This window comes from Salmo salar, chromosome 05, assembly GCF_965601325.2.
Source record: "Salmo salar chromosome 05, fSalSal1, whole genome shotgun sequence".
Lineage (NCBI taxonomy): Eukaryota > Metazoa > Chordata > Actinopteri > Salmoniformes > Salmonidae > Salmo > Salmo salar.
Genome location: NC_138295.1, coordinates 17,089,111 through 17,161,199, shown reverse-complemented (window position 1 = coordinate 17,161,199; position 72,089 = coordinate 17,089,111). Strand labels below are relative to the sequence as shown.

Below are 72,089 nucleotides of genomic sequence, written 5' to 3'. Positions count from 1 at the left end.
GGACCTAAACAACTGAACATTCCTGTCTGTGTGTACCTAAACAACTGAACATTCCTGTCTGTGTGTACCTAAACAACTGAACATTCCTGTCTGTGTGGACCTAAACAACTGAACATTCCTGTCTGTGTGTACCTAAACAACTGAACATTCCTGTCTGTGTGGACCTAAACAACTGAACATTCCTGTCTGTGTGTACCTAAACAACTGAACATTCCTGTCTGTGTGGACCTAAACATTCCTGTCTGTGTGGACCTAAACAACTGAACATTCCTGTCTGTGTCGACCTAAACAACTGAACATTCCTGTCTGTGTGTACCTAAACAACTGAACATTCCTGTTTGTGTGGACCTAAACATTCCTGTCTGTGTGTAACTAAACAACTGAACATTCCTGTCTGTGTGGACCTAAACATTCCTGTCTGTGTGGACCTAAACAACTGAACATTCCTGTCTGTGTGGACCTAAACAACTGAACATTCCTGTCTCTGTGTACCTAAACATTCCTGTCTGTGTGGACCTAAACAACTGAACATTCCTGTCTGTGTGGACCTAAACATCTGAACATTCCTGTCTGTGTGGACATAAACAACTGAACATTCCTGTCTGTGTGGACCTAAACAACTGAACATTCCTGTCTGTGTGGACCTAAACAACTGAACATTCCTGTCTCTGTGTACCTAAACAACTGAACATTCCTGTCTCTGTGTACCTAAACAACTGAACATTCCTGTCTGTGTGGACCTAAACAACTGAACATTCCTGTCTGTGTGGACCTAAACAACTGAACATTCCTGTCTGTGTGTACCTAAACAACTGAACATTCCTGTCTGTGTGTACCTAAACAACTGAACATTCCTGTCTGTGTGGACCTAAACATTCCTGTCTGTGTGGACCTAAACAACTGAACATTCCTGTCTGTGTGGACCTAAACAACTGAACATTCCTGTCTGTGTGTACCTAAACAACTGAACATTCCTGTCTGTGTGGACCTAAACATTCCTGTCTGTGTGTACCTAAACAACTGAACATTCCTGTCTGTGTGGACCTAAACATTCCTGTCTGTGTGGACCTAAACATCTGAACATTCCTGTCTGTGTGGACATAAACAACTGAACATTCCTGTCTGTGTGGACCTAAACAACTGAACATTCCTGTCTCTGTGTACCTAAACAACTGAACATTCCTATCTGTGTGGACCTAAACAACTGAACATTCCTGTCTGTGTGTACCTAAACAACTGAACATTCCTGTCTGTGTGTACCTAAACAACTGAACATTCCTGTCTGTGTGGACCTAAACAACTGAACATTCCTGTCTCTGTGTACCTAAACAACTGAACATTCCTGTCTCTGTGTACCTAAACAACTGAACATTCCTGTCTGTGTGGACCTAAACAACTGAACATTCCTGTCTCTGTGTACCTAAACAACTGAACATTCCTGTCTGTGTGTACCTAAACAACTGAACATTCCTGTCTGTGTGTACCTAAACAACTGAACATTCCTGTCTGTGTGTACCTAAACAACTGAACATTCCTGTCTGTGTGGACCTAAACAACTGAACATTCCTGTCTGTGTGTACCTAAACAACTGAACATTCCTCTCTGTGTGGACCTAAACATTCCTGTCTGTGTGTACCTAAACAACTGAACATTCCTGTCTGTGTGTACCTAAACAACTGAACATTCCTGTCTCTGTGTACCTAAACAACTAAACATTCCTGTCTATGTGGACCTAAACAACTGAACATTCCTGTCTGTGTGTACCTAAACAACTGAACATTCCTGTCTGTGTGTACCTAAACAACTGAACATTCCTGTCTGTGTGGACCTAAACAACTGAACATTCCTGTCTGTGTGTACCTAAACAACTGAACATTCCTGTCTGTGTGGACCTAAACAACTGAACATTCCTGTCTGTGTGTACCTAAACAACTGAACATTCCTGTCTGTGTGGACCTAAACGACTTCCTGTCTGTGTGGACCTAAACAACTGAACATTCCTGTCTGTGTCGACCTAAACAACTGAACATTCCTGTCTGTGTGTACCTAAACAACTGAACATTCCTGTTTGTGTGGACCTAAACATTCCTGTCTGTGTGTAACTAAACAACTGAACATTCCTGTCTGTGTGGACCTAAACATTCCTGTCTGTGTGGACCTAAACAACTGAACATTCCTGTCTGTGTGGACCTAAACAACTGAACATTCCTGTCTCTGTGTACCTAAACATTCCTGTCTGTGTGGACCTAAACAACTGAACATTCCTGTCTGTGGGGACCTAAACATTCCTGTCTGTGTGTACCTAAACAACTGAACATTCCTGTCTGTGTGTACCTAAACAACTGAACATTCCTGTCTCTGTGTACCTAAACAACTGAACATTCCTGTCTCTGTGTACCTAAACAACTGAACATTCCTGTCTGTGTGGACCTAAACAACTGAACATTCCTGTCTGTGTGTACCTAAACAACTGAACATTCCTGTCTCTGTGTACCTAAACAACTGAACATTCCTGTCTGTGTGGACCTAAACATTCCTGTCTGTGTGGACCTAAACAACTGAACATTCCTGTCTGTGTGGACCTAAACAACTGAACATTCCTGTCTGTGTGTACCTAAACAACTGAACATTCCTGTCTGTGTGGACCTAAACATTCCTGTCTGTGTGGACCTAAACAACTGAACATTCCTGTCTGTGTCGACCTAAACAACTGAACATTCCTGTCTGTGTGTACCTAAACAACTGAACATTCCTGTTTGTGTGGACCTAAACATTCCTGTCTGTGTGTAACTAAACAACTGAACATTCCTGTCTGTGTGGACCTAAACATTCCTGTCTGTGTGGACCTAAACAACTGAACATTCCTGTCTGTGTGGACCTAAACAACTGAACATTCCTGTCTCTGTGTACCTAAACACTGAACATTCCTGTCTGTGTGGACCTAAACAACTGAACATTCCTGTCTGTGGGGACCTAAACATTCCTGTCTGTGTGTACCTAAACAACTGAACATTCCTGTCTGTGTGTACCTAAACAACTGAACATTCCTGTCTCTGTGTACCTAAACAACTGAACATTCCTGTCTCTGTGTACCTAAACAACTGAACATTCCTGTCTGTGTGGACCTAAACAACTGAACATTCCTGTCTGTGTGTACCTAAACAACTGAACATTCCTGTCTCTGTGTACCTAAACAACTGAACATTCCTGTCTGTGTGTACCTAAACAACTGAACATACCTGTCTGTGTGTACCTAAACAACTGAACATTCCTGTCTGTGTGGACCTAAACAACTGAACATTCCTGTCTGTGTGTACCTAAACAACTGAACATTCCTGTCTGTGTGGACCTAAACAACTGAACATTCCTGTCTGTGTGTACCTAAAAAACTGAACATTCCTGTCTCTGTGTACCTAAACAACTGAACATTCCTGTCTGTGTGTACCTAAACAACTGAACATTCCTGTCTGTGTGTACCTAAACAACTGAACATTCCTGTCTGTGTGTACCTAAACAACTGAACATTCCTCTCTGTGTGGACCTAAACATTCCTGTCTGTGTGTACCTAAACAACTGAACATTCCTGTCTGTGTGTACCTAAACAACTGAACATTCCTGTCTCTGTGTACCTAAACAACTAAACATTCCTGTCTATGTGGACCTAAACAACTGAACATTCCTGTCTGTGTGTACCTAAACAACTGAACATTCCTGTCTGTGTGTACCTAAACAACTGAACATTCCTGTCTGTGTGGACCTAAACAACTGAACATTCCTGTCTGTGTGTACCTAAACAACTGAACATTCCTGTCTGTGTGGACCTGAACAACTGAACATTCCTGTCTGTGTGTACCTAAACAACTGAACATTCCTGTCTGTGTGTACCTAAACAACTGAACATTCCTGTCTGTGTGTACCTAAACAACTGAACATTCCTGTCTGTGTGTACCTAAACAACTGAACGTTCCTGTCTGTGTGGACCTAAACATTCCTGTCTGTGTGTACCTAAACAACTGAACATTCCTGTCTGTGTGGACCTAAACAACTGAACATTCCTGTCTGTGTGGACCTAAACAACTCAACATTCCTGTCTGTGTGTACCTAAACAACTGAACATTCCTGTCTGTGTGTACCTAAACAACTGAACATTCCTGTCTGTGTGGACCTAATCATTCCTGTCTGTGTGGACCTAAACAACTGAACATTCCTGTCTGTGTGGACCTAAACAACTGAACATTCCTGTCTGTGTGTACCTAAACAACTGAACATTCCTGTCTGTGTGGACCTAAACAACTGAACATTCCTGTCTCTGTGTACCTAAACAACTGAACATTCCTGTCTCTGTGTACCTAAACAACTGAACATTCCTGTCTGTGTGTACCTAAACAACTGAACATTCCTGTCTCTGTGTACCTAAACAACTGAACATTCCTGTCTGTGTGGACCTAACAACTGAACATTCCTGTCTGTGTGGACCTAAACAACTGAACATTCCTGTCTGTGTGGACCTAAACAACTGAACATTCCTGTCTGTGTGTACCTAAACAACTGAACATTCCTGTCTGTGTGGACCTAAACATTCCTGTCTGTGTGGACCTAAACAACTGAACATTCCTGTCTGTGTGGACCTAAACAACTGAACATTCCTGTCTGTGTGTACCTAAACAACTGAACATTCCTGTTTGTGTGGACCTAAACATTCCTGTCTGTGTGTACCTAAACAACTGAACATTCCTGTCTGTGTGGACCTAAACATCTGAACATTCCTGTCTGTGTGGACCTAAACAACTGAACATTCCTGTCTGTGTGGACCTAAACAACTGAACATTCCTGTCTGTGTGGACCTAAACAACTGAACATTCCTGTCTGTGTGTACCTAAACAACTGAACATTCCTGTCTGTGTGTACCTAAACAACTGAACATTCCTGTCTGTGTGGACCTAAACAACTGAACATTCCTGTCTGTGTGGACCTAAACAACTGAACATTCCTGTCTGTGTGTACCTAAACAACTGAACATTCCTGTCTGTGTGTACCTAAACAACTGAACATTCCTGTCTGTGTGGACCTAAACAACTGAACATTCCTGTCTGTGTGGACCTAAACAACTGAACATTCCTGTCTGTGTGGACCTAAACAACTGAACATTCCTGTCTGTGTGTACCTAAACAACTGAACATTCCTGTCTGTGTGGACCTAAACAACTGAACATTCCTGTCTGTGTGTACCTAAACAACTGAACATTCCTGTCTGTGTGGACCTAAACAACTGAACATTCCTGTCTGTGTGGACCTAAACAACTGAACATTCCTGTCTGTGTGGACCTAAACAACTGAACATTCCTGTCTGTGTGGACCTAAACAACTGAACATTCCTGTCTGTGTGTACCTAAACAACTGAACATTCCTGTCTGTGTGGACCTAAACAACTGAACATTCCTGTCTGTGTGTACCTAAACAACTGAACATTCCTGTCTGTGTGTACCTAAACAACTGAACATTCCTGTCTGTGTGGACCTAAACAACTGAACATTCCTGTCTGTGTGTACCTAAACAACTGAACATTCCTGTCTGTGTGTACCTAAACAACTGAACATTCCTGTCTGTGTGGACCTAAACAACTGAACATTCCTGTCTGTGTGGACCTAAACAACTGAACATTCCTGTCTGTGTGGACCTAAACAACTGAACATTCCTGTCTGTGTGTACCTAAACAACTGAACATTCCTGTCTGTGTGTACCTAAACAACTGAACATTCCTGTCTGTGTGGACCTAAACATTCCTGTCTGTGTGGACCTAAACAACTGAACATTCCTGTCTGTGTGGACCTAAACAACTGAACATTCCTGTCTGTGTGTACCTAAACAACTGAACATTCCTGTCTGTGTGGACCTAAACATTCCTGTCTGTGTGGACCTAAACAACTGAACATTCCTGTCTGTGTGGACCTAAACAACTGAACATTCCTGTCTGTGTGTACCTAAACAACTGAACATTCCTGTTTGTGTGGACCTAAACATTCCTGTCTGTGTGTACCTAAACAACTGAACATTCCTGTCTGTGTGGACCTAAACATTCCTGTCTGTGTGGACCTAAACAACTGAACATTCCTGTCTGTGTGGACCTAAACAACTGAACATTCCTGTCTCTGTGTACCTAAACATTCCTGTCTGTGTGGACCTAAACAACTGAACATTCCTGTCTGTGTGGACCTAAACATTCCTGTCTGTGTGTACCTAAACAACTGAACATTCCTGTCTGTGTGTACCTAAACAACTGAACATTCCTGTCTCTGTGTACCTAAACAACTGAACATTCCTGTCTGTGTGGACCTAAACAACTGAACATTCCTGTCTGTGTGGACCTAAACAACTGAACATTCCTGTCTGTGTGTACCTAAACAACTGAACATTCCTGTCTGTGTGTACCTAAACAACTGAACATTCCTGTCTGTGTGTACCTAAACAACTGAACATTCCTGTCTGTGTGTACCTAAACAACTGAACATTCCTGTCTGTGTGGACCTAAACAACTGAACATTCCTGTCTGTGTGTACCTAAACAACTGAACATTCCTGTCTGTGTGGACCTAAACAACTGAACATTCCTGTCTGTGTGTACCTAAACAACTGAACATTCCTGTCTGTGTGGACCTAAACAACTGAACATTCCTGTCTGTGTGTACCTAAACAACTGAACATTCCTGTCTGTGTGTACCTAAACAACTGAACATTCCTGTCTGTGTGTACCTAAACAACTGAACATTCCTGTCTGTGTGGACCTAAACAACTGAACATTCCTGTCTGTGTGTACCTAAACAACTGAACATTCCTGTCTGTGTGTACCTAAACAACTGAACATTCCTGTCTGTGTGTACCTAAACAACTGAACATTCCTGTCTGTGTGTACCTAAACAACTGAACATTCCTGTCTGTGTGTACCTAAACAACTGAACATTCCTGTCTGTGTGTACCTAAACAACTGAACATTCCTGTCTGTGTGGACCTAAACAACTGAACATTCCTGTCTGTGTGTACCTAAACAACTGAACATTCCTGTCTGTGTGGACCTAAACAACTGAACATTCCTGTCTGTGTGTACCTAAACAACTGAACATTCCTGTCTGTGTGGACCTAAACAACTGAACATTCCTGTCTGTGTGTACCTAAACAACTGAACATTCCTGTCTGTGTGTACCTAAACAACTGAACATTCCTGTCTGTGTGGACCTAAACATTCCTGTCTGTGTGTACCTAAACAACTGAACATTCCTGTCTGTGTGGACCTAAACAACTGAACATTCCTGTCTGTGTGGACCTAAACAACTGAACATTCCTGTCTGTGTGTACCTAAACAACTGAACATTCCTGTCTGTGTGTACCTAAACAACTGAACATTCCTGTCTGTGTGGACCTAAACATTCCTGTCTGTGTGGACCTAAACAACTGAACATTCCTGTCTGTGTGGACCTAAACAACTGAACATTCCTGTCTGTGTGTACCTAAACAACTGAACATTCCTGTCTGTGTGGACCTAAACAACTGAACATTCCTGTCTGTGTGTACCTAAACAACTGAACATTCCTGTCTCTGTGTACCTAAACAACTGAACATTCCTGTCTGTGTGGACCTAAACAACTGAACATTCCTGTCTGTGTGTACCTAAACAACTGAACATTCCTGTCTGTGTGGACCTAAACAACTGAACATTCCTGTCTGTGTGGACCTAAACAACTGAACATTCCTGTCTGTGTGTACCTAAACAACTGAACATTCCTGTCTGTGTGGACCTAAACATTCCTGTCTGTGTGGACCTAAACAACTGAACATTCCTGTCTGTGTGGACCTAAACAACTGAACATTCCTGTCTGTGTGTACCTAAACAACTGAACATTCCTGTCTGTGTGGACCTAAACATTCCTGTCTGTGTGTACCTAAACAACTGAACATTCCTGTCTGTGTGGACCTAAACAACTGAACATTCCTGTCTGTGTGGACCTAAACAACTGAACATTCCTGTCTGTGTGGACCTAAACAACTGAACATTCCTGTCTGTGTGGACCTAAACAACTGAACATTCCTGTCTGTGTGTACCTAAACAACTGAACATTCCTGTCTGTGTGGACCTAAACAACTGAACATTCCTGTCTGTGTGGACCTAAACAACTGAACATTCCTGTCTGTGTGTACCTAAACAACTGAACATTCCTGTCTGTGTGTACCTAAACAACTGAACATTCCTGTCTGTGTGGACCTAAACATTCCTGTCTGTGTGGACCTAAACAACTGAACATTCCTGTCTGTGTGGACCTAAACAACTGAACATTCCTGTCTGTGTGGACCTAAACAACTGAACATTCCTGTCTGTGTGTACCTAAACAACTGAACATTCCTGTCTGTGTGGACCTAAACATTCCTGTCTGTGTGTACCTAAACAACTGAACATTCCTGTCTGTGTGGACCTACCGAACATTCCTGTCTGTGTGGACCTAAACAACTGAACATTCCTGTCTGTGTGGACCTAAACAACTGAACATTCCTGTCTGTGTGGACCTAAACATTCCTGTCTGTGTGGACCTAAACAACTGAACATTCCTGTCTGTGTGGACCTAAACATTCCTGTCTGTGTGTACCTAAACAACTGAACATTCCTGTCTGTGTGGACCTAAACAACTGAACATTCCTGTCTGTGTGTACCTAAACAACTGAACATTCCTGTCTGTGTGTACCTAAACAACTGAACATTCCTGTCTGTGTGGACCTAAACAACTGAACATTCCTGTCTGTGTGTACCTAAACAACTGAACATTCCTGTCTGTGTGTACCTAAACAACTGAACATTCCTGTCTGTGTGTACCTAAACAACTGAACATTCCTGTCTGTGTGTACCTAAACAACTGAACATTCCTGTCTGTGTGGACCTAAACAACTGAACATTCCTGTCTGTGTGTACCTAAACAACTGAACATTCCTGTCTGTGTGGACCTAAACAACTGAACATTCCTGTCTGTGTGTACCTAAACAACTGAACATTCCTGTCTGTGTGTACCTAAACAACTGAACATTCCTGTCTGTGTGTACCTAAACAACTGAACATTCCTGTCTGTGTGTACCTAAACAACTGAACATTCCTGTCTGTGTGTACCTAAACAACTGAACATTCCTGTCTGTGTGGACCTAAACAACTGAACATTCCTGTCTGTGTGTACCTAAACAACTGAACATTCCTGTCTGTGTGTACCTAAACAACTGAACATTCCTGTCTGTGTGTACCTAAACAACTGAACATTCCTGTCTGTGTGGACCTAAACAACTGAACATTCCTGTCTGTGTGGACCTAAACAACTGAACATTCCTGTCTGTGTGTACCTAAACAACTGAACATTCCTGTCTGTGTGGACCTAAACAACTGAACATTCCTGTCTGTGTGTACCTAAACAACTGAACATTCCTGTCTGTGTGGACCTAAACAACTGAACATTCCTGTCTGTGTGTACCTAAACAACTGAACATTCCTGTCTGTGTGTACCTAAACAACTGAACATTCCTGTCTGTGTGGACCTAAACAACTGAACATTCCTGTCTGTGTGGACCTAAACAACTGAACATTCCTGTCTGTGTGGACCTAAACATTCCTGTCTGTGTGACCTAAACAACTGAACATTCCTGTCTGTGTGGACCTAAACAACTGAACATTCCTGTCTGTGTGGACCTAAACAACTGAACATTCCTGTCTGTGTGTACCTAAACAACTGAACATTCCTGTCTGTGTGTACCTAAACAACTGAACATTCCTGTCTGTGTGGACCTAAACATTCCTGTCTGTGTGGACCTAAACAACTGAACATTCCTGTCTGTGTGGACCTAAACAACTGAACATTCCTGTCTGTGTGTACCTAAACAACTGAACATTCCTGTCTGTGTGGACCTAAACAACTGAACATTCCTGTCTGTGTGTACCTAAACAACTGAACATTCCTGTCTGTGTGTACCTAAACAACTGAACATTCCTGTCTGTGTGTACCTAAACAACTGAACATTCCTGTCTGTGTGTACCTAAACAACTGAACATTCCTGTCTGTGTGGACCTAAACATTCCTGTCTGTGTGGACCTAAACAACTGAACATTCCTGTCTGTGTGGACCTAAACAACTGAACATTCCTGTCTGTGTGTACCTAAACCGCATTCCTGTCTGTGTGGACCTAAACAACTGAACATTCCTGTCTGTGTGGACCTAAACAACTGAACATTCCTGTCTGTGTGTACCTAAACAACTGAACATTCCTGTCTGTGTGGACCTAAACATTCCTGTCTGTGTGTACCTAAACAACTGAACATTCCTGTCTGTGTGGACCTAAACACTGCTCCTGTCTGTGTGGACCTAAACAACTGAACATTCCTGTCTGTGTGGACCTAAACAACTGAACATTCCTGTCTGTGTGGACCTAAACATTCCTGTCTGTGTGTACCTAAACAACTGAACATTCCTGTCTGTGTGGACCTAAACAACTGAACATTCCTGTCTGTGTGGACCTAAACAACTGAACATTCCTGTCTGTGTGTACCTAAACAACTGAACATTCCTGTCTGTGTGTACCTAAACAACTGAACATTCCTGTCTGTGTGGACCTAAACATTCCTGTCTGTGTGGACCTAAACAACTGAACATTCCTGTCTGTGTGGACCTAAACAACTGAACATTCCTGTCTGTGTGGACCTAAACAACTGAACATTCCTGTCTGTGTGGACCTAAACAACTGAACATTCCTGTCTGTGTGTACCTAAACAACTGAACATTCCTGTCTGTGTGTACCTAAACAACTGAACATTCCTGTCTGTGTGGACCTAAACAACTGAACATTCCTGTCTGTGTGGACCTAAACAACTGAACATTCCTGTCTGTGTGGACCTAAACAACTGAACATTCCTGTCTGTGTGTACCTAAACAACTGAACATTCCTGTCTGTGTGTACCTAAACAACTGAACATTCCTGTCTGTGTGGACCTAAACAACTGAACATTCCTGTCTGTGTGGACCTAAACAACTGAACATTCCTGTCTGTGTGGACCTAAACAACTGAACATTCCTGTCTGTGTGTACCTAAACAACTGAACATTCCTGTCTGTGTGTACCTAAACAACTGAACATTCCTGTCTGTGTGGACCTAAACAACTGAACATTCCTGTCTGTGTGGACCTAAACAACTGAACATTCCTGTCTGTGTGGACCTAAACAACTGAACATTCCTGTCTGTGTGTACCTAAACAACTGAACATTCCTGTCTGTGTGGACCTAAACATTCCTGTCTGTGTGGACCTAAACAACTGAACATTCCTGTCTGTGTGGACCTAAACAACTGAACATTCCTGTCTGTGTGTACCTAAACAACTGAACATTCCTGTCTGTGTGGACCTAAACATTCCTGTCTGTGTGTACCTAAACAACTGAACATTCCTGTCTGTGTGGACCTAAACATTCCTGTCTGTGTGGACCTAAACAACTGAACATTCCTGTCTGTGTGGACCTAAACAACTGAACATTCCTGTCTGTGTGGACCTAAACAACTGAACATTCCTGTCTGTGTGGACCTAAACATTCCTGTCTGTGTGTACCTAAACAACTGAACATTCCTGTCTGTGTGGACCTAAACAACTGAACATTCCTGTCTGTGTGTACCTAAACATTCCTGTCTGTGTGGACCTAAACAACTGAACATTCCTGTCTGTGTGGACCTAAACATTCCTGTCTGTGTGTACCTAAACAACTGAACATTCCTGTCTGTGTGTACCTAAACAACTGAACATTCCTGTCTGTGTGTACCTAAACAACTGAACATTCCTGTCTGTGTGTACCTAAACAACTGAACATTCCTGTCTGTGTGTACCTAAACAACTGAACATTCCTGTCTGTGTGGACCTAAACAACTGAACATTCCTGTCTGTGTGGACCTAAACAACTGAACATTCCTGTCTGTGTGGACCTAAACAACTGAACATTCCTGTCTGTGTGTACCTAAACAACTGAACATTCCTGTCTGTGTGTACCTAAACAACTGAACATTCCTGTCTGTGTGGACCTAAACAACTGAACATTCCTGTCTGTGTGTACCTAAACAACTGAACATTCCTGTCTGTGTGGACCTAAACAACTGAACATTCCTGTCTGTGTGGACCTAAACATTCCTGTCTGTGTGTACCTAAACAACTGAACATTCCTGTCTGTGTGGACCTAAACAACTGAACATTCCTGTCTGTGTGTACCTAAACAACTGAACATTCCTGTCTGTGTGTACCTAAACAACTGAACATTCCTGTCTGTGTGGACCTAAACATTCCTGTCTGTGTGGACCTAAACAACTGAACATTCCTGTCTGTGTGGACCTAAACAACTGAACATTCCTGTCTGTGTGTACCTAAACAACTGAACATTCCTGTCTGTGTGTACCTAAACAACTGAACATTCCTGTCTGTGTGTACCTAAACAACTGAACATTCCTGTCTGTGTGGACCTAAACAACTGAACATTCCTGTCTGTGTGGACCTAAACAACTGAACATTCCTGTCTGTGTGGACCTAAACAACTGAACATTCCTGTCTGTGTGTACCTAAACAACTGAACATTCCTGTCTGTGTGTACCTAAACATTCCTGTCTGTGTGGACCTAAACAACTGAACATTCCTGTCTGTGTGTACCTAAACAACTGAACATTCCTGTCTGTGTGGACCTAAACATTCCTGTCTGTGTGTACCTAAACAACTGAACATTCCTGTCTGTGTGGACCTAAACATTCCTGTCTGTGTGTACCTAAACAACTGAACATTCCTGTCTGTGTGTACCTAAACAACTGAACATTCCTGTCTGTGTGTACCTAAACAACTGAACTTCCTGTCTGTGTGGACCTAAACAACTGAACATTCCTGTCTGTGTGTACCTAAACAACTGAACATTCCTGTCTGTGTGGACCTAAACAACTGAACATTCCTGTCTGTGTGGACCTAAACAACTGAACATTCCTGTCTGTGTGGACCTAAACAACTGAACATTCCTGTCTGTGTGTACCTAAACAACTGAACATTCCTGTCTGTGTGGACCTAAACATTCCTGTCTGTGTGGACCTAAACAACTGAACATTCCTGTCTGTGTGGACCTAAACAACTGAACATTCCTGTCTGTGTGTACCTAAACAACTGAACATTCCTGTCTGTGTGGACCTAAACAACTGAACATTCCTGTCTGTGTGTACCTAAACAACTGAACATTCCTGTCTGTGTGTACCTAAACAACTGAACATTCCTGTCTGTGTGGACCTAAACATTCCTGTCTGTGTGGACCTAAACAACTGAACATTCCTGTCTGTGTGTACCTAAACAACTGAACATTCCTGTCTGTGTGTACCTAAACAACTGAACATTCCTGTCTGTGTGTACCTAAACAACTGAACATTCCTGTCTGTGTGGACCTAAACGAACTTCCTGTCTGTGTGGACCTAAACAACTGAACATTCCTGTCTGTGTGGACCTAAACAACTGAACATTCCTGTCTGTGTGTACCTAAACAACTGAACATTCCTGTCTGTGTGGACCTAAACATTCCTGTCTGTGTGGACCTAAACAACTGAACATTCCTGTCTGTGTGGACCTAAACAACTGAACATTCCTGTCTGTGTGTACCTAAACAACTGAACATTCCTGTTTGTGTGGACCTAAACATTCCTGTCTGTGTGTACCTAAACAACTGAACATTCCTGTCTGTGTGGACCTAAACATTCCTGTCTGTGTGGACCTAAACAACTGAACATTCCTGTCTGTGTGGACCTAAACAACTGAACATTCCTGTCTGTGTGGACCTAAACAACTGAACATTCCTGTCTGTGTGGACCTAAACATTCCTGTCTGTGTGTACCTAAACAACTGAACATTCCTGTCTGTGTGGACCTAAACAACTGAACATTCCTGTCTGTGTGTACCTAAACAACTGAACATTCCTGTCTGTGTGGACCTAAACAACTGAACATTCCTGTCTGTGTGGACCTAAACATTCCTGTCTGTGTGGACCTAAACAACTGAACATTCCTGTCTGTGTGGACCTAAACAACTGAACATTCCTGTCTGTGTGGACCTAAACAACTGAACATTCCTGTCTGTGTGTACCTAAACAACTGAACATTCCTGTCTGTGTGGACCTAAACAACTGAACATTCCTGTCTGTGTGGACCTAAACAACTGAACATTCCTGTCTGTGTGGACCTAAACAACTGAACATTCCTGTCTGTGTGGACCTAAACAACTGAACATTCCTGTCTGTGTGTACCTAAACAACTGAACATTCCTGTCTGTGTGGACCTAAACAACTGAACATTCCTGTCTGTGTGTACCTAAACAACTGAACATTCCTGTCTGTGTGGACCTAAACAACTGAACATTCCTGTCTGTGTGGACCTAAACAACTGAACATTCCTGTCTGTGTGTACCTAAACAACTGAACATTCCTGTCTGTGTGTACCTAAACAACTGAACATTCCTGTCTGTGTGTACCTAAACAACTGAACGTTCCTGTCTGTGTGGACCTAAACAACATTCCTGTCTGTGTGTACCTAAACAACTGAACATTCCTGTCTGTGTGGACCTAAACAACTGAACATTCCTGTCTGTGTGGACCTAAACAACTGAACATTCCTGTCTGTGTGTACCTAAACAACTGAACATTCCTGTCTGTGTGTACCTAAACAACTGAACATTCCTGTCTGTGTGGACCTAAACATTCCTGTCTGTGTGGACCTAAACAACTGAACATTCCTGTCTGTGTGGACCTAAACAACTGAACATTCCTGTCTGTGTGTACCTAAACAACTGAACATTCCTGTTTGTGTGGACCTAAACATTCCTGTCTGTGTGTACCTAAACAACTGAACATTCCTGTCTGTGTGGACCTAAACATTCCTGTCTGTGTGGACCTAAACAACTGAACATTCCTGTCTTTGTGGACCTAAACAACTGAACATTCCTGTCTCTGTGTACCTAAACATTCCTGTCTGTGTGTACCTAAACAACTGAACATACCTGTCTGTGTGTACCTAAACATTCCTGTCTGTGTGTACCTAAACAACTGAACATTCCTGTCTGTGTGTACCTAAACAACTGAACATTCCTGTCTGTGTGGACCTAAACATTCCTGTCTGTGTGTACCTAAACAACTGAACATTCCTGTCTGTGTGTACCTAAACATTCCTGTCTGTGTGTACCTAAACAACTGAACATTCCTGTCTGTGTGTACCTAAACAACTGAACATTCCTGTCTGTGTAGGACCTAAACAACTGAACATTCCTGTCTGTGTGGACCTAAACAACTGAACATTCCTGTCTGTGTGGACCTAAACAACTGAACATTCCTGTCTGTGTCTACCTAAACAACTGAACATTCCTGTCTGTGTGGACCTAAACATTCCTGTCTGTGTGGACATAAACAACTGAACATTCCTGTCTGTGTGGACCTAAACAACTGAACATTCCTGTCTGTGTGGACCTAAACATTCCTGTCTGTGTGTACCTAAACAACTGAACATTCCTGTCTGTGTGGACCTAAACATTCCTGTCTGTGTGGACCTAAACATCTGAACATTCCTGTCTGTGTGGACCTAAACAACTGAACATTCCTGTCTGTGTGGACCTAAACAACTGAACATTCCTGTCTGTGTGGACCTAAACATTCCTGTCTGTATGTAGCTAAACAACTGAACATTCCTGTCTGTGTGGACCTAAACAACTGAACATTCCTGTCGCTGTGTACCTAAACATTCCTGTCTGTGTGGACCTAAACAACTGAACATTCCTGTCTGTGTGGACCTAAACATTCCTGTCTGTGTGTACCTAAACAACTGAACATTCCTGTCTGTGTGGACCTAAACAACTGAACATTCCTGTCTGTGTGTACCTAAACAACTGAACATTCCTGTCTGTGTGTACCTAAACAACTGAACATTCCTGTCTGTGTGGACCTAAAGCATTCCTGTCTGTGTGGACCTAAACAACTGAACATTCCTGTCTGTGTGGACCTAAACAACTGAACATTCCTGTCTGTGTGTACCTAAACAACTGAACATTCCTGTCTGTGTGTACCTAAACAACTGAACATTCCTGTCTGTGTGGACCTAAACATTCCTGTCTGTATGTACCTAAACAACTGAACATTCCTGTCTGTGTGGACCTAAACAACTGAACATTCCTGTCGCTGTGTACCTAAACATTCCTGTCTGTGTGGACCTAAACAACTGAACATTCCTGTCTGTGTGGACCTAAACATTCCTGTCTGTATGTACCTAAACAACTGAACATTCCTGTCTGTGTGGACCTAAACAACTGAACATTCCTGTCTGTGTGTACCTAAACAACTGAACATTCCTGTCTGTGTGTACCTAAACAACTGAACATTCCTGTCTGTGTGGACCTAAACATTCCTGTCTGTGTGGACCTAAACAACTGAACATTCCTGTCTGTGTGTACCTAAACAACTGAACATTCCTGTCTGTGTGTACCAAAACAACTGAACATTCCTGTCTGTGTGGACCTAAACATTCCTGTCTGTGTGTACCTAAACAACTGAACATTCCTGTCTGTGTGGACCTAAACAACTGAACATTCCTGTCTGTGTGTACCTAAACAACTGAACATTCCTGTCTGTGTGGACCTAAACAACTGAACATTCCTGTCTGTGTGGACCTAAACAACTGAACATTCCTGTCTGTGTGGACCTAAACAACTGAACATTCCTGTCTGTGTGGACCTAAACAACTGAACATTCCTGTCTGTGTGTACCTAAACAACTGAACATTCCTGTCTGTGTGTACCTAAACAACTGAACATTCCTGTCTGTGTGGACCTAAACAACTGAACATCCTGTCTGTGTGGACCTAAACAACTGAACATTCCTGTCTGTGTGGACCTAAACAACTGAACATTCCTGTCTGTGTGTACCTAAACAACTGAACATTCCTGTCTGTGTGTACCTAAACAACTGAACATTCCTGTCTGTGTGGACCTAAACAACTGAACATTCCTGTCTGTGTGTACCTAAACAACTGAACATTCCTGTCTGTGTGTACCTAAACAACTGAACATTCCTGTCTGTGTGTACCTAAACAACTGAACATTCCTGTCTGTGTGGACCTAAACATTCCTGTCTGTGTGGACCTAAACAACTGAACATTCCTGTCTGTGTGGACCTAAACAACTGAACATTCCTGTCTGTGTGGACCTAAACAACTGAACATTCCTGTCTGTGTGTACCTAAACAACTGAACATTCCTGTCTGTGTGTACCTAAACAACTGAACATTCCTGTCTGTGTGGACCTAAACAACTGAACATTCCTGTCTGTGTGTACCTAAACAACTGAACATTCCTGTCTGTGTGGACCTAAACATTCCTGTCTGTGTGGACCTAAACAACTGAACATTCCTGTCTGTGTGGACCTAAACAACTGAACATTCCTGTCTGTGTGTACCTAAACAACTGAACATTCCTGTCTGTGTGGACCTAAACAACTGAACATTCCTGTCTGTGTGGACCTAAACAACTGAACATTCCTGTCTGTGTGTACCTAAACAACTGAACATTCCTGTCTGTGTGTACCTAAACAACTGAACATTCCTGTCTGTGTGTACCTAAACAACTGAACATTCCTGTCTGTGTGGACCTAAACATTCCTGTCTGTGTGGACCTAAACAACTGAACATTCCTGTCTGTGTGGACCTAAACAACTGAACATTCCTGTCTGTGTGGACCTAAACAACTGAACATTCCTGTCTGTGTGTACCTAAACATTCCTGTCTGTGTGTACCTAAACAACTGAACATTCCTGTCTGTGTGGACCTAAACATTCCTGTCTGTGTGGACCTAAACAACTGAACATTCCTGTCTGTGTGTACCTAAACAACTGAACATTCCTGTCTGTGTGGACCTAAACAACTGAACATTCCTGTCTGTGTGGACCTAAACAACTGAACATTCCTGTCTGTGTGTACCTAAACAACTGAACATTCCTGTCTGTGTGTACCTAAACAACTGAACATTCCTGTCTGTGTGTACCTAAACAACTGAACATTCCTGTCTGTGTGGACCTAAACATTCCTGTCTGTGTGGACCTAAACAACTGAACATTCCTGTCTGTGTGGACCTAAACAACTGAACATTCCTGTCTGTGTGGACCTAAACAACTGAACATTCCTGTCTGTGTGTACCTAAACAACTGAACATTCCTGTCTGTGTGTACCTAAACAACTGAACATTCCTGTCTGTGTGGACCTAAACAACTGAACATTCCTGTCTGTGTGTACCTAAACAACTGAACATTCCTGTCTGTGTGGACCTAAACAACTGAACATTCCTGTCTGTGTGGACCTAAACAACTGAACATTCCTGTCTGTGTGGACCTAAACAACTGAACATTCCTGTCTGTGTGTACCTAAACAACTGAACATTCCTGTCTGTGTGTACCTAAACAACTGAACATTCCTGTCTGTGTGGACCTAAACAACTGAACATTCCTGTCTGTGTGTACCTAAACAACTGAACATTCCTGTCTGTGTGTACCTAAACAACTGAACATTCCTGTCTGTGTGTACCTAAACAACTGAACATTCCTGTCTGTGTGGACCTAAACATTCCTGTCTGTGTGGACCTAAACAACTGAACATTCCTGTCTGTGTGGACCTAAACAACTGAACATTCCTGTCTGTGTGGACCTAAACAACTGAACATTCCTGTCTGTGTGTACCTAAACAACTGAACATTCCTGTCTGTGTGTACCTAAACAACTGAACATTCCTGTCTGTGTGGACCTAAACAACTGAACATTCCTGTCTGTGTGTACCTAAGACATTCCTGTCTGTGTGTACCTAAACAACTGAACATTCCTGTCTGTGTGGACCTAAACATTCCTGTCTGTGTGGACCTAAACAACTGAACATTCCTGTCTGTGTGTACCTAAACAACTGAACATTCCTGTCTGTGTGTACCTAAACAACTGAACATTCCTGTCTGTGTGGACCTAAACAACTGAACATTCCTGTCTGTGTGTACCTAAACAACTGAACATTCCTGTCTGTGTGTACCTAAACAACTGAACATTCCTGTCTGTGTGTACCTAAACAACTGAACATTCCTGTCTGTGTGGACCTAAACAACTGAACTTCCTGTCTGTGTGGACCTAAACAACTGAACATTCCTGTCTGTGTGGACCTAAACAACTGAACATTCCTGTCTGTGTGGACCTAAACAACTGAACATTCCTGTCTGTGTGTACCTAAACAACTGAACATTCCTGTCTGTGTGTACCTAAACAACTGAACATTCCTGTCTGTGTGGACCTAAACATTCCTGTCTGTGTGGACCTAAACAACTGAACATTCCTGTCTGTGTGTACCTAAACAACTGAACATTCCTGTCTGTGTGTACCTAAACAACTGAACATTCCTGTCTGTGTGGACCTAAACAACTGAACATTCCTGTCGGGGACCTAAACATTCCTGTCTGTGTGTACCTAAACAACTGAACATTCCTGTCTGTGTGTACCTAAAGAACTGAACATTCCTGTCTGTGTGTACCTAAACAACTGAACATTCCTGTCTGTGTGTACCTAAACAACTGAACATTCCTGTCTGTGTGGACCTAAACATTCCTGTCTGTGTGGACCTAAACAACTGAACATTCCTGTCTGTGTGGACCTAAACAACTGAACATTCCTGTCTGTGTGGACCTAAACAACTGAACATTCCTGTCTGTGTGTACCTAAACAACTGAACATTCCTGTCTGTGTGTACCTAAACAACTGAACATTCCTGTCTGTGTGGACCTAAACAACTGAACATTCCTGTCTGTGTGTACCTAAACAACTGAACATTCCTGTCTGTGTGGACCTAAACATTCCTGTCTGTGTGGACCTAAACAACTGAACATTCCTGTCTGTGTGGACCTAAACAACTGAACATTCCTGTCTGTGTGTACCTAAACAACTGAACATTCCTGTCTGTGTGTACCTAAACAACTGAACATTCCTGTCTGTGTGGACCTAAACAACTGAACATTCCTGTCTGTGTGTACCTAAACAACTGAACATTCCTGTCTGTGTGTACCTAAACAACTGAACATTCCTGTCTGTGTGTACCTAAACAACTGAACATTCCTGTCTGTGTGGACCTAAACATTCCTGTCTGTGTGGACCTAAACAACTGAACATTCCTGTCTGTGTGGACCTAAACAACTGAACATTCCTGTCTGTGTGGACCTAAACAACTGAACATTCCTGTCTGTGTGTACCTAAACAACTGAACATTCCTGTCTGTGTGTACCTAAACAACTGAACATTCCTGTCTGTGTGGACCTAAACACTAACTCCTGTCTGTGTGGACCTAAACAACTGAACATTCCTGTCTGTGTGGACCTAAACAACTGAACATTCCTGTCTGTGTGTACCTAAACAACTGAACATTCCTGTCTGTGTGGACCTAAACATTCCTGTCTGTGTGGACCTAAACAACTGAACATTCCTGTCTGTGTGGACCTAAACAACTGAACATTCCTGTCTCTGTGTACCTAAACACTGCTCCTGTCTGTGTGTACCTAAACAACTGAACATTCCTGTCTGTGTGGACCTAAACAACTGAACATTCCTGTCTGTGTGTACCTAAACAACTGAACATTCCTGTCTGTGTGTACCTAAACAACTGAACATTCCTGTTGTCTCTGTGTACCTAAACAACTGAACATTCCTGTCTGTGTGGACCTAAACAACTGAACATTCCTGTCTGTGTGGACCTAAACAACTGAACATTCCTGTCTGTGTGTACCTAAACAACTGAACATTCCTGTCTGTGTGTACCTAAACAACTGAACATTCCTGTCTGTGTGTACCTAAACAACTGAACGTTCCTGTCTGTGTGGACCTAAACATTCCTGTCTGTGTGTACCTAAACAACTGAACATTCCTGTCTGTGTGGACCTAAACAACTGAACATTCCTGTCTGTGTGGACCTAAAGAACTGAACATTCCTGTCTGTGTGTACCTAAACAACTGAACATTCCTGTCTGTGTGCTGTGTGTACCTAAACAACTGAACATTCCTGTCTGTGTGTACCTAAACAACTGAACATTCCTGTCTGTGTGGACCTAAACATTCCTGTCTGTGTGGACCTAAACAACTGAACATTCCTGTCTGTGTGGACCTAAACAACTGAACATTCCTGTCTGTGTGTACCTAAACAACTGAACATTCCTGTTTGTGTGGACCTAAACATTCCTGTCTGTGTGTACCTAAACAACTGAACATTCCTGTCTGTGTGGACCTAAACATTCCTGTCTGTGTGGACCTAAACAACTGAACATTCCTGTCTGTGTGGACCTAAACAACTGAACATTCCTGTCTCTGTGTACCTAAACATTCCTGTCTGTGTGTACCTAAACAACTGAACATTCCTGTCTGTGTGTACCTAAACATTCCTGTCTGTGTGTACCTAAACAACTGAACATTCCTGTCTGTGTGTACCTAAACAACTGAACATTCCTGTCTGTGTGGACCTAAACATTCCTGTCTATGTGTACCTAAACAACTGAACAGTCCTGTCTGTGTGTACCTAAACATTCCTGTCTGTGTGTACCTAAACAACTGAACATTCCTGTCTGTGTGTACCTAAACAACTGAACATTCCTGTCTGTGTGGACCTAAACAACTGAACCATTCCTGTCTGTGTGGACCTAAACAACTGAACATTCCTGTCTGTGTGGACCTAAACAACTGAACATTCCTGTCTGTGTGGACCTAAACAACTGAACATTCCTGTCTGTGTGGACCTAAACATTCCTGTCTGTATGTACCTAAACAACTGAACATTCCTGTCTGTGTGGACCTAAACAACTGAACATTCCTGTCGCTGTGTACCTAAACATTCCTGTCTGTGTGGACCTAAACAACTGAACATTCCTGTCTGTGTGGACCTAAACATTCCTGTCTGTGTGTACCTAAACAACTGAACATTCCTGTCTGTGTGTACCTAAAGAACTGAACATTCCTGTCTGTGTGTACCTAAACAACTGAACATTCCTGTCTGTGTGTACCTAAACAACTGAACATTCCTGTCTATGTGGACCTAAACATTCCTGTCTGTGTGGACCTAAACAACTGAACATTCCTGTCTGTGTGGACCTAAACAACTGAACATTCCTGTCTGTGTGTACCTAAACAACTAAACATTCCTGTCTGTGTGGACCTAAACAACTGAACATTCCTTTCTGTGTGGACCTAAACAACTGAACATTCATGTCTGTGTGGACCTAAACAACTGAACATTCCTGTCTGTGTGGACCTAAACAACTGAACATTCCTGTCTGTGTGTACCTAAACAACTGAACATTCCTGTCTGTGTGTACTTAAACAACTGAACATTCCTGTCTGTGTGGACCTAAACATTCCTGTCTGTGTGGACCTAAACAACTGAACATTCCTGTCTGTGTGTACCTAAACAACTGAACATTCCTGTCTGTGTGTACCAAAACAACTGAACATTCCTGTCTGTGTGGACCTAAACATTCCTGTCTGTGTGTACCTAAACAACTGAACATTCCTGTCTGTGTGGACCTAAACAACTGAACCTTCCTGTCTGTGTGGACCTAAACAACTTAACATTCCTGTCTGTGTGGACCTAAACAACTGAACATTCCTGTCTGTGTGGACCTAAACAACTGAACATTCCTGTCTGTGTGGACCTAAACATTCCTGTCTGTATGTACCTAAACAACTGAACATTCCTGTCTGTGTGGACCTAAACAACTGAACATTCCTGTCGCTGTGTACCTAAACATTCCTGTCTGTGTGGACCTAAACAACTGAACATTCCTGTCTGTGTGGACCTAAACATTCCTGTCTGTGTGTACCTAAACAACTGAACATTCCTGTCTGTGTGTACCTAAAGAACTGAACATTCCTGTCTGTGTGTACCTAAACAACTGAACATTCCTGTCTGTGTGTACCTAAACAACTGAACATTCCTGTCTGTGTGGACCTAAACATTCCTGTCTGTGTGGACCTAAACAACTGAACATTCCTGTCTCTGTGTACCTAAACATTCCTGTCTGTGTGGACCTAAACAACTGAACATTCCTGTCTGTGTGGACCTAAACATTCCTGTCTGTGTGTACCTAAACAAGTGAACATTCCTGTCTGTGTGGACCTAAACAACTGAACATGCCTGTCTGTGTGGACCTAAACAACTGAACATTCCTGTCTGTGTGGACCTAAACATTCCTGTCTGTGTGTACCTAAACAACTGAACATTCCTGTCTGTGTGGACCTAAACAACTGAACATTCCTGTCTGTGTGTACCTAAAGAACTGAACATTCCTGTCTGTGTGGACCTAAACAACTGAACATTCCTGTCTGTGTGGACCTAAACAACTGAACATTCAAAAGAAAGAAAAAAAGGGAAAGGAGAAAATCTTTTTTTTATTTTTATGATGCGTAGTCGTACAAAATAACATGAATACCACTGCTGAACATTAGAGAAAACAGGTCATGCATATCTATTATACTGTGCAAGAATAGAAGTCTTCTTCTCCAATAATAAATCATACAGGAGAGGGGAGTCGCCTCAATCAAGGACAAGTCAACTGTAGTCAATTTCCACCCAGTTGTTCATTTTAACAGTCAGGTCTGGTTCCTGAATAGAGCACAGATACTGATCACTACATGTTCTCATGTACGTCATAATCACCTATGAGGATACACAACGTAGACTACTGCCTGTTCCTGATCAAAGTCCCTTTTTGTCGAATTAGCCAGGGGAATTCAAGACGGCCGAAGTGTAAAGTGATCAATGTTTTTGATTGGACCTCAAGTTTTTTTTTTGTTTCCATCGGCAAACAATCAGCTAAAGACTTATATACAGACTTCTGTACATGTCTGACAGCCAGCGATCTGTAGTGATCCAGTCAAAATCTGCACTTTAGAATAGGCCTACATTGGACCTCATGATCGTTTCTGTATTGGTGTGTATTCAGAAAGCTGGTGTGTAGGTCAGTACCTGTGGGTTCTAAGGTTCTGTGTGGGTAGTGAACTGTACATAGCCAGTCAGACCAGTGTTTCCCCTAGATTGGTTTTACTTAGATGCCCCGTCTAAATCAGTTCCTAAAGCGGTTTTCAGGAGTGTCAGAATCAACCATGTCCAACTGAACCAACTGAACCCAAACTAACAAAAGGCAGGGCTTCATCAGTGATGTTAGAGGGAAACATGGGCCACCAGGTTAAATGTTAGGGGATAAGTCAGAGGTCAGAATAACCAGGGGCCGAGGCCCGGCCTGCCCCTGTGCCCAACCATCCGTCCATTTGTCTGTCTGTCTTTTGGAGGGGTACCGTTGTCCGTAATATCAGGCCTTTAAATGTGCCCCTCCAAAATCTAGCACACACGCACACACATCAGTCCAATCACTAAGGGTTATTATCTATGTATCTATATTATAGCTACACTACTATGTCTACTGTAGTCTATAAACAGGCGAGTTACAATGCTGAGTCACCTGTCTGTGACGGTCTGTTAAAAACGATATGTGGTCAATCTAATGTGCCAGGTGGTAGCTAGTCTCACTGTCCAGCGGATATAAAACACGGGGAAGTAATTACAATGCTTAAGTTGCAGGTTGGTTGTAATCTTAATAAATATTTCATGACTGAATCCAACTAAATCTAAAAAAAAACACACAATAACAGTATCTATGGCACAATTATTATAGTAGAAAAACACAGCTTGTGTATGTTTTCCTGCAGTTCAAGCCTGTCTGTTAGTAAATCATGTTAAGATGTGCAGTTTCACCATTCCATGGAATGTGGCACTAATAAACCCCCAAAAAGAAAACAACGTTTGTCTATTCCCTTCTGCTCAAACACAAAACGCTGCCTCCTAGTGGGTGGCCAGGCACTGTAGTCACCAACACTAGTGGTGAGAGGGCCACACAAGTAGGGGGCGCTACAGGAGGCAGAGGGTGGTGTGAGCCCAGGATGGGCTAGGGAGGCAACTCCTGTCTGTCCTGCCTGTGGGTGTGAAAGCTACCAGACCTGGGTTAAAGGAAATATTATTTGATTTATTTATTTCCAAATACTTTGAACGATTGATTGAGCCTGATGGACATGGTGTGCACTTTTGGGACTATTCTATTGGTGCCATTGCATCAGGCAAACTCAATAAAGTGCAACTCAAGCATTTGAAAGAAAACCCATACTATTTGAACTCAGGAGTGGTAGCTTTTATATTACACAGGTAGTCTCTTCAATACACACACACACACACACACCTCTACTGCCCAACAAAGCATCAACTTGTTTGTGTTGTCAGAGGGAGGACTGCTATCCAACGACTGTTTACATACAGGAAGCTGCTGAGGGGAGGATGGCTCATAATAATGTCTGGAACGGAGCAAATGAAATGGCTTCAAACACCTGGAAACCATGTTTACTGTATTTGACACCATTCCACTGATTCTGCTCCAGGTATTACCACAAGCCCATTCTCACCAATTAAGGTGCCACCAACCTCCTGTGCATACATACATATGCATGTGTACAGAACAACACACCTGTTTACACATGTGTAAAACAGCTAAGCTGTACCACCTGTCTGTCTTTTCCCACCTTATTTAACAAAGACCTGGGGCTGAATCCCAAATAGCACCCTATTCCCTATATAGTGCACTACTTTTCACCACAGTCCTATTGCGGCCCTGATCAAAGGTAGTGCACTATGAAGGGAGTAGGGTGCCATTTGGGATGGAACCCTGTTCAATACATCTTCGCCAACATTACAGAGAAGTCAGGCTATAGCAGCTTTAATTCACATTACTCCAAAATATTACGATTTTCATCCAGGCGGCACCTTTTTGTTTCAATGTTTCATAATAGATAATTATTGCAATAACGCACTAATATTACATCCTATTCAATATTGGTAACAAGGCAGTAAAGATATAGTAATGGCAATAGTAATTATACTGTAGCGCTAGTAATTCAAAATGGCTGCTCACTGTGTTTGTCACAATATAGTAGCTTCCCAAGGTTTTAAAGAACCCCCAAAAAAGACAATATGATTATTATAAACTACACATAACTTTAACCCAAGCCTTTTAATAGCATATTGTGCATTACCCAGGAAATCAAGTTTTCAGCTCTGTAAGACTGAGTGATCTGTGTCACTTAAAAAAAAGAAAAAAGCTTTTCTTCAAGCACTTTACAGCCATAGGAATCAGATCATCTGATTCTGACATGGCTGGTTACGTCATGCATGCGGGTCGGTCGCCATGGAAGTGTTCTTTATGCTTGGCTGACAGTGGAAACCGGAGTGAGAACAGGGACATCTAGTGGTTATCTGAGACATTACCACCAGGTTTACATCCCTTGGCATGAATCAGAACAGTTTGAGTTAAACCTTATACTGCAGGGGTGTCACACTTATTTTGCCCCGGGGGCTGCATTCGGTCTTCAATGAGGTCCAGAAGGCCGCAATGAAAATGTGTTAAATTTCTTTGCAGTCAAAATTTGCAAGAGATAGTCCAATATATCAATCGTACGTGACTGTCCATCTTTAATTTGGGTGATTATTAGCGAGCTGGACACAAACAAGAAACGGTATAGTTTAAAGTATTTCAAGCTAGTTTCACCCAAAAAGCACCTTTCACCAGTGATTCAATATGGTATTTACCTATGATGTTTCTATGAACAAACACATTATTTATGTAAGTGATAAAACACTTTCTGCTCTTGGCCAGGTAAAATGGGTTCAAGCTAGGACATATGATTTCCATGGCGACAGGTTCTAAACCTAGTAACATCTTACTGAAGATACAGGGGTGGGGTGTGGGCCTGACAGGTACTGTATGTGGGATCTGTGTGTGAGTGATATATTAGTGTGTGTGATGTTTCACATTATCCAGTCTGTGGAGATGCCCCTCTCCTATGTGTAGGGTACTGGATAAGCATCAGAAAGCCCAGTAAAGCTGTATCCCTTTATCTCCTCCTCTTCTCTAGCTCTGGGAGAAGTACTCCAGAACCATGCGCAGGTGTCCCAGGCGCTCATTGAGGGAGGCCAGGGACAGGACGGTGGTCTGGTAGGCAGGGTCCAGCTGGAGAACTGACAACAACCACCAACACCACGCTGGACCGTTGTTGGAGGCCTGATGGAGAGAGACAGGGTGATAAAAAGGAGAGAGAGAGAGACAGGGAGAGAGAGGAGAGAGATGGGGAGATAAGGGATTTTCGATACTAGATGAGTGCTGGTCTGGAAAGGGTAGGTGATAGGCAAGGTCCGTGTGTGTCTGTGTACCTGTATGTTGTCGTCCTTGTCAGGCATGGTTCCATACTGTCTGCTGATCTGTTCTCTGAGCCGTGTGTTGAGGCGTGTGTACCAGTCCTGGGCCTGCTCATACACACTGTCATGGAGGCTCTGCAACAGCTCCAACTCTGACCCCTCAGCCTAGAAACAAAGGAGGAGATTCTCAATGCAAAATACAATTGATTCTCTTCAAACCTTTAACCCACTAAGATCAATATCCGAGCCTCTGTGGAAATCTAATTAGCATCATACAAAAATCCCCATAAAAAAATCTGTCAGTGTAAGCTAGAGAGATCTGTTTTTTTGCACTGGCTGCATCTCAATCCACCGCATCTGCCCATGTCGCACTTCCACAGTGAAAGGTGACAGAGGTAGAGCGGTGTTTGTCAGACCATGAGACATCCCGAAAGTCTGTAGAGTCCGAACGGTTTGGCCAAAAACTATTATGACTCCTGTATGGAAAGATGAGACTCTCACGAACAGGTACAAGCTCTTGGACGCCCAGAGGCCTCACAAGACTCGTCTGAAGGTCCCCAGTACCAGTCAAAAATATGTAGGGAAGTATCTATGGAGACTATTAAGTGAATAAATAAAATCCTGATCTTTCTTCTATCTCTCAGAGATAGAACAAACTTCCTTCAGATTATTGTGTTTGGGGGGGGGGGGGGAACTCAGTTGTTCCATGTAGTGAATTTGTTATTCAATGCATTTGTATGGGCAAATTGCAGTAAGGCCAAATACTTTTTTTATACAAATAGCAAAATTATCCTTGGTATGACTTTCTTAAAACAATTCCATATAGCTTAGTAGAACCCCCTCTCCCGGTTTAGACTCTTATTACATAAAGAAACAAACTCTCTCTTTAGTCTTTCTTTGATTCATCCATTATTTTGTGTTTTACGTTGTACACAGATAAAAAAAAAAATGTATTCTTTCCAATGTGTCAAGTAATTATCTTTTTGTTTTCTCATGATTTGGTTGGGTCTAAATGTGTTGATGTCATGGGGCTCTGTGGGGTCTGTTTGTGAACAGAGCCCCAGGACCAGCTTGCTTAGGGGACTCTTCTCCAGGTTCATCTCTCTGTAGGTGATGGTGATGATCCATTTGTATAGCAGACCCTCGTGCCAAATTGAGTCAAAAGCTTTTTTGAAATCAACAAAGCATGATAAGACTTTGTCTTTGTTATGTTTGTTAGTCCAACAAGGTGTACAGGGTGAATATGTGATCTGTCGTACAGTAATTTGATAAAAAGACAATTTAGCATTTGGTCAGTACATTGTTTTCATTGAGGAAATGTGCAAGTCTGCTGTTAATGATAATGCAGAGGATTTTCCCAAGGTTGCTGTTGACGCATATCCCATGGTAGTTATTGGGATCAAATCTGTCTCCACCTTTGTGGACTGGGGTCATCAGTCCTTGTTTCCAAATATTGGGGAAGATGCCAGAGCTGAGGATGATGTTAAATAGTTTAAGTATAGCCAATTGGAATTTGTGGTTTGTATATTTTATCATTTCATTGAGGATACCATTAACCCCACAGGCCTTTTTGGGTTGGAGGGTTTGTATTTTGTCCTGTAGTAATGTAATTGGAGAATCCAGTAGGTTCTAGTAGTCTTTAATATTTGATTCTAATATTTGCATTTGATCATGTATACGTTTTTGTTATAAGGCCAAAAAGATTGGAGAAGTGGTTTATCCATACATCTCCATTTGGGATAGATAACGCAGTGTTTTTTGATTAGTGTGTTCCAATTTTCCCAGAAGTGATTACATTCTATGGATTCTTCAATTACATTGAGCTGATTTCTGACATGCTGTCCCTTGTTTTTCCGTAGTGTATTTCTGTATTGTTTTAGTGACTCACCATAGTGAAGGCGTAGGCTCAGGTTTTCTGGGTCTTTATGTTTTTGGTTGGATTCTTTTCTTAGGTTTTTGCATTCTTCATCAAACCATTTGTCATTGTTGTTAATTTTCTTAGGTTGTCTGCTTGACATTTTTAGATTTGATAGGGAAGCTGAGAGGTAAAATATACTGTTTAGGTTTTCTACTGACAAGTTTACACCTTCACTATTACAGTGAAACGTTTTTTCCAGGAAGTTGTCTCATAGGGGTTGAATTTGTTGTTGCCTAATTGTTTTTTGGTAGGTTTACACACTACTTTCCTTCCATCTATAGCATTTCTTACTATTACTCAGTTCCTTTGGCTTTTTTGCCTCATGATTGAGTATTGCTCTGTTTAAGTAGACTGTGATTTTGCTGTGATCTGATAGGAGTGTCAGTGGGCTGACTCTCAACACTCTGAGAGACTCTGGGTTGATGTCAGTGATAAAGTCATCTACACTACTACTGCCAATGGGTGAGCTATAGGTGTACCTACCATAGGAGTTCCCTCAAAGCCATTGACTATGTACAGACCCAGCATGCGACAGAGCTGCAGGAGTTGTGACCCATTTTTGTTGGTTGTTTTGTCATAGTTGAGTCTAGGGGGGCATATTTGGGAGGGAATGCTATCGCCTCCAGGTAGGTGTTTGTCCCCCTGTGTGGTAAGAGTGTCAGGTTCTTGTCCAGTTCTGGAATTTACTAGGTCGCCACAGAGTAGGTCATGTCCCTGGGCTTGGAAATGGTGGATCTCCCCCTCTAGGATGGAGAAGCTGTCATCGTTAAAGTATGGGGATTGTACTTGGGGGATATAGCTAGCACATAAGGACATTTTTCTCTGTTGAGATAAATTCCTTATTAATTTATAGCCAGATGTAAAATGTTCCTGTTTTGACTAATTTAATAGAGTGGGTTAGGTCTGCTCTATACCAAATTAGCATACCCCCTGAGTCTCTTCCCTGTTTCATCCCAGGTAGTTTGGTGGCTGGGACTACCTCTGTAAGAGGGCAAACAGTGGGTCCGTCTCCTTTATACTATGTTTCTAGTAGGATGACAATATCTGTATTTACATTTTATTTGATGAAGTCTGTGTTTCTGCTCTTTAGGCCAAAGGCAGATGACCTCAGACCTTGTATATTCCAGGATGAGATGGTAAAAGTTTTGTATTCCATAGTGTCTACTGTTGTTTTCGTGTAGTTAAGGCTCTGACCTTTACAGTAGGTGTGAACAAAGCATGTTGAGCCTCTAGTGCGCGTGCACACACACACACACACACACACACACACACCCCCCTCTCTAAGGTATGCCTGGTTGAGCACTGAACATTGTCTTTACAAACTGTTGCTTGGAAACAGGCCAAGTATCAGTAAAACACTCACAGGAGAACTAGCTAATAAAATAGCATTTGTAACCTTCCCCAGGAGTGTTAAATTCAACCAAAACACTGCATTCACAGGGGTCATCCAGGGCCAGGATTAGGTTAGAACAACCGTGTTGTAACTTACCTTGTGGTCCTCCATGTATTCTATATCAGCAGTGTGGTATCCATCTCTCTGTCCTCTCTTCAGGACCCTGAAGCGACTTCCTCCCACACAGTCCACATAGGAGCGACCATCAGGCAACACCTCCAGGCTATGGATCTCCAGCATACAGCCGTAGTCTGCAAATCTGGAAGACACACACAGACAGAGAGTTGTTGGAAGCAAGCTGAAAGGGTAATGTGAAAAAATCTGATCCCCAGTACAGTGCGGCTCAGCGTAGTAGTGTAAAAGGGGAAAAGAGTCAGACAGATACACTCAGGGTTCATTTTCATACCAGTATTTTCAGATTGTACACATCCACGACCCACCCTTTTCCATGTTCGTAGATGCACATGCCAAACTTCCTGGTGCCCGTCTCCATGCATCGTCTCATCATGAGGCGGTAACGAGGCTCGAAGATGTGGAGAGGACAGGGCACCCCCGGGTACGCCACCGTACACACAAAGATAGGGATGTCCCTAGTTAGACTGGGGGATGGAGGGAGAGAAACAGAGAGAAAGCAGAAAGAGACAGAGGATGCAAAAAGAGAGAGGATACAGAGAGAGATAAATATATATTTAATCAGGGTAACAGTGGTGTTAAGGAGGTGTGTATTTAATACACACACAGTCAAAAGTTTGGACTCAAACTCATTCAAGGGTTTTTCTTTCTTTTTACTATTTTCTACATTGTAAAATAATAGTGAAGACATCAAAACTATGAAATAACACATGGATTCATGTAGTAACCCAAAAAAGTGTTAAACAAAGTAGACACCCTTTGCCTTGATGAAAGCTTTGCACACTCTTGGCATTCTCTCAACCAGCTTCATGAGGTAGTCAACTGGAACGCATTTCAATTAACACGTGTGCCCTGCTAGAAGTTATTTTGTGGAATTTCTTTCCTTCCTAATGCATTTGAGCCAATCAGTTGTGTTGTGACAAGGTAGGGGTGGTATACAGAAGATAGCCCTATTTGGTAAAAGACCAAGTCCATATTAAGGCAAGAACAGCCCAAATAAGCAAAGAAAAACGACAAGCCATCATTACTTTAAGACATGAAGGTCAGTCAATGCGGAAAACTTCAAGAACTTTTTGCAGTCGCAAAAACCATCAAGCTCTATGATGAAACTGGCTCTCATGACGAGCGCCACAGAAAAGGAAGACCCAGTTACCTCTGCTGCAGAGGATAAGTTCATTAGAGTTACCAGCCTCAGAAATTGCAGCCCAAATAAATGCTTCAGAGTTCAAGTAACAGACACATCTCAACATTAACTTTTCAGAGGACACTGCGTGAATCATGCCTTCATGGTCAAATTGCTGCAAAGAAACCACTACTAAAGGACACCAATAAGAAGAAGAGACATGCTTGGGCCAAAAAAACACAAGCAATGGACATTAGACCGGTGGAAATCTGTCCAATGGTCTGACGAGTCTAAATTTGAGCTTTCTGCTTCCAACCGCTATGTCATTGTGAGACGCAGAGTAGGTGAGCGGATGTTCTCCGCATGTATGGTTCACACCGTGAAGCATGGAGGAGGAGGTGTGATGGTGTGGGGTCGCTTTGCCGGTGACACCGTCAGTGATTTATTTACAATTCAAGGCACACTTAACCAGCAAGGCTAGCACAGCATTCTGCAGCGATACACCATCTCATCTGGCTTGCACTTTGTGGGAGTATCATATGTTTTTCAACAAGACAATGACCCAACACCTCCAGGCTGTGTAAGGGCTATTTGACCAAGAAGGAGAGTGATGGAGTGCTGCATCAGATGACCTGGCCTCCACAATCACCTGACGTCAACCCAATTGAGATGGTTTGGGATGAGTTGGACCGCAGAGTGACGGAAAAGCAGCCAACAATTGCTCAGCATATGTGGGAACTCCTTCAAGACTGTTGGAACAGCATTCCAGGTGCAGCTGGTTGAGAGAATGGCAAGAGTGTGCAAAGCTGTCATCAAGGCAAAGGGTGGCTACTTAGAAGAATATAAAATATATTTTGATTTGTTTAACACTTTTTTGGTTACTACATGATTCCATATGTGTTATTTCATAGTTTTGATGTCTTCACTATTATTCTACAATATAGAAAATAGTAAAAATAAAGAAAAACCCTTGAATGAATTGGTGTGCCCAAACTTTTGACTGCTACTGTATACATATTTTCAGTGTTGCTCTTGTCCAGCAGCTGGTGTTGTTGCCTTGTGCGGTGCTTTGCCAATAAACTCACGGTCACAACGTCTACTCTCTACTGTATGAGGAGCCTGATGCCCGATGCCTGTTGTCATGGTTACCATTAAGGTTGCCAACTCACCCCAAGCTCATTCTGGCGAGCATATGATAGCCCAGCAACAATTTCACATTTCAGTCTCTCATTTCATTCAGGCATTAAGAACTTCTACCAAATTAGTTCCAAAGCTCGTTTTACAGGTAAGGGCCAATTTTCGTAGCCTGGTTAAACCAGACTGAACGCTGCACTCACAAAGATGAAAGGTAGAGAAATCAGTTTGGGTGCCAGGTTACAGTTCTGGGAGACTCTAGAACAAACCGAGAGGGTTCGCAATCGACCTCCGTTTACCCCTGGTTACAGAGCGTCAGCGACAGGACTCACTTGGATAGTTCGGCCATCTCAGTCTCGTGGACCTGCTTCCTCTCATCCAGCTGCAGGGGGAAGAGGTGAGACATGATCTCCTGCAGCAGCACCGTGGGGTTGTACTTCCTGTTCTTAAAGTACTACACAGGAAAGACGAAGCGATTCCGCATTATTGGGAAGAAAAGTAACAAATAAGTGCATCCCAGTTAAAGCGATCTCCCTTGGGTTATAAACATGATAGGGGCATAAAAACACTACAAGCAGACCTTCCATTGCAATTGTTTCATTATGATGTTATATGCAATGCGTTTCTGATTGAGTCCATGTACACAGACGAAGGCCCTAGTTACGTAGGCCCTAGTTATGTAGTAGTGTACATACATTGCCTTGCAAAAGTATTCAGGCCGCTTGGATTTCTTTACATTTTATTGTGTTACAAAGTGAGATTCAAATGTATTTCATTGTAATTTTCTGCACAAACTGCACAAAATACTCTGTAATGTCAAAGTGGAAGAACAATTATATTTTTCTAAAGATTAATAGAAATGAAATAGCTAAAATATAGTTGTTGCCTAAGTCAATACATGTGAAAAACACTTTTGGCATTGATTACACCTGTGAGTCTTCTTGGGTAAGTCTGTAAGAGCTTTGCTCACCTGGATTGTGCAATATTTGACAATGATTCTTTAAAATAAATCTTCAAGCTCTGTTAAGACGTTGATGATCATGGCCATTAAGTCTTGCCACAGATTTTGAAACAGATTTAAGTCAAAACTGTAACTTGGCCACTCAGAAACATTCACTGTCTTCTTGGTAAGCAACTCCAGATTTAGCCTTGTGTTGTAGGTTATTATCCTGCTGAAAGGTGAATTCCTCTCTCAGTCTCTGGTGTAAAGTAGACTGAAGCAGGTTTTTCTCTAGGATTTGCCTGTGCTTAGCTCCATCCTGTTTCTTTTTATCCTGAAAAACTCCCAAGTATTTGCCGATGTCAAGTATACCCATACCATGATGCAGCCACCACCATGCTTGAAAATAAGGAGACAGTTACTCAGTGATGTGTTGTGTTTTCCCATAAGGCTTTGCATTTAGGACAAAAAGTGTATTTTTTAGCAGTATTACTTTAGTACCTTACTGCATACAAGATTCATGTTCTGGAATATTTTATTCAGTATTTTTGTATTATTCTTTTCACTCTGTCATTTAGGTCGTTATTGTGGAGTCACTATAATGTTGTTGATCCATCCTCAGTTTTCTCCTATCATAGCCATTGGACTCTGTAGCTGTTTTAAAATCAACAATGGCCTCCTGGTAACATCCCTGAGCAGTTTCCTTCCTGTCCTGAAGCTCAGTTCAGAAGGACGACAGTATCTTTGATGTGTCTGGGTGGTTTAATACATAATCCACAACATAATTATGACATTTTTTTTACCTTTATTTAACTAGGCAAGTCAGTTAAGAAGAAATTCTTATTTTCAATGACGGCCTAGGAACAGTGGGTTAACTGCCTTGTTCAGGGGCAGAACGACAGATTTGTACCTTGTCAGCTCGGGGATTCGAACTTGCAACCTTTCGGTTACTAGCCCAACACTCTAACCACTAGGCTGACCATGCTTAAAGAGATATTCAATGTCTGATTTGTTATTGTTACCCATCTACCAATCACTGGCCTTCTTTATGAGGCTTCCAAAAGCTCCCTGATCCTTGTAGTTGAATCTGTGTAAGGGACCTTCCAGAAGTCATTTAGGCTTGCCTAAACAAAGGGTCTGAATACTTATGCAATGACTATATTTTAGTTTAGGTTTTACTTATCTTAAACTAAAAAAAACATATTCCTCATCTACATTACATAGTATTTTATGTTGACAATAAATGTGAATACTGAATATTTTTGCAAAGCACTGTAGTTACGTAGGCCATAGTTACGTAGGGCATAGTTACGTAGGGCATAGTTACGTAGGGCATAGTTACGTAGGGCATAGTTACCTCCTGTAGTGGTTGTTTGCAGAGGGGGCAGCGGAGGTTGTGGTCTAGGCTTCTCTCGAGGCAGGTCCTACAGAAGGTGTGTCCACAGGGAGTGGTCACTGGCTCATAGAACAACCTGTAGAGGTACAGCACTAAGATCAGAGTACAGCACAAGATTCTCAACAATAACACAGTACCACAAGACTCCACAGGATGTACCACTTATGGAAACTACTAACCTGATACAGAGGGGACATTCAAAGTCAGACACAGTGAGGACACTCAGAGAGTCTCTTCTGTCCAGACTGCAGCCTCCTGAGGGAGACAACATATAACCAATATCAACCATCAACATGTCTCTTCTCTCTTCCTGTGTGTGTGTGTGTGTGTGTGTGTGTATGTTCTATGTACCCCTGCTGTGCCTCTCCTCCCTCCTCCTCATCTCATCATCCTCGGCTGTAGGGAGGAAGGACACGGCCTGACAGAGACAGCACTCAGTACTGGTCCCATGTTTCACCTTTGGCCCTGTCTCCAAGTCTCCTCTCCTGTCCCCGTCTGCCCCCTCCACCTGAGGGTATCGGAAGCTTTTGTTGTGGCAGTGTGTGTGGCTGTGTGTGTGGCTGTGTGCGGGTTCTGCAGGGAAGAGGACTGTGATGGGGGGGCAGTGGTCTCTGAGGTACTCTGAGACCACCTGGAGGATCTGGGGCACCTCCTCTGGCACTGACATGCCCTCCGTCTCCAGGATCTGCCCAGGGGAAACATACACACAGATCAATCTATCCATGAATCATTTAAAAACATCATACACGTTCCATCATTATAAACATATCCCACAACATTCTGCAACACAATTCGTCCTACAACATCAGACGTGGCTTTAATCAATCAATCCATCAACCATTCATTTAGAAACTCACAACTTGCTGAATATTTTAAATGACTAGATTGAACATGTAAATGACTAGATTGAACATGTAAATGACCAGATTGAACATGTAAATGACCAGATTGAACATGTAAATGACTAGATTGCCTTCTGTGACATTGCATTTCTAAAACTTATCCAACCTCAGATAACCTGACACAGTTAGCCTCTAACTGGCCCTCTAACTGTAACTGACCATTTATCAGTTACGTAGAAGTGTTTAGATTGCTTAATATTGTCCCATGTCATATCATTTTCTAGCATAGATGACCCCTCGCCTTAGTTGACCTGAAACACATAAGTGTTAGTCTGACAGTGTTCCATAGCATATCATAGCATTTACAATGCTAGCCTGTCCTTGAATAACCCCACCCAGTCAGTCATCCTTGTTCTTGGTCTACTGTACATCAGGGGTGAATGTTATATGGCCCCCAAGCCAGATTCATCCCACGAGTCCATTCAATCCGGCCCAGGGAAGTTTTGAGGATTTTTTAACCTCCAGGACACTCTTGAACGTCTAAAACTAGGTAGAAAGCATGTAGAAACACTAATGGATCTATACATTTTCAAATAACTTTTTCTGGCCCGCAAATTGCTTTTGACAAACAAATCTGAATTTTGAAATCCCAATGTGGCCCTCGGGCTGAAATCATTGCCCACCCCTGCTGTATATAAACTCAGCAAAAAAAAGAAAACGCCCCTTTTTCAGGACCCTGTCTTTCAAAGATAATTCGTAAAAATCCAAATAACTTCACAGATCTTCATTGTAAAGGGTTTTAACACCGTTTCCCATGCTTGTTCAATGAACCTGTGGAACGGTCGTCAAGACACTAACAGCTTACAGACGGTAGGCAATTAAGGTCACACTTATGAAAACTTAGGACACTAAAGAGGCCTTTCTACTGACTGAAAAACACCAAAAGAAAGATGCCCAGGGTCCCTGCTCATCTGCGTGAACGTGCCTTAGGCATGCTGCAAGGAGGCATGAGGACTGCAGATGTGGCCAGGGCAATAAATTGTAATGTCCGTACTGTGAGACGCCTAAGACAGCGCTACAGGGAGACAGGATAGACAGCTGATCGTCCTTGCAGTGGCAGACCACGTGTAACAACACCTGCACTGACGAGTCACGGTTTTGTCTCAACAGGGATGATGGTCGGATTCGCGTTTATCGTCGAAGGAATGAGGGTCACACCGAGACCTGTACTCTGGAGCGGGATCGATTTGGAGGTGGAGGGTCCGTCATGGTCTGGGGCGGTGTGTCACAGCATCATCAGACTGAGCTTGTTGTCATTGCAGGCAATATCAACGCTGTGCGTTACAGGGAAGACATGCTCCTCCCTCATGTGGTACCCTTCCTGCAGGCTCATCTTGACATGACCCTCCAGCATGACAATGCCACCAGCCATACTGCTCGTTCTGTGCATGATTTCCTGCAAGACAGGAATGTCAGTGTTCTGCCAAGGCCAGCAAAGAGCCCGGATCTCAATCCCATTGAGCACGTCTGGGACCTGTTGGATCGGAGGGTGAGGGCTAGGGCCATTCCCTCCAGAAATGTCGGGAACTTGCAGGTGCCTTGGTGGTAGAGTGGGGTAACATCTCACAGCAAGAACTGGCTAATCTGATGTAGTCCCTGAGGAGGAGATGCACTGCAGTACTTAATGCAGCTGGTGGCCACACCAGATACTGACTTACTTTTGATTTTGACCCCCCCTTTGTTCATGGACACATTATTCAATTTCTGTTAGTCACATGTCTGTGGAACTTGTTCAGTTTATGTCTCAGTTGTTGAATCTTGTTAGGTTCATACAAATATTTACACGTGAAGTTTGCTGAAAATAAAACGCAGTTGACAGTGAGGACGTTTTCTTTTGTTGCTGAGTTTAGTATACAGTACATGTTGAGATTGTCTAACACTGTTCCAAGGCATTCCATTCCTTAAAGCATTCCTAGAAGCAGCAACTGCCACCCATTCCTAGGACCTTAACTGACCCCATATAGTCATTCAGCCAGGCAGTCACTGACACACTAAGCTAGTGAAACTGAATGAGTCAGTGAAGCAGAGTCAGGCAGACAGTCAATGAGTGGAAAACAGTCAGTCAGTGAGACTAACTGGACCAGTGAAACAGCCAGTAAAGCACAGTCAAGCAGACAGTCAGTAAGGGAAAAATAGTCAGTAAGTAACTGGACCAGTGATTGGTAAACAGTCAGTTAATGAGCCAGTCAGTAAATAAGCCAGTCTGCTGTAAACAGTAAATGAGCCAGTCAGTGTTGGCTATAGCTACTGACCTTTTTAATCTGGCTCTTGGCAGGAGTGAAGTCGGCCTGTAGTTTGAGACACCGGTGAAACTGGATCAGGGCTTCAGACTGATGACCCATCTCCAGTAACACATTACCTTTACGAAATAAACCCTGGAGAGAACAGAAAAGAGGGAGAATAATGGATGAGAGAGACCGAAACAGAGAGAGAGAGACCCAAAGACATCAGAAATATAGACATTGTCATCCTACAAGAAACATGGTAGAGGAGATGGACCCACTGGTTGCCCTCTACGTTACAGAGAGCTGGTAGTCCCATACACCAAACAACCAGGTGTGAAACAGGCAGGGGGTATGCCAATTTGGTATAGAGCAGACCTAACTCACTGTATTAAATTAATCAAAACATGAACATTTTATATTTGGCTAGAAATTCTAAAGGAAATTATCTGAACAGAGAAAAATGTCCTCCTGTGTGCTACTTATATCCCCCCAATAGAATCTCCATACTTTAACCTCTCTTGGGTAGGGGGCAGTATTTTCACGGCTGGACGAAAAACGTACCCAAATTAAATGGCCTACTACTCGGGCCCAGGAAGTAGAATATGCATATTATTAGTAAATTTGGATAGAAAACACTCTGAAGTTTCTAATACTGTTTGAATGATGTCTGTGAGTATAACAGAACTCATATGGCAGGCAAAAACCTGAGAAAAAATCCAACCAGGAAGTGGAGGATCTGAGGCTGTAGTTTTACTTAGGGTCCATTTTGCACTTCCTAAGGCTTCCACTAGATGTCAACAGTCTTTAGAAAGTTGTTTGAGGCGTCTATGGTGAACAGAGAGCCAACAAAGGAAGTTGGAAGTTGTTGACTCAGGAAAGCACATGAGTTCATTGGCGCGCATTTACGTGAGGGGTAGCTGTGTTCCAAAACGTTTTTCAAGACATTGGAATCGTCCGGTTGGAATATTATTGAAGTTCTAAGTTAAAAAGGCCTTAAAGATTGATGCTATACAACGTTTGACATGTTTGAACGAACGTAAATAGGACTTTCTTTTACTTTTCGTCGTGACATTTTGGCCGCACTTCCTACACTTGGAGTAGCTTACTGAACGTGCAAATAACAAGGAGGTATTTGGACATAAATTATGGACTTTACCGAACAAAACAACATTTATTGTGGGCCTGGGATTCCTGGAAGTGCCTTCTGATGAAGATCATCAAAGGTAAGTGAATATTTCTAATGCTATTTATGATTTTAGATGACTCCAAAATGGCAGGTATCTGTATTGCTTGATGTCTTTTTCTGAGCGCAGTACTCAGATTATTGCAAAGTGTGCTTTCCCCGTGAAGCTTTTTTTTTAAAATCTGTCACAGTGGTTGCATAAAGGAGATGTTCATCTATAATTCTTTGAATAACAGTTTAAAATTTTAGCAACGTTTATGAGTATTTTTGTAAATTGTTGTGCTGATTCAGCGGCAGTATTGGAGGCAAAATATTTTCTGAACATCATGCGCCAATGTAAAATGCTGTTTTTGGATATAAATATCAACTTGATCGAACAAAAAATGCATGTATTGTGTAACATGATGTCCTAGGAGTGTCATCTGATGAAGATCGTCAAAGGTTAGTGCATAATTTTTGCTGGTTTTCTGGTTTTTGTGACACCTGTCCTTGCTAGGAAAATGGCTGTGTGGTTTTTCTTGTGTTGGAACTGTCCTAACATAATCTAACTTTATGCTTTCGACGTAAAGCCTTTTTGAAATCGGAAAATGTGGTTACATTAAGGAGACGTGCATCTTTAAAATGGTGTAAAATAGTCGTATGTTTGAGAATTTTGACATTTTGAATTTGGCACTCTGATTTTTCACTGGCTGTTGAATAGTGTGAACCGTGGGCTAGCATCCCACCTCCCCAAGAGAGGTTAATGAAGACAGCTTCTCCATCCTGGAGGGGGAAATCAATAATTTCCAGGCCCAGGTATATGTACAGTACTAGTCTGTGGCAACCTAAATACCAGAACTGGAGAAGAAACTGACATTCTCAGCACACAGGGGGACACCTACCTGGAGGTGACAGCATTCCCTCCCCCATATGCCCCCCTTGGCACAACATTACCAACAAAAACAGGTCACACCTACTGCAGCTCTGTCGCACGCTGGGTATGTACATAGTCAATGGTAAGCTTTGAGGGTACTCCTACGGTAGGTACACCTATATAGCTCATCTCTTGGCAGTAGTACTGTAGACTACTTTATCACCGACCTCAACCCAGAGTCTCTCAGAACATTCACAGTCAGCCCACTGACACAACTATCAGATCATAGCAAAATCAATCGACTCTACTTGGACAGAGCAATACTCAAATCATGAGGCATCAAAGCCAAAAGGAACTGAGTAATATTAGGAAATGCTATAGATGGAAGGAAAGTAGTGTGTAAACCTACCAAAAAACAATTAAGCAACAACAAATTCAATCCCTTTTAGACAACTTCCTGGACAAAACGTTCCACTGTAATAGTGAAGGTGTAAACTTGGCAGTAGAAAATCTTAACAGTATATTTGACCTCTCAGCTTCTGTATCAAATCTAAAAATTTCAAACAGAAATCCAAAGAAAATTAAAAACAATAACAAATGATTTGATGAAGAATTCAAAAACCTAAGAAAGAAATGGACAAACCTATCCAACCAAAAACATAGAGACCCAGAAAACCTGAGCCTACGCCTTCACTATGGTGAATCACTAAAACAATACACTACGGAAAAAGAAGGAAGAGCACGTCAGAAATCAGCAATGTAATTGAAGAATCCAAAGAAGAACCATTTCTGATAAAATTGGAAAACACTATACAAACTACAATACAAGAGTTATCTATCCAAAACTGAGAAATATGGGTAAACCACTTCTCCAATCTTTTTGGCCTTATAACAAAAACATATACATGATCAAATACAAATCTTAGAATCAACTGTTAAATACTACCAGAACCCACTGGATTCTCCAATTACATTGAATGAACTACAGGACAAAATACAAACCCTCCAACCCAAAAAGGCCTGTGGTGTTCATGGTATCCTCAGTGAAATGATAAAATATACAAACCACAAATTCCAATTGGCTATACTAAAACTCTTTAACATCATCCTCAGCTCTAGCATCTTCCCCAATATTTGGAACCAAGGACTGATCACCCTAATTTGACCACATTAACTACCGTGGGATATGAATCAACAGAAACCTTGGAAAAATCCTCTGCATTATCATTAACAGCAGACTCATACATTTCCTCAGTCAAAACAATGTTCTGAGCAAATGTCAAATTGGCTTTTTAATAAATTACAATATGAGAGACCACGTATTCACCTTGCACAACCTAATTGACAAACAAACAAACAAAACGCAGGCAAAGTCTTGTCATGCTTTGTTGATTTCAAAGCAGCTTAAGCACCCCTATATATATCAATGAATTTGGTGAGGGCATTAGAACAGTCTGCAGCACCAGGCCTCACCCTACTAGAATCTGACGTGAAATGTCAGACTGTTTGCTGATGATCTGGTGCTTCTGTCCCCAACCAAGGAGGGCTTGCAGCAGAACCTAGATCTTCTGCACAGATTCTGTCAGACCTGGGCCCTGACAGTAACTCTCCGTAAGACAAAAATAATGGTGTTCCAAAAAAAAGGTCCCGTTGCCAGGACCACAAATACAAATTCCATCTAGACACCGTTGCCCTAGAGCACTGTGATAGTTTTTCTATGATATTAATAGTTAACGATTATATACTTAACAAATAGTAAGACATATCTGTTATGTTAAATGCTGTGTTTCTGTAAAGAGATGGTCTCCACTCTAAACTTCCTGCATGGAAGAGAGTGAGAGAGAGAGAGAGAGAAAGAGAGAGAGGAGTGGAAGAGAGAGAGAAAGAGAGAGAGAGGAGTGGAAGAGAGAGAGAAAGAGAGAGAGAGGAGTGGAAGAGAGAGAGAAAGAGAGAGAGGAGTGGAAGAGAGAGAGAAAGAGAGAGGAGGGAGTGAGAAGAGAGAGGAGGGAAGAGAGAGAGGGAGTGGAAGAGAGAGAGAAGAGAGAGGAGTGGAAGAGAGAAAGAGAGAGGAGTGGAAGAGAGAGAGAGGAGAGAGAGAGAGAGAGAAGAGAGAGAGAGAAGAGAGAGAGAGAGAGAGAGAGAGAGAGGGGGAGAGAGAGAGAAGAGAGAGGAGGGAGAGAGAAGAGAGAGGAGTGGAAGAGAGAGAGAGAGAGAGAGGAGAGAGAGAGAGAGAAGAGAGAGAAGAGAAAGAGAGGGAGAGAGGAGGGAGAGAGAGAGAGAGAGAGAGAGGAGAGAGAGAGAGAGAGAGAAAGAGAGAGAGAGGAGAGAAGAGAGAGAGAGAGAGAGAGAGAGAGAGAGGAGGAGAGGAGGGGGGGGGGGGGGGCTGAGTTTGGGAAACCCTGGATTAGCCGATTTAGGTGAGAAGACCTCCAAGATCAGAATTGAATAACACTGACCTATATTTTGGGCTGTTTCTGCACATAGATGTTATGGACAAAAGGGGTAATCCTATACAACAGCCTTAACAACAATGCATAGCTGTCATAGCACTCACCCACCCACTAGTGTCCAATGATTCAGTTACATGATGACATAAGTAGCCGTTTGCATAATGTGCCTCAAATGACATAACATACTGTACACTTCTACAGACAGTCCATCAGCAGCAGCCACAGAGAGATTATATAACATACTGTACACTTCTACAGACACAGTCCATCAGCAGCAGCCACAGAGAAAACAACCAGGACACACAAAACTAGAATGGTGTCCAAAATTGCACCCTAATTAGTGCAGTACTTTAGACCAGAGCCCATAAGGGTCTGGTTAAACGTAGTGCACTATAAAGAGGATATTAGGGTGCCATTTCAGAAGCATACTAGGAAGCACACTAGGAAACTGAAAATATGCCATCAAATCTAAATCAGTCTGATTTGGTACAACTCCTTATAAGGTTACGTGGTGGTGACTTATCAAGACAACAACTGATCTGAAAACAGGGTGGAGTATTGAGATGCACCCATAGATGACAGATCATTTAAGGGGAATAAACAGTGATATTAAAGGAAAACATAAAGGAGGTGCAGACGACGTATAGACCCCTAGGCAGGCCCCGATTCAGTTACACCAGAGATACTGTTACCTCGGTCCAAACCCCTCCTCTCTCCTGGTATGGTCTGACATAGCATTCTAATAACATGGTGCTTCTTACCTCTGTCCAGTTGGGGCGAACGCAGCAGAGGTCTTCCAGGTCCCTCAGGGCATCAGAGAAAAGTCTCAGTCCCATACTGGCTTCCGCTCTCCACACCTTCAGACTCACATCACCAGGAGCTGGGCGATGGAGGGAGGGAGGGAGGAGGCGAGGGAAGAGAGAGTTCGATATAATTAACAGTGATCCCTGACAGTTATTGTAGGATGACAGCTTCCCAGTCAGAATTGGTTTCGTTCCATTTGCCCTTGCACCTGCAATGCATAGGGAATAATAGATAACACTGGACATCTCCCAAAAACCTGAAGTGACATGAGCTCAACCCATCTCCATTCTTGCTACAAATTGCACATCTGATCTCATACCCTCACCTTCCCTCCTCCCCCAAGACCAGGTATGCTACCTACTAGTTTTACAGCCAAGCCTGCAGAGTATTAATAGAATGTGATTATGTGTATCAAAACAATGGCACAGCAGGGTTGCATTAAAACCAGAACTGCTATGCATAGTCCTGTGTGGTGCGTAGAAACAGTTACTTATGCAAAGTGTTTGGTGCACTGACACCCCCAGTATGACAAACCAGACAGAAAAGCAGTTAAACAACTGGTGGGTGGAGGACAAAGATTCAGAATCATCACAGACTTACTCTTACAGGAAGTTGTTTCATTCTCTGTTGATCCACATTGAATGTAACGACTGACCATTAGTATGAGCTTAGGCCTTCACTATGAAACTTAACTCCCTCACACCTCTGCATGTCTGTTACACATTACTACCAATCTAATCTCAGCACCCAGAAACCAATCAGCTGCTGCATAAGGCTGTCACGAGTCACGACTCAAAACAGGGGGGAAAACCAATGACAAAAATACACCACAAGAAAGACAAGGAAACTGTGCCCATCACCTCAGAAGTAACCCTGGTCACCTTCCTAAACACTGCTGTGCTTCGCTGGGGGAGTGTCACGTGTGTGGACTACTGGCATTACTGACCAGCCATAGCAAAGAAGAACATTAACAAAGACTCACCAACACTCCAATGCTTAGAACACAGCCACTTGAGTGTGTTGCGTGCATGCACTTGTGTGTGTGTGTGTGTCACCCACTCACAACAGATTACATGTCACTGGACCCAGTGTTACAGAAGTCTGGCTGGGTTGTTTGTGTACATTGATTTTATAATGCTGTTTTTCCCCCAAAACAGCTTTCCATCTATTTGTATAGCAGACCTTCATGCCAAGTTTAGTCAATTTGAGTCTCTCTCCCTCTCTAACACCACACCCCTCCCCCCCACACATATTTCTTAGGGGGAGACAGGGATGCAGCCTTGAGCCCCACCCTCTTTAACATATACACTGAGTGTACAAAACATTAGGAACACCATAATATTGAGTTGTACCCCCTTTTGCCCTCAGAACAGCCTCAATTCGTCAGGGGGATTGATTTACAAGGTGTCAAAAGCGTTCCATAGGGATTCTGGTCCATTTTGACGCCAATGCTTCCCACAGTTGTGTGAAGATGGCTGGATGTCCTTTGGGTGGTTGACCATTCTTGACCTGTCTCCTCGCCTTCATCTACACTGATTAAAGTGGAATTAACAAGTGGCATCCATCACCTGGTCATTCATTCATACATACAAAAGTATGGGGACACCCCAAAATTAGTGGATTCGGGCTATTTCAGCCACACCCATGCTGACAGGTGTATAAAATTGAGCACACCGCCATGCAATCTCCATAGACAAACATTGGCAGCAGACTGGCCTTACTGAAGAGCTCAGTGACTTTCAACATGACACTGTCATAGGATGCTACCTTTCCAACAAGTCAGTTTGTCAACTTTCTGCCCTGCTAGAGCTGTTCCCGTCAACTCTAAGTACTGTTATTATGTCTAGGAGCAACAACGGCTCAGCTGCGAAGTGGTATTCCACAAACTCACAGAACGGGACCGCCGAGTGCTGAAGCACGTAAAAATCGTCTGTACTCAGTTGCAACACTCTACCAAGTTCCAAACTGCCTCTGGACGCAACGTCAGTCAGCACAAGAACTGTTCGTCAGTAGCTTCATGAAATGGGTTTCCATGGCCGAGCAGCCGCACACAAGCCTAAGATCACCATGCACAATGCCACGCGTCAGCTGGAGTGGTGTAAAGCTCACCGCCATTGGACTCTGGAGCAGTGGAAACGCGTTCTCTAGAGTGATGAATTACGCTTCACCCTCTGGCAGTCCGACGGACGAGTCTGGGTTTGGCGGATGCCAGGAGTACCCTACCTGCCCGAATGCACAGTGCCAACTGTAAAGTTTGGTGGAGGAGGAATAATGGTCTGGGGCTGTTTTTCATGGTTCGGGCTAGACCCCTTAGTTCCAGTGAGTGGAAATCTTAACGCCACAGCATACAGTGACATTCTAGATGATTCTGTGCTTCCAACTTTGTGGCAACAGTTTGGGGAGAGCCCTTTCCTGTTTCAGCATGACAATGCCCCTGTGCACAAAGCGAGGACCATACAGAAATGGTTTGTTAATCAGTGTGGAATAACTTGACTGGCTTGCACAGAGCCCTGACCTCAACCCCATTGAACACCTTTGGGATGAGCCAGGCCTAATCGCCTAACCTCACTAATGCTCGTGGCTGAATGGAAATAAGTCCCAGCAGCAATGTTTCAACATCTAGTGGAAAGCCTTCCCAGAAGAGAAGAGGCTGTTCTAGCAGCAAAAGGGGTGACCAACTCCATATTAATGCCCATGATTTTGGAATGAGATGTTTGACGAGCAGGGGTCCACATACACTACATGACCAAAAGTATGTAAGCTCCTGGTGACAACCTCCGTTTCTTTAGGTAATGTTGGACCACTGTGAGTGCAGTACTGCCTCCCACCATGTGGCTCTTATGTGACCAGGCTATGGGCTACAACAGGGAGTGCATGCCAGGCAGTGGCAAACTCAACTAAAATAAATGTTGATAGATGCCAGCAAAGCCACTACACAACAACACTAAACAAAAGCACTGAGCTTTTACATTGCTTGCAAACTGATACTTGCAAACTGATACTTGACATGTATTAATGCCAAAACAGCATGCAAAACAAGCACACAAAAAATATATTAATCTTTTTTTAATTTTATTTTTTAAACTGGTGGGGCTCAATGCCCTGAATGACGGGTCGCCACTGATGCCAGGTCACTACACCACTAGTATATTATAGCAGTTCCAACAGTATTTTATAAAACCAGGAAAAGACCGTTGAGGTTAGAAGCCTCTTTTGCAAGGGGGGGCTGATTGTGTCGTCTATATTGCACTGAAGACAAAATAATTTAATCTAAAGTCTGGTTTTTATGTGTCATTTTATTTCATAAGTCTTGGCTGGAGTTTTTTCGGGCAAATAGCTGTTTATAGTACATTTACGTAATTAGGGTCGTGTGGGGCTTTTATAAGTGGGTGGATTCCATTTTACACAACGAACATACACATTTGATCATAGGCCTGTCCTGCAGCCTACTCGAGGGTTGCAGAAGGAGAAGTACTCAAACGTACTCAAGTTCACACATTATTGTTAGAAACCTACCTAGTCGTATCCCTTCATCCGCGATGCGTAAAGCTTCTGTGAACTCGCCGGTTTTGAGTTTCTCCAGAATATGACACTTTATCCTCGTCTCTTCTGGGCAGCACTTCTCAACGACACTGAAGAGTAGGATGTTGTTCTTGATGTTTTTGGCGTCGCTCTGTTTAAATATTTCCTTGCAGGCTGGACACCTGGATGACAAGTAGTTCCCCAGGCAGCTCCGGCAGAACGTGTGACCACAGGACATGGTGGCCGGTTCACACATGAGGAACAGGCAGATTGGGCACTCAAGTAGATCCATGGTGGCACAGTTGCGGGGTTATGTCACCACCGCCCGTCGGTGAGCAGTTTGAGTCCCTATCTAATCACCATCTAAGCAACGACAGACACTCTTCTCCGATTAACATGACCGGACTGCTGGACTCTTTCTGTAAACAAAGGCTCGCGGAACCCAGGATCCAACCATAAAGACCTTATAGTGTAATTCCAACTGACAAAACCCTTCCGATTCATTCACATGCCTTTTCCATTGTCAAGCATAAAGTATTTGGTTTGGAACAACACCACGCAACGTCTTATCTTTCCTGGCATCATGATGGACAGAAGGTCCGATCGTCTCTGTACTTCGCGTCTGGTTGTCTTCAACTCCGAGATCCATCAACACTAGACCAATATTGGGTCAGAATTTTAACAACGATTCCTCGAATGTTTCGGCCCCAGGCTTACTGTAAAAACAGAGCTGGGAGAAGCATGCTTTCCGCTCTCATGCGCATTGTATGGCTAGAGCTCGAAAAGCCCAAGCCACACTGTGTAAGACTGTTACCTTACATAAATAAAGATCATGTGACGGGAAAGCTGGGTATGCTATTGGTCGAAAGACCGGAGTCCCACTCTGTTGTGAAACGGATTTCATAACACACTTTTACTCGGACTGGTGGTGAATCGGGAGGACCCGACAGCCAGTGGCTTTTATATTTCTCAAAAATCATAAAACGCGCACCGACAAGTTACTAATCTCCAAACGCTGTTATAATGACCTGGGCCGTTCTAGTCATCTAAATACAGAGAATTTGCCACCTGCAGAAACATGATGTGACAGAAAAACGTGAAATGTTTTTTTTCTGGCGTCTCTTTATTTAGCCTCATTAACTGTCTTTAAAAAAAACAGCTGATATGGCTGACTTGCTTAAACAAATGTGGTTTCTACTGACAATTGAGATGTACAAGCTATGGCATAAGGGGACGACAAGGGGATCAGGGGTGAAAATCTTGTTGGCATGTGGACTAATATGTTGTTGAATTGTGTTCTTACACTGGTACAGTCATGCCCTATGAGAGATGTATGACTGCGCATGTGCGAAAATAAATAAAGTGCATTTTTCCCCGTTCTGGTTGAAACACCAATGATGAACATGTGTGTTTATTCCTCCGTTAAGTAAACCGTTATTCCTGTCCTGAAGATGTCAGCACCAACAGGTTATGGGCCCAGGAGGGAACATGGAAGCCGATGGAATAGATTATATTTCGACGGAGATGAAAAAAAACTACGAGTTATGGGAGACAAAGTTTTTGGGGCACTTGCGTTTGCTTGGGCTAAAGGCCGCCATATTGAGCGTGGATGAAGATGAAGAAGACGGAGAGAAAAATGAAGAAGCCTACGCCGAATTGATACAGGTTTTGGATGATAAAAGTCTTTCCCTGATAATGAGAGAAGCAGCAGATGATGGGAGAAAAGCGTTGAAGATATTGAGGGAACATTATGCAGGTAAAGGGAAGCCACGTGTGATTAGCCTCTACACTGAACTAACTTCTCTTCAGAAAGCCGCTGACGAAAGTGTTACGGACTATATCATTCGTGCTGAGACGGCTATTACAGCACTGAGAAATGCTGAAGAGACTTTAAGTGATGGGCTGTTGATTGCAATGATTCTGAAAGGTTTGCCCGAATCATTTAAGCCGTTTGCCATCCACATTACGCAGAGTGACGAGCCGACAACTTTTGGCAAGTTCAAAACCAAGTTGAGGAGCTATGAAAGCACCGAGAAGTTTAGCGCCATTTCCACTGACGACAACGTGATGAAGGCAAGTAACATTAAAGTTAGCTGGCCAAGAGGGAGAGATAAAGGGACCGAGATAACCTGCTTCAACTGTGGCCAGAAAGGGCACAAGGCCCGGGAATGTACCGTTACTGGAGAGCGCAAAGAACGGAGACAGTGGTGTAGTTTTTGCAAGAGATCCACTCATACTGACGCAAATTGCAGACGAAAAAGAAGAGACAATGTGAAACAAGCAACAGATGCTGAAAGCCACACATTTGCATTCAGAATAAGTGACTGTCAGGTTAGTGGACTGAAACAGAAAGGGCTGATGGTTGATACGGGAGCAACGTCACATATAGTCACGGACATCGGGAAGTTTAAGGAGTTTGACGAGACTTTCAAACCGGAAAAACATTCCGTGGAGCTGGCTGACGGAACAAGAACGAATGGTGTCGCGGAGAGGAGAGGTGCAGCGGAGGTTTACCTGAGAGACAACACGGGTCGTCGGGTAAAAACAACGCTGACGAAGGCGCTGTACGTGCCGTCGTTTCCACAGGACATTTTCTCTGTTAAAGCAGCGACAGCCAACGGAGCTTCAGTCAACTTTCGACAGGGGTGTAACAAGCTCATCCACAAGAACGGTACCACTTTTGACATCAAGGAGTACGATAGACTTTACTATCTTAACACTGTAAGTGATGAAAATGATGATGGATGTCATGGGTGCTATGATATTCACACATGGCACAAAATTCTTGGCCACTGTAATTTTGAGGATGTGTCAAAGTTAGAAAATGTGACAGAGGGAATGAAAATCACAGGTAAGATTGACAAATCTACCCTCAACTGTGAAATCTGCACTCAGGGAAAATTTGTTCAGAGCAGAAACAGAGAGCCTGATGAAAAGGTAAAAGCGGCTCTTGAGCTTGTGCACACTGATTTGGCTGGCCCTATTGAGCCAGAGGCGAAAGATGGGTTCAGATATACTCTAGCATTTACGGATGATTATTCAGGGGCAGTTTTTGTGTATTTCCTAAAAGCAAAGAGTGATACTGTAAAAGCTACTGAGAAGTTTATTGCTGATGTGGCCCCTTATGGGAAAATAAAGTGTGTCAGGTCAGATAATGGCACAGAATTCACAGCCAAAGAGTTCCAGTCACTGCTCAGTAAGAACGCCATAAGACATGAAACTTCAGCCCCTTACTCACCCCATCAAAATGGGACCGCTGAGAGAAATTGGAGAACACTGTTCGAAATGGCAAGATGCATGCTACTTGAAAGCAACCTACCAAAGAACTTGTGGACATATGCTGTAATGACTGCTGCAGTAATTCGCAATAGGTGTTACAATAAGCGTGTAGGACAGACTCCACACTACATGTTTACTGGGAGAAAGCCTGATCTTTCTTTCAAAGATGAAAGAATTTGGATCTGTTTGCTATGCATATAGACAGAACAAGAAAAAGTTAGACTCAAGATGTGAAAAGGGTATTTTTGTCGGGTATGATAAAAATAGTCCAGCATACCTAGTCTACTACCCAGACACTGGGAAAGTTCTTAAAAACAGATTAGTCAAGTGTGTTACAAAAGGTGTAGTCGAACACCAAACTCAGACAGATTTGGAAAACAGTGATGATCTTCATGGGGAGAGATTTGAAAACCCCATGCCGAAAGCCAAGATGGCAGATCAAAACTCAGAAGAGACACAAGATGTGCAAATTGAGACTTCAGATGGTCAGAGTCCACGCTATCCAGACAGAGCGAGGAAGAAACCCCAGTACTTAAAAGACTATGAGTGTAAAGTGAAATGTGATGACCAGATACCACCTAGTGTTGACTACTGCTACAGAGTAATGTGCAATGCACCACAAACCTTCAAAGAAGCAATGATTTCACCAAAATCAGAGATTTGGGCTACTGCTATGAAGGAGGAGATGGATTCCCTTAGGGAAAATGATACATTCACATTAACCACACTGCCAGAGGGTAAAAATGCAGTGGGGGGCAGGTGGGTCTATGCGGTCAAAAACAATTCAGATGAGACTGAGACATACAAGGCAAGATATGTTGCAAAGGGGTATAGTCAAGTGGCAGGAATAGACTATAAGGAGACTTTTTCTCCAACTGCAAATATGACATCAGTACGCTGTTTGATGCAGCTAGCAGCTCAGTATGACTTAGAGTTACATCAGATGGATGTCAAAACAGCATATCTACATGCTCCTATTGACTGTGAAGTGTACATGGAGCAAACAGAGGGTTTCGAAGTCAGGTCAGATACAGGTGAGCAACTAGTCTGTAAACTGAACAAGTCATTGTACGGCCTGAAACAGTCAGGAAGGAACTGGAACAAAATGTTGCATGATCACCTAAGTGAAAATGGTTTTACACAGAACCCAGCTGATCACTGTGTTTATAACAAACAAACTGCAACAGAAAGGATCATTTTGATAATTTGGGTCGATGATCTAATTATCGCTGCTAGTGATAGTGACTCACTCACAAGTGTAAAAGAAATGTTAAGTGAAAAATTTAAGATGAAAGATCTTGGGAGGCTTGGACATTTCCTAGGCATTGATTTTACACAAAGTGAAGGGAAAATAACGATGAACCAAACAAGGTACATAACAAAGATACTGGAAAGGTTTGGTATGTCAGACTGTAAGACAAGGTCAACACCATGTGAACAAAAACTAAACTTTGATGGTGATGGTGAACTTATTGATTCAAAAAGGTATCGTGAAGTGATAGGCAGCTTGATATATGTGATGACATGTACAAGACCGGATATCAGTTGGATTGTCAGCAAGCTGTCACAATACCTATCAGAACCAAAAGAGCAACACTGGATAACAGCTAAACATGTGTTGAGGTACTTGAAGGGAACAATGAATCAGGAGTTGTGTTACAAAAAGGGGGTGGAAAAACTCAACCTCGTAGCATATAGTGATGCTGATTGGGCAGCAGATCAAAGTGACAGACGAAGCATAACAGGGTATTGTTTTAGTTTAACTAAATGTGGACCTGTCATTTCATGGAGGTCTAAGAAGCAGCCAACAGTAGCTTTATCTACATGTGAAGCAGAGTACATGGCACTGGCTGCTACTACACAAGAAAGTTTGTACCTTGTACAGTTATTGGGCGAGATGGATAGTGAGTGCCAATATACACCAGTAACAATCTTTGAAGATAACCAAGGTGCAATTGCTCTGTCAAAGAACCCAGTATGTCGTCAGAGATGTAAACATGTCGACATCAGATATCATTTCATTCGATCTGCACTCAGTGATGGTAAAATAAGTATTGAATATTGTCCAACGGCAGACATGGCTGCAGATGTTTTGACTAAACCTGTAACGAAGTTCAAAAATGAAAAATTCTTGGGTTACATGTTTGGAATATAAACTGACATTTGTGAGATGAATAACTGTAAGCTAAATGTGTTGATAAAGTTAGGTTGAATACGACTTGTACAGTATAAGAGCAAGTGGGGGTGTTGGCATGTGGACTAATATGTTGTTGAATTGTGTTCTTACACTGGTACAGTCATGCCCTATGAGAGATGTATGACTGCGCATGTGCGAAAATAAATAAAGTGCATTTTTCCCCGTTCTGGTTGAAACACCAATGATGAACATGTGTGTTTATTCCTCCGTTAAGTAAACCGGTATTCCTGTCCTGAAGATGTCAGCACCAACAAATCTGATATCAACTTTGGAGAGGACAATTGCATTACATTTTCTCAAGAGCAATTCCTGAGGGGGACACCAAAAGTAGTGCTGTAACACATAGCCTACATTGTAATATGGTAAATGTATATTGAGGAACCAAAGAAATAAGGTGTTTGCCGTACTCCTAACTACCGGTACCCAAAACTACACAACTAATCACAACAGCAATACCATTGCCTTTAACAAATCTTAGTTCAGTCACCAGTTTAAGTTGAGAGTCGGGGTATCCATGGCATTTTCCAATTATGTTCCTATTTTACAAGTAAAAAACATTGAGAACCTTTCATAATGTTGCCAAACAAAGACTCAACAAACTTACCTGAGACTCCCTGTCTCTGCCAGTCTGTCCCTGCATATCTGTCCCCAACTCTGCTGTCTGTGTGCCATCTGTTGCCTGCTCTGCCTAATGACATCATTGTGAAACATTTCCATTAGAATTTCATTTATTTCTTATGAACATTTTATCAACTAGTCTTTGAGATATTAGGCTACTAGGGTTCTTACTTTGCGTTTTGGTGTACTGAAAAATACTCTGTCTTTTATTTTTCTGCCATTTTTCTACCTGGCTGGCTGGCTACACACACACACAGTGTGTAGGTTATTTACAGTAGGAGATGGGCTTCTATCATCTTATCTTTTATCATTCTATTTGGGCTTCGATCTAAAAGGTAGCTAGCAAATGTGAAACGGATTAAAATTACAAGAGTTGACAGCTGTATGAGTTCACCATTTACACAACATATGCTGCAACCTTTTGTAATTTTAATAGTTTGTTTCATATTGGCTGGCTTCCAACAATAGCTGAATTTGCAAAGCTAGCGAGCACCAATTCCGTTTCAATGGTGTTTGCTATAATCTTTGCTACCCGGGTTAAATAAAGGTGAAATAAAATAAATAAATAAAAGTTCCCTTGCTACAATTTAGCTTTTGCAACGAGACCATTAAATATATTTAAGACAATGGTAGAAGAGAGTGTAGTTCTGTTCAGTTTGGACTTCATTTTATCGCTAACCTTATCACAGGGACTTTGAAGCACTAACTTACATCATCTGCATGCTGATCTTGGAATAAATTGACGATAGCAAAGATTCCATCTTTGACGAGGCCACATAAATGGAATAATTACTAGCTAGCTTAATAGTTAATATTTGCCCGCTAGCTCTGCATATTCAGCTAGTGTGTGTGCGCGATTGACTGGATTAACCTCACGTCAGTTACGTTCATTGAGTGCCTTTCAGACAGTGGATAACACCCCTCTGTTACCTTGCCAACTAAGGAACTGGCAGTGGATCAAACCATTGTGAGGCAAAGGGTGGGGGGGTCGCAATCTTTTGAAACTTAAAAACGCGCTATTAAGTGTCTATAATCAGCACAATTGCTTTCATTGCGTATTATGAATATTATTTAAATTACATAGTTATGTTTCAGTGATATATTGGGGGGGACAAATCATATTTTTCCCAGGATGGGGGGGTCGTGTCCCCCCCGGGATTTCCGCCCCTGAAGGGGATAAGAGGCAATCCGTAATTTCCATTAAGACATTAATGGACGAGATAGGACGGACGTGGTCAATACAACTATTTGTTCAGCACTTTTGAAATGTACAGCAACATAATTCAGAACATGGGCCATTCTTACAGTATTCTCCCAGTAAGTCTGAACCATAGGATAAATAAAGGGGGCATACTCTGGGAGGCTGGCCTTCTAGGTAGAGTTCCTCTGTCCAGTGTCTGTGTTCTTTTGCCCATCTTAATCTTTTATTTTTATTAGCCAGTCTGAGATATGGATTTTTCTTTGCATCTCTGCCTAGAAGGCCAGCATCCCGGAGTCGCCTCTTCACTGTTGACGTTGAGGCTGGTGTTTTGCGGTTACTATTTAATTAATGAAGTTGACAGTTGAGGACTTGTGAGTCGTCTGTTTCTCAAACTAGACACTAATGTACTTGTCCTCTTCCTCAGTTGTGCACCGGGGCCTCCCACTCCTCTTTCTATTCTGGTTAGAGTCAATTTGCGCTGTTCTGTGAAGGGAGAAGTACACAGCGTTGTACGAGATCTTCAGTTTCTTGGCAATTTCTCGCATGGAATAGCCTTCATTTCTCAGAACAAGAATAGACTGACGAATTTCAGAAGAAAGTGCTTTGTTTCTGGCCATTTTGAGCCTGTAATCGACCCCACAAATGCTGATGCTCCAGATACTCAACTAGTCTAAAGAAGGCCAGTTTATTGCTTCTTTAATTAGCACAACAGTTTTCAGCTGTGCTAACATAATTGAAAAAGGGTTTTCTAATGATCAATTATTCTTTTAAAATTATAAACTTGGATTAGCTAACACAACGTGCCATTGGAACACAGGAGTGATGGTTGCTGATAATGGGCCTCTGTACGCCTATGCAGATATTTCATAAAAAATCTGCCGTTTCCAGCTACAATAGTCATTTACAACATTAACAATGTCTACACTGTATTACTGATCAATTTCATGTTATTTAAATGGACAAAAAATCGTATTTTCTTTCAAAAACAAGGACATTTCTAAGTGACCCCAAACTTTTGAACGGTAGTGTACCTATGTTGATTTATAGATAGATATATATATATCTATATCTATATCTATATATATATGTGCGAGGAGGAGCAGGAGGAGCACTGACAGAGCCCTGCAAAATGACCTCCAACAGGCCACAAATGTTTTATTTATTTATTTCACCTTTATTTAACCAGGTAGGCAAGTTGAGAACAAGTTCTCATTTACAATTGCGACCTGGCCAAGATAAAGCAAAGCAGTTGGACAACATAAAACAACACAGAGTTACACATGGAGTAAAACAAATATACAGTCAATAATACAGTAGAAAAATAAGTCTATGTACAATGTGAGCAAATGAGGTGAGATAAGGGCGGTAAAGGCAAAAAAAGTCCATGGTGGCAAAGCAAATACAATATGGCAAGTAAAACACTGGAATGGTAGATTTGTAGTAGAAGAAAGTGCAAAGTAGAAATAGAGATAATGGGGTGCAAAGGAGCAAAATAAAATAAATAAATAAATACAGTAGGGGAAGAGGTAGTTGTTTGGGCTAAATTATAGATGGGCTATGTACAGGTGCAGTGATCTGTGAGCTGCTCTGACAGCTGGTGCTTAAAGCTAGTGAGGGAGATAAGTGTTTCTTATAAGTGTCCCTTCACAGATGAAAGCAGGTTCACACTGAGCACGTGACAGACGTGACAGAGTCTGGAGACGCCGTGGAGAACGTTCTGCTGCCTGCAACATCCTACCGCATGACCAGTTTGGCGGTGGGTCAGTCATGGTGTGGGGTGGCATTTCTTTGGGGGGCCGCACAGCCCTCCATGTGCTCGCCAGAGGTAGCCTGACTGCCATTAGGTACCGAGATGAGATCCTCAGACCCCTTGTGAGATCATATGCTGGTGCGGTTGGCCCTGGGTTCCTCCTAATGCAAGACAATGCTAGACCTCATGTGGCTGGAGTGTGTCAGCAGTTCCTGCAAGAGGAAGGCATTGATGCTATGGACTGGCCCGCCCGTTCCCCAGACCTGAATCCAATTGAGCACATCTGGGACATCATGTCTCGCTCCATCCACCAACGCCACGTTGCACCACAGACTGTCCAGGAGTTGGCGGATGCTTTAGTCCAGGTCTGGGAGGAGATCCCTCAGGAGACCATCCGCCACCTCATCAGGAGCATGCCCAGGCGTTGTAGGGAGGTCATACAGGCACGTGGAGGCCACACACACTACTGAGCCTCATTTTGACTTGTTTTAAGGACATTACATCAAAGTTGGATCAGCCTGTAGTGTGGTTTTCCACTTTAATTTTGAGTGTGACTCCAAATCCAGACCTCCATTGGTTGATAAATTGTATTTCCATTGATTATTTTTGTGTGATTTTGTTGTCAGCACATTCAACTATGTAAAGAAAAAAGTATTTAATAAGATTATTTCATTCATTCCGATCTAGGATGTGTTATTTTAGTGTTCCCTTTATTTTATTGAGCAGTGTATATATACAACACATCCTAGATCTAATCAATGGAAATCCAATTTATCAACCCATGGAGGTCTGGATTTGGAGTCACACTCAAAATTAAAGTGGAAAACCACACTACAGGCTGATCCAACTTTGATGTAATGTCCTTAAAACAAGTCAAAATGAGGCATTGTAGAATAATAGTGAAAACATCAAAACTATTAACTAAAACATATGGAATCATGTAGTAACCAAAAAAGTGTTACACAAATCAAAATATATTGTATATTCTTCAAAGTAGCCACTCTTTGCCTTGATGACAGCTTTGCACACTCTTGGCATTGTCTCAACCAGCTTCACCTGGAATGCTTTTCCAAAAGTCTTGAAGGAGTTCCCACATATGCTGAGCACTTGTTGACTGCTTTTCCGTCACTCTGCGGTCCAACTCACCCCAAACCATCTCAATTGGGTTGACGTCGGGGGATTGTGGAAGCCAGGTCATCTGATGCAGCACTCCATCCCTCTCCTTCTTGGTCAAATAGCCCTTACACAAGCTGAAGTTGTATTGGGTCATTGTCCTGTTGAAAAACATATGATAGTCCCACTAAGCGCAAACCAGATGGGATGGCATATAGCTGCAGAATGCTGTGTTATCCATGCTGGTTAAGTGTGCCTTGAATTCAGTATAACCAGCAAAGCACACACCCACACCATCACACCTCCACGCTACACGGTGGGAACCACACATGCAGAGATTATCCATTCACCTAATCTGCGTCACACAAAGACATGGCGGTTGGAACCAAAAATCTCACATTTGGACTCATCAGACCAAAATATATATTTCCACCGGTCTAATGTCCATTGCTCGTGTTTCTTGGCCCAAGCAAGTCTCTTCTTATTATTGGTGTCCTTTAGTAGTGGTTTCTTTGCAGCAATTTCACCATGAAGGCCTGATTCCCGCAGTCTTCTCTGAACAGTTGATGTTGAGATGTGTCTGTTACTTGAACTCTGTGAAGCATTAACTTGGGCTGCAATCTGAGGTACAGTTAACTCTAATGAACTTGTCCTCTGCAGCAGAGGTAACTCTGGGTCCTTTCCTGTGGTGGTCCTCATGAGCGCTAGTTTCATCGTAGTGCTTGATGGTTTTTGCGACTGCACTTGAAGAAACTTTCAAAGTTCTTCAAATTTGCCAGATTGAATGACCTTCATGTCTTAAAGTAATGATGGACTGTTGTTTCTCTTTGCTGATTTGAGCTGTTCTTGCCATAATATGCAATCAGTCTTTTACCAAATAGAGTTATCTTCTGTGTACCACCCCTACCTTGTCACAACACAAATGATTGGCTCAAATGCATTAGGAAGGAAATAAATTCCACAAATTAACTTTTAACAGGGCACACCTGTTAATTGAAATGCATTCCGGGTGACTACCTCATGAAGCTGGTTGAGAAAATGCCAAGAGCGTGCAAAGCTGTCATCAAGGCAAAGGGTGTCTACTCTGAAGAATCTCAACTTAATTGTATTATTTATTTTTTTTAACACTGTTTTGGTTACTACATGATTCCATGTGTTATTTCATAGTTTATATGTCCTCACTATTATTCTACAATGCAGAAAATTGTAAAAATAAAGAAAAACCCTGGAATTAGTAGGTGTGTCCAAACTTTTGCAAAAAATAGGTTTACAAAACCCCCCGAAATTTTACATTTACAAGTTTTTAGACCATTTACTCAATACTATGTTGAAGCTCCTTTGGCAGGGATTACAGCATTGAGTCTTCTTGGGTATGACGCTACAAGCTTGGTACACCTGTATTTGGGGAGTTTCTCCCATTCTTCTCTGCAGATCCTCTCAAGCTCTGTCAGGTTGGATGGCGAGCGTTGCTGCCTAGCTATTTTCATGTCTCCCCAGACATGTTAAATCGGGTTCAAGTCCGGGCTCTGGCTGGTTCACTCAAGGACATTCAGAGACTTGTCCCAAAGCCACTCCTGCGTTGTCTTGGCTGTATGCTTAGGGTCGTTTTCCTGTTTGTTTTCCTGAGTGCCTAACTCCTCTCTGTAGGCCATCTCAACATTACTGGTAATCAGGCCTACTACTGTCGTGCCGTCAGCGAACTTGATGGAGATGGAACTGTGTGAGGCCATGCAGTCGTGGGCATACAGGAGGGGGCTGAGGACACACCTTTGTTTGGCCCCCAGGGGTGAGGATCAGTGTGGAGGAGGTAATGTTACCTACCTTCACCACCTGGCCCAGACATAGGGGAGAGCTGGGACAAGTGGAAAGCTGGGACAAAATAATTAACGAGTTGAAAGTAATTAACAGGTCAAATTTCTCAGATAACACAGAATCTAGAATGACTATTGAAGTCCAGCATGTTCCTAACTTTTGTTTTCATGAATTTTTATGATATAGCCCATTTTCACTGCACCAGTTTAAACTAGCCAGAGATAGTTTTGAGGAGATGGGATACTCCATTGGAATCGTATTAACGTCCATTGTCTACGTTGCCCATACGTCTTCAATTGGCCACACGGTGCATTATGGCCTATTCTGGGACAAGGAGAGCTCTCCTTTAAGGTGTGAATGGGGGTCAATTGGGCGCTAGCTCAAAAACCCAACATTAGCATGAATATCATGAACCAGAAATACATTAGAAATCTTTTCCGAGATTTGAGATAAATCACATGATCTCTGTGAGGGTCTATAGGTTTGTAAAAGTGATATTACATACTTTCAAGGAAAATAGGCAGGTTTCTCAACATTTGCCGCGTTCAGAACAACTGCGAAATCGGTACTCGGAAATCTTAGACTTCCGACTTTAGTGCATTCAAGACAACTGGAAACTTGGGAAAAAACAAGCTCTGACTGGGAAAAAAATATTTTGAACGGTCATCCAACTCGGAATTCCAAGTACGGAACTCTGGCAACTTTCTAGAGCTCCGACTTTCCGAACTGACGTTCACTGATGTCATGATTACACCTCATATTTCTCTGAGTTCCCAGTTGTCTTGAAAGCACCATCCTACCCTGACTTTGAGAAGGGATTGCGTGGTGATTGGTCGACAGTCTGGTGGGTGAGGCGTAAAATGGTTCATGTAAGGGTTAAGGTTAGGGTTAAGGTAAGAGGTAGGTGTTAGGGTTACCCACTGGGCACACACCTGGTTGAATCAATGTTGTTTCCATGTAATTTCAAAGATAATATGTTGGACAAATGTGGAATAGACGTTGAATTGACGTCTGTGCCCAGTGGGTAGGGAAGGGACGTCCCAAAGCTCATTTTAGTTTTCATGAATTTTTACGATATAGCCAATTTTGACTTTGTGGCTGTGGTAACTGGTAGAAACCCCCCATCCTCTTCCACTGTCAGCCACTGGGCTTCCTCTCATCACCACATTTGGTGGTGAATGGAAATGCCAACCCGAAGCTTCAGATTTATACATCCAATGAAACATCTGGCTCATTGTTCCATCTTAACTCCTCCTCCACATTTACTGGATTGGTTGAACAGTGCCAAAGAGAACCTCCCCTGACAGGTTTTTATTTTTATTTTCAAGACGTCTGTGCCAGGGTTTGTCACAAGTCACCACAGCCACAAAGTCAAAATTGGGCTATTGTCAAAATTCATGAAAAAAAAAATGCTTTTGGTCTTAATTTAAGGTAACACTTAAGGTAATAAGGTTAGCAATGTGGTTAAGGTTAGGTTGAAAACCTGGGAGGGTGCTGAAGGGAGGACGGCTCATAATAATAGCTGGAACAGCGCAAATGGAATGGCATCAAACAAATGATGTATTTAATACCGTTCTACTGATACCGCTCCAGCCATTACCATGAGCCCATCCTCCCCAATTAAGGTACCACCAAACTCCTGTGGTTTAAAATCACATTTAGTAAAAGAAATTGTAGAAATAGGCACGGTTTATGACTTTGCAGCTGTGACAACCCAACCCAAGGATCTTTTGTTTCTTTTACGCCTGCTAGGCTAGGTTAGTTCATGCACCACCTTCACCCAATCTGGATCTGTCCAAATAATCAATGACAAAAACCCAAACCAGGAACTACTGCTGCTTGTTATCACATAATTCTATGTGAGCCTTGACATGTTCTCACCGTTTCATCTGTCCATGAGTGATTGTGCAACATAAAACATATTAGATGATTACTACAGCCTACTTGGCATTCCTTTAAACCCAACAAAGATATGTGTTTTATAACAGCAGGGCAGGCTAAGTTGGCATCCCCATATAACCCAAATCAAATCAACTTTATTTGTCACATGCGCCGAATACAACAGGCGTAGATCTTACAGTGAAATGCTTACTTACAAGCCCTTAACCAACAATAGTTTTAAGAAAAAAAAGTGTTAAAGTATTTACTAAAATAAACTGAAATAAAATAACAAATAATTAAGGCGCAACAATAAAATAACAGTAGCAAGCCGACATACAGGGGGTACCGGTACAGAGTCAATGTCCAGCCAGCTCCCCCTCCTCATCCCACAGTAGTCTAAATAAAGCTGTAAACTCTCTGACCTTTCCCCCTTTGTTCTCCATGGCACAGGTAACACACAGTATGTATGTCAGGGTTAGCCTAATTAGGGTTTAATCCCTGGTCCATCATAACACCTTTCCAGTTTTTGGGTAAATCACTGGGCGTGCGTCTCTGGCCAAGATAAGGGTTGTGTTTTAAATGGCACCCTATATATTTTGATTTAACCTTTATTTAACTAGGCAAGTCAGTTAAGAACAAATACTTATTTACAATGACGGCCTACCCCTGCCAAACCCTGACGACGCTAGGCCAATTGTGCGCCGCCTTATGGGAATCCCAATCACGGCCGGTTGTGATACAGCCTGGAATCAAACCAGGGTCTGTAATGACACCTCTCGCACTGAGATGCAGTGCCTGAGACCGTTGCGCCACTCGAGAGCTATTCCCTATATTTGGTACTACATTTGACCAGGGCTCTGCACTATGTAGGGAATATGGGATCTGGTCAAAAGTAGTGCACTATGCCATTTGGGATGCAAAAAAGGGGATTGGAGCCATCCCTACAACATGCAGGTAGGTAGGCCAATAAGGCCATTTATTTAAAGACCGACACATCTAAACATAGTCAATCTGATGATAGGACACCCAGCCTTTAGCCCAGATCAGCCGTAGCCAACTCTCCTCCTGGAAAGCTGAGCTAGCCTACTTGGTGTGCAGGTTTTTGCTCCAGACCAGTGCTAACACAACTGATTTAGCTAATCAATTGGGTTCCTCAGTGCCTTGATTAGCTGAATCATTGAATCAGGTGTGTTAAATTAATGTCGGAACAACAGCCTTCCCACCTAGCATCTACAGACCCACATAATGCATCCCCTGTCTTTCATAGGCGCTCTATGATTCATAATCATTCTGTCACTATAGCAACCACCTGAAAATGTAGGTCTCTCCTGACTTGAGTAGCAGTTCGATATCTGGGGCAGTAGTGTTGTTTTGATTGCTCTGCACAAAGACAGGGCCAACTGGTTAGGTAATGTATTGTGTTGAAATAATGCCTGATGTGACTACAGACTTCACAGACATGTTGAATCAGAGATAGTAGTATCTAGGCTACATTAAATACAGAAAAACAAGGCCATTATGTTTCCCAACAAGTTCAATAACAAAACATGTTTTCATAAGACAGGAATGGAAATTCAGATTCACATTTCACGGGCAGCGGTATATCTGTCCTCATTGAACCAAAACGAACACCACATCAATTCAATGCTTGTATGTATGTCGTAATAAGGAAATTAGAATCCTCCTAGGGGTTCAGTGTGTCTGTCTGTCTATGGGACTAATGTACTTACATACTCAAACCAGTGGAGGCTGTAGGGAGGAGCTATAGGAGGACGGGCTCATTGTAATGGCTGGAATGGAATCAATGGAACGGTATCAAACACATCAAACAAATGGAAACCACATTTGACTCCATTCCATTCCAGCCATTACAGTGAGCATGTCCTCCTGTATCTCATCCCACCAGCCTTCTCTGACTCAAACCTTATCTTACACAACAAAGGCTTGCCTGCAGTACTAGCTCAGCCTGTTGTATAAGGCTTCATTGTCTTTGTCTGTCACCACCAATGCGCAATCTCACGTTACTGCATGTTTTAGTAGTTACATAGCACAGACCTAGTCACACACTATGTAAATAATCCCAATAATTGAATGGGTAAATCCTCATTTCAGCAACTGTGCCTTCTTCAAGGTACAGGGAATTGTGTTGCCAAAAAGTTGGTGATTTACACATTAAATTGTTGGGAGCATATACATAGTGAGACTATTTCTATACAGTTTACTCTGGGTCCGTCAGCACCATCTACTAAAATGTTTGGGTGTGTGCCAATTCATGCTGTTCACAAGGCTAGGGGAAACTTAATCCCGGAGTGTGTCTGTATGTCACTACACACTCTAGCCAAACAGTGACAGACAGAGACTGAGGTAGTGTAGCGCGCCTCTGACTGGGACATTAGCTCACATTGCTACAGGTATATAAGCTTACATAGCAAGCTGCTACACACAAAGTTTCACAGACTAAGTCCTTCCCATCTAACAAAGACTGTTGCAGTGGCTGTATCACTGACATTCAATCACATTAGGTTATGACATGTGAATAGAGTTCAGGTTTGATCATAGTGCAAGATCTTTTCAGCATTCTTGGACTACATAGTGTAATGCAGTGATTCAGCTCCTAAACATATAGATTGTTTGTTCACACACGGACTCATCTAAGGTATGAAATATAATTTTAGGTAGAAAAGTGGTTTCTAGCCAGGACTCAGTTTTAAGACAACCTGAAAGGAATCAGCAGGACCCACTAGTGGTATAATTCAACCATTCTTAGATTAAAACAGAAAAAAGGGTGGTAGGCCTAATTGTCTAATTCAACAGTCAACCACGATAGTGAAAATGAATCATATAAAATAATTAATCAATTATGTTACAGGACTTGGAAATTGCTTTATTAACTTTTATCAAATTATGAATTTTAAGAGCATCCAAACCTTAATGATAGCCGCAAAAAATTCTGAACTCAAGGAAGGTGTCTTCATAGTCCATGACACTGCATAGTCCATGAAAAATACTATAAAACTGCAGACAGCGTATGTGACCAGAACTAGATGAAGCATACAACACAATTAAACAGAGACAAATAACAGTAATGAAACAAACATACCAAAACAAGAGAGACCTATATTCAGCATGGTGAATCATTTTGATTCTGAACATTACATATAGAAATATAATGAAGAGAACTCGATTCACAACAGACAATCTGTTCTACAGAACACATTTCTATCTGAACGTTCTTCATCATTGCAGCCTTCTGTAGAGACCCAAGCCCTAAATACAAAACTCATGCGATCTCGTCGATAATACTACACATTGCTGCATCCTTGTCCCATACTGTGTCCTTAGCAGCCCCACCCATACTTTTGTCCTGTTGTGGCCCAACAGCCATACAGCTAGCCCCAGCCTCCTCCACTTCCATGGGTTCAGTCTTTAGCCTGGCGGCCAACCCCAACGCGCCACCACCCCTCGCCCCATCCCCTGCCCCACTCGAGCCCTCAGTCTGGAGCAGGTCGTCGGGCAGGGAGGCCAGGCACCCCTGGATCATCTCCATGACCCTCTCCAGATGTTTCTGGAACCTCTCTGCAGTCTCCAGGCGCTGTCTCTTCTGCACTTCCATCATCACCCTCAAGGTTTCTCTGGCCTGGTGCGGACGGTACTCATTGATCAGATGGTGCATGTGGACAAACAACAGCTTCAGGTCCTCCAGCTTCTCCTCTCTCTTTATACTGCCAGGGCTCTTGATCAGGATGTCCAGGAGATCCAGGAAATTCACCAGGATGGACATGTTGAGTTTCTTGAGCTCCCGTTTGTGGTGGAACTGCATGGGGTGGAGCCGCTCGATGCCCTGGCTCTCCAGCGGTCGGATGATCAGGTCGTCGCACTGGAACTGGTTGCCGAACATCATGTAGGTGTCTCTTATGGGAGGAGGGGGTTTAGGGGCGAGCCCCTTGCGGATGTTCTCGTCCGTGTACTCCTTGATGTACTGCATGGGAGGGGGAGGTAGGGCACTCACCTGCTGTGGTTCACCCATGGTGGAGGCCTGGATAGAGGAAGATGAGATTACATATTTATTATAGCCTCCCACATTACTTCATCATCCCACTTTGCCTTTTTAGTTGTCTTGTCATTGATAACAAATAAACTGGGGAAAGAACCTGATGGCTACTATCCTGCTGATTTACAAAGAGGATGGCTTACCTCTCGATATAGACTATTATCAAAGATACTTATAACTAGGACAATTTATAGGGTTTCCCCTATTAATCTGGTAATAGTAGCTAGCTTTGTGAGATACCCAGCTTGTAGTCACGCATGCGCGTCTAGCTGGCTAGCTAATTAGCGTAGCTAGAAGTGTGTAACGTTACGTAGGACAGCTTGACTACGTTGTCTAAAGCTAACCTGCTGAGCAAGTGGGACTAATGCGCTAACTACAAGCCTACAAACGGATTGTGAACAATCTAGCTAGCTACAGTATTTTCAGATGATTCAGTATCTAGCGAGCTAACGTTAGCTAGCTAACATGCGAGTTTGGCAGACTTGGAAGTAATTTCACAACAAGGAATGAGACAGAGGCAAAACATACCTTTCTATCGAGTCATCAATTACTGTATTTAATATAGACTGAATTCGCCACCACAACTAACGTTATTGCTTTTCACAAGAAATGTGTTTGCGCGACTTCTCTTCCCGTTCCCCTTTCATGCCCCTATCATCCCATCCCATTGGTTGGATTTTTGTTTGACATGATTTGTTGGCAGTGCGGATTGGCCAGTTTCTCGTCAGTAATGCACGATTTGATTGGTTTTCACAAACTGGCCGCTTCATTTGATGTATTTTGGCAAATTTCTTTAAATGTTTCATCCAACACACTTGTACAATGTAAAAGTTTGTAACAAAGTGGCGTAAGAGAGGTCGAAAGTGCGATGTTCAATCTGACATAAATTAATGTCTCATTGTGATGGTCAACATAGAGGTAACTGCCATAATAAAGGAAACACCAACATAAAGTGTCTTAAAATGGTCCAATGCAGCTGTTTATTTATTAAGTGATAATGCCCGATAAGCCGGCGTTTGGAGGATATATTGGCACGGGTGTTTGTCTCGGGCCGGCAATCCCTGACATTATATCCTCCAAACACCGGCTTCGAGGGCATTATCACTTTTATAGAAAGGGTTAGCAACATATTCAAATAATGATTTACATATTTTCATTAAACACGTTATTTTATAAATGTATTCATTCAATTTCATCCTTCCACAAGATATAGTCCCGACACAAATCTAGGGTTTCGTTCGTTCTATCGGTTCGGTTGCCTGAGAATCAAACCTGTCGTTACGTATTTTTTCGGTATATATGGATGCGCCCCAGTCATTCGTTCTAAATGTTCTATTGCCATAACAATGAGCTAATGATGCGGGGTTTCACCTGGCCAAGGTTGCCATGTCCAGTTCAAATATCTATCCCAATGACTGCTCAAAACTACAGAAAAGTCCTGAAAACTAGCCCACTTCACAGCAAGAGAGAAGTTGCCATATTTATACAATAAATAATTTCCCCATAACCTTATCGAGCACTTTAAGAATGAATATCGTAGTAACTTGTAACGACGTTAGAAGCACAATTCGGTTTTCTTCAAGACTAACTATTTGGAGCTATGACATGACCTAAAAAAAGGAATTGGAATATATCCTAGAGAAAAGATAAACTCCCCAGATCATTTTCTATCAATGAATGCCGATTTAACTAATTTGACTGCTATGATTAAGCAATAAAGCACAAGGGGCATGGTATATGGCCAATATACCACGGCTAAGGGCTGTTCTTCTGTATGACCCAACATGGAGTGCCTGGATACAGCCATTAGCCGTGGTATATTGGCCATATACCACAAACCCCCGTGCTTTATTGCTATTATAAACTGGTTACCAACATAAAATCGAACAGTAAAACATATATATATATATAATACCCCTGGTATATGGTCTGTTCAATACTGGGTGGTTCGAGCCCTGAATGCTGATTGGCTGACAGCCGTGGTCGTGTATGACAAAGCATTTATTCTTATTGCTCTTAATTACGTTGGTAACCAGTTTATAATTGTAAATAAATCCTCTTTGCACATGTGCATGACTACTGTATAGATAAATAAGACAGGAGAGTTGGAGTGATGAAAGTTGGTCACAGGATGTCGAAATCTCACACTTGGACAACATAAAAAACGAATGTTAGGCAATTTTCTGTCAATTGTGCTGTTATTATGTGACAGATGTTAAGACTACAACCCGTTATAAATGACCCATTTGCGAGATTGACTTGTCATTTCAATAGGCATATGTAACCGATGTGAAATGGCTAGTTAGTTAGCGGTGGTGCGCGCTAATACCGTTTCAATCAGTGACGTCACTCGCTCTGAGACTTGAAGTGCGGCTTTTGTGGCGCGATGGGTAACGATGCTTCGTGGTTGTCAGTTGTTGATGTGTGCAAGGGTCCCTGGTTCGAGCCCGGGTTGGGGCGAAGAGCGGGACGGAACCTACACTGTTACACATAGGCTAGACTAAAATCTGGGTTTGTGATTATAATTCAACTTTGCCATGGTTTGCTTGGATAAAGGCAGGTAGCCTATAGCCCCTGATAGGCATCTCTTTTCAAATAATCTACAGTAACCTAGACAAGATGTAGGCAAGATGTAAACTGAACGATTTAGCAGCTTGCTTAGTTCAAATTAACATACGAATTTATTCAACACGAATAGCGAGGCGATTTTGAGGTAAGAAGTGCTTGTGTTTCCAAATAGCCTGCTAGAATAGGCTACTGAGGATGTGTTCATAATTTCAAACACTGAATTAAATATTAATATATATGCATTAATATCTATGCATTATCTATGCATATTCACTTTGCCCCATCTACATGTACAAATTTCCTTGACTAACCTGTACCCTTTCACATTGACTCCGTACCGGTACCTCTTGTTTATAACCTCGTTATCGTTATTGTTATTTTATTGTGATACTTTTTATTTTATTTTTTACTTTAGTTTATTTAGCAAATATTTTCGTAACTCTATTTCTAAGTAAGAATTTCATGGTAAGGTGGAATTATGGGGGTATATCAGACCGTTTATCTGTTGTATTCGGCGCATGTGACAAATCAAGTGTTATTTTATTTTATTTGATAATACATTTATGAACTGAATATGCTTGACAACAACAGCCAGTGTAGTCAAATCTGACTACTGTTACCGTCAATCTAATGCGTTTTAACAACTTATTGGCAATTGCGATAGAGCTTTGATAACTTCCAATTTAATTAACTAAACATTTCCTTTAACAATTGCATAATAACAAAAGGCTACAACAACAATAAACGTAAGTGATAGGCTATTTATTAAATTGCTACACTAGTGGCACTGATTTGCAATGACTCCATTGATATCGTCATTTCAACATATGTATCAAATGGTAGCCTACAATGGCATAACATGAATAGGCTACTTGATGGCCAACAGAGGCAAACGTATCATCAAAACTTCCATTTCAGTTTTCGCTCGGGCAGCCCCGAGACCCAAGAACTGAGCATGCATAAAACACTTTGCTTGATAACATTTTCTTTAAACAAAGTCAACATTAGAATGCAGTTTTAAAAACCTCTGAGCGAATTTATGTAATGCGCTCTAGTGCTTTGTCTCCGTTATTTCTTGAAAGGTTGGAAATAGGTGGGTGTCACCATAATGACATTCTAAATGGCCTACCTACAACTGCTAAAAAAGGGTCACAAGCTGCCAATAGCTGTAGTGCTCTCTCAACACACACACACACACCACACACACACACACACACACACACACACACACACACACACACACACACACACACACACACACACACACACACACACACCTCCGGCCTTCCCCACCACTCAGTCAGCAACAGGTCACAGTGAAATCTATATTTTTTAAGAGAAATCCCATGGTGGCCGCAGTGCAACTTAAAAATAGCCCCAAAACCTGCATTCCGAAGAACCAGCCCAACCTCACATTCAATTTGTGCATATATGTACATCATGTATTTCAGCAGATTTAGTGCGTTTTTGTGCATTTTTGTGTGGTTTAGTTCTTGAGAAAAAAAACACAAATTTATGTGCTACTTAATTCGTGCGAAAAGACACGAAAAGACACATGTATATATTCTACCCCCCCAGCAAACATTTACCCTGCCCCAACCCACCAAATGGACAATGCTATTTATTTATAACTGTAGCATTGTCCATTTGGTGGGTTGGGGCAGGGTAAATGTTTGCTGGGGGGGTAGAATATATACATGGGGGGGGGGGGGGGGGACAGGTTGAGCAGGTGGCTGCCTAGCAGTAGTCTGATGGTCTAGGGGTAGAAGCTATTGGCCAGTCTGACAGTTTTTGCCATGATGCTCCTATACTGCCTGCATCTGAATGATGGAAGCAGGGAGAAGAGGCCGTGACTAAAGTGGCTGAGGTCCTTGATGATGTTCTTGCCTTCCTGCGTGTTGCAGGCATTGAGCATCCAATGGTGCGTTCGGCTAAGCGTACCACCCTCTGTCAAGCCTTGTGGTCAGCGGTGGTGGAGTTACCATACCAGGCCATGATGCAGCCTGACAGTATGCTCTCAATGATGCTCCTGTGGAACACTGCGAAGGGGCCTCCCGAGTGGCACAGTGGTCTAGGGCACTGTGCCACAGTGCCCTAGATAGCATCACAGTGCTATCTGTGCCACTAGAGATCCTGGTTTGAGTCCAGGCTCTGTCCCAGCCGGCCGCGACCGGGTGATCCACGGGACGACGCATAATTGGCCCAGCGTCATCCGGGTTAGGGAAAGGGTTTGGCCGGCAGGGATGTTCTTTGTCCCATCGAGTCACTAGCGACTCCTGTGGTGGGCTGGGCGCAATGCAAGCTGACATGGTCGCCAGGTACACGGTGTTTCCTCTGACACATTGGTGAGGCTGGTTTCCGGGTTAAGCAAGCAGTGTGTCAAGAAGCAGTGCCGCTTGTCAGGGTCGTGTTTCGGAGGATGCATGGCTCTCGACCTTCGCCTCTCCTGAGTCTGTACAGGAGTTTCAGTGATGGGACTGTAACTACCAATTGGATACCACGAAAATGTGAAGAAAAAGGGGTACAAAAATGATATTATAATATTAAATATATATGAAAAAAGCTAAAAAACAAACAAACAAAGGAACAAAAAATTGGAAAAAGAAAGAAGAAGAAAAAAGCTACAAACAAAATAAAACAAAGGAACAAAAAATTGGAAAAAGAAAGAAGAAGTAAAAATGGCCCTGGGGTACACGCCGAATTTCTCAGGTTGAAGAATTGCTGCCGTGCCTTCTTCACCACGGTGAGCTCTCCTTCAAAGAGTGAATGGGAGTCAATTGGGCTCTAGCTCAAACACCCAACATTAACATGAATTTCATGAACAAGAAGTACAACATTACAAATCTTTTCTGAGATGTGAAATAATGTACATGTTCTCTGTAACGTCATATAGCTTTGTAACCGTGACATTACATACTTTCAAGGAAAATAGACCGGTTTCTTGAAATTTGACGTGTTCAAAACAACTGGGAACTCGGTACTCGGAAATCTTAGACTTCCGATTTCAGTGCATTCAAGACAACTGGGAAAAACGAGCTCCGACTGGGAAAAATAATTTTGAATGGTCATCCAACTCGGAATTCAAAGTCAGGAACTCGGGCATCTTTCTAGAGCTCCGACTTCCCAGTTGTCTTGAAAGCACCATCATACCCTGACTTTGAGAAGGGATTGCATGACGATTAGCTTAGCAACCGCGTGACGCAGCATGACAATGTGAACTCGATTGGTCAACAGTCTGCTGGGTGGGGTGTTATGTTATACTCCATTGCCCAATTGGATTCCTGTCTCCTCCTTTCTTTAATGTCTCTGAGCTGATCTCTGAGTCGGTATGTACTCTCTGGGTTCCTTGGGATGTCCCCCCCGGTAAAATGGCTCATGTAAGGGTTAAGGTTAGGGTTAAGGTAAGGGGTGGTGTTAGTAGTGGCGGTTCTAGACCATTTCAACTGGGGGGTGCCAAGCTGGGGCCAGTTGTACTGTTAGAGTGGCCAGTTACATTAGACGTTATTGTTGTCATATCGTTTTCTTCACTGCATTGCAGGCATTAGCAGGCAAAAGACCATGTTCATAATCATCATCGTTGCCACTGTCTAATAACGGATGTAAAAAAAGAACAATAGCAAAAATCACTTATGTAAAAATTATTTCATAATCCACATTTAGCAGGGCCACAAGGGGGTCCAAAATGGTTGTCACAGGGGCACTGCCCCCCCCCCCCCCCCCCCCCCAGAACCGCTAGTGGGTGTTAGGGTTACCCACTGGTCACACACCTGGTTGAATCAATGTTGTTTCCATGTCATTTCAATGATATTATGTTGAACAAACATGAAAAGGAATTGACTTCTGTGCTCAGTGAGTTGGGTAGGGACGTCCCAAAGCTCATTTTAGTTTTTATGAACTTTGTGTTTGTGGTAACTAGTGGAAACCACCATCTTCTCCCACTGCCGGGCACTGGGCTTCCTCTCATCACCACATTTGGTGCCAACCCGAAGATTCAGATTTATACATCCGGTGAAACATCTGACTCATTGTTCTATCTGTGTTAACAAGGCAACACTTCTTTTTTTGTCCTGAATGACGGGTCGCCACTGCTGCAGACTAGCTGCACTTAGTTTCATTTGACCTGTTTTCTATTGATTTGTCTTTGCATATATCCATAAAAATTATGCGGATTCATAATTTCAACCAGCTGGAGAAAAGCTGCCTGCCTGTCTATGCGAAAGCTGTAGATCGAATTTGAATATTGAAATAGTGTTGCAAATGTCAGAGAGACAGACAGCAAGGTTTATACAAATATCCTCTGTTGAAAAC

General features: G+C 42.5%; 2 protein-coding genes across 3 annotated transcripts; both read right to left on the bottom strand.

Annotated features, from left to right (window-relative positions):
* Positions 1-23,469: 23,469 nt before the first annotated feature.
* LOC106604350 (LON peptidase N-terminal domain and RING finger protein 1) lies at positions 23,470-48,111 on the bottom strand. 2 transcript variants are annotated; one of them, XM_014198896.3, is made up of 11 exons: positions 47,306-48,111; positions 43,747-43,865; positions 38,527-38,649; positions 35,724-36,057; positions 35,552-35,627; positions 35,334-35,448; positions 33,369-33,490; positions 31,088-31,246; positions 30,744-30,906; positions 27,352-27,501; positions 23,470-27,202 (listed from the first exon to the last, which is right to left on the bottom strand). In XM_014198896.3, the coding sequence occupies exons 1-11, from the start codon at positions 47,601-47,603 to the stop codon at positions 27,053-27,055; spliced, it is 1,809 nt and encodes a 602-aa protein (XP_014054371.3). In that variant the 5' UTR covers positions 47,604-48,111; the 3' UTR covers positions 23,470-27,052. The 2 variants fall into 2 exon arrangements, with proteins under 2 accessions (XP_014054371.3, XP_014054373.3); XM_014198898.3 differs by having other exon boundaries at positions 33,369-33,418.
* A 15,916-nt stretch (positions 48,112-64,027) lies between these two features.
* On the bottom strand, positions 64,028-65,857 carry med7 (mediator complex subunit 7). The gene is made up of 2 exons (NM_001141191.1): positions 65,742-65,857; positions 64,028-65,198 (listed from the first exon to the last, which is right to left on the bottom strand). The coding sequence occupies exon 2, from the start codon at positions 65,187-65,189 to the stop codon at positions 64,443-64,445; it is 747 nt and encodes a 248-aa protein (NP_001134663.1). The 5' UTR covers positions 65,190-65,198; positions 65,742-65,857; the 3' UTR covers positions 64,028-64,442.
* Positions 65,858-72,089: the final 6,232 nt, after the last annotated feature.

Coding starts and splice junctions, on each gene's coding strand:
- LOC106604350 (XM_014198896.3), bottom strand. CDS start 47,603: ATGGATCTACTTGAGTGCCCAATCTGCCTGTTCCTCATGTGTGAACCG. Junction 35,449..35,551: donor GAATGTCCCCTCTGTATCAG/GTTAGTAGTTTC, acceptor GTACCTCTACAG/GTTGTTCTATGAGCCAGTGA. Junction 27,502..30,743: donor AATACATGGAGGACCACAAG/GTAAGTTACAAC, acceptor CTTTGTTTCTAG/GCTGAGGGGTCAGAGTTGGA.
- med7 (NM_001141191.1), bottom strand. CDS start 65,189: ATGGGTGAACCACAGCAGGTGAGTGCCCTACCTCCCCCTCCCATGCAG.